Consider the following 72089-nt stretch of genomic DNA (forward strand, 5'->3'; position numbering starts at 1 on the left):
ACACACCCTGGTCTGTCAGAGTAGTGCCCTATCCATTGCGGCATTGAGGGTAATCTGCAAGACAGGGTTCCAAAATCATCCTTTCATCTCAGTTCATGGCCACATACAGTATTTCTGCAGTCATTCGTTTCACTTTTCTGTCTTTAATTAAACTGACCATTTTAAACCTCCGGCACCCACCACTTCAATCTTACCGTTTTTGTGCTATCATAGGGCCTTGGAACTTTTAGCAAGTGGACAGAAGCAGTCAGAGAACCGCATCACAATACATACTCCTTTGCCTGATACCTTTCACAACAAACTGCTCTTGGAAAAACACGTTAACCGGTCCTTGCTCTCAGACAGACACAGAAAGCCTATCACCACCTCTACGAACATATTTCAATCAAACCAATATATATCATTCAACAATTATGCCTCTGTATCAATATAACTACAACTCGAGACAGAAAGGAATTTAAAAAACAATCTGCCCATTTGAATAACCAGCAGAGTTTTAAGGACGTACAAATTGGAATGTGACAATTTTAGAGTTCCTCATTCATAAGAAGTCTGTGAGATAGAATCTCAGAAAGATCTCAGGTTTATAGCAAAAATGGTTGTAAGGGTGATCTTTACCACACAATTGCAACTAGGTGCCTCAATCTGAAAGAGACCAGTCCTTGACAGATTACACAACTGGGGCAACAGCAAAAGCAGCAATTGTGTCAATCCTTTATGATTCTTTTCTAGTACTATACTTTTTCTGAGGGACAATTTGCATTATTCCTGGAGAAAATCATAGAGCTTCTACCCATGCATAGTGTCTGCTTTCTGCACGCACACACTCCCTGCACTGAATCTACCCACAGTTCTGTTCAGAATGATTGTGCCATGTCATATTGTTGTGTACGTATTGCATATCCGTGGCATTTATGAAGAGGTACTTTGGTATGGCAGAAAGACAGAAAAGTAGCAATGCTGAAGGGATAACGTGACTGATTGTGCAGTTTGCATTCGGCTTTCTTAATGAGTGAGAGTGAAAGGAGTATTGTAAGAGTGTATTTCCAGTTTGTATGTAAAGATAAGTTGGGTGCTGTGAGAAAAAGACTCAACCATGAAAGGACTTGAACCCTCAATCTTCTGATCCGAAGTCAGATGCCTTATCCATTAGTCCACATGGTCACTGACTGCAATACTTTTGGGTGTTTAGGGTTAGGTGGTATGAATGGATGTGGAACATATCAATTACAGGTGCGCAGGACAGGATCCCATACCGTTCTTCATCTTCATTCCATCAAAGGAGTTTTTTCAAACAATATCTAGATAATTTCCAAAGTTTCATATCTTATGCTGTGCTTTTTTGCCGTTAATCCTCCTTTCTTCTTTTATTGAATACTCTGTTTTATGCTGCAATGGTATTTTTGGATTATTTGAAAAGAGAATGAAACTGCTTTGACAGTAGTTCAGACTTCCCATTTCTTGACTTGCTAATTTGCTCCCTGAATTAGCTTATTCAAGTGACATGAACAGGGCCTTGACCTAAGCACGTACCTGAAAGCCTGTCACCACCTCTAGAAATAAAATTCACAGCAGCTCAAAACATTCATTTTGAAAGAGAATATTTCAAGTGAGTCCAAGTTTAATTTCAATAAAGAAAGTTGTATAAAATGACACGCTGCACATTTGGGTAACCAGCATGACTCTTTTCAGTGAAGAAGTGGAATGGTTCTGTTGCAATATACTATCACCCTGGTAAGCTGCTACGAGGAAGAGTAAACAATATGATTAGGTTTCAGCAAAAATGTATTAGTTCAGGGTGTGCACCTCAGATAGACTTAAACTTACACACCCTGGTCTGTGAGAGTAGTGCCCTATCCATTGCGGCATTGAGGGTAATCTGCAAGACAGGGTTCCAAAATCATCCTTTCATCTCAGTTCATGGCCACATACAGTATTTCTGCAGTCATTCGTTTCACTTTTCTGTCTTTAATTAAACTGACCATTTTAAACCTCCGGCACCCACCACTTCAATCTTACCGTTTTTGTGCTATCATAGGGCCTTGGAACTTTTGGCAAGTGGACAGAAGCAGTCAGAGAACCACATCACAATACATACTCCTTTGCCTGATACCTTTCACAACAAACTGCTCTTGGAAAAAGACGTTAACCGGTCCTTGCTCTCAGACAGACACAGAAAGCCTATCACCACCTCTACGAACATATTTCAATCAAACCAATATATATCATTCAACAATTATGCCTCTGTATCAATATAACTACAACTCGAGACAGAAAGGAATTTAAAAAACAATCTGCCCATTTGAATAACCAGCTGAGTTTTAAGGACGTACAAATTGGAATGTGACAATTTCAGAGTTCCTCATTCATAAGAAGTCTGTGAGATAGAATCTCAGAAAGATCTCAAGTTTATAGCAAAAATGGTTGTAAGGGTGATCTTTACCACACAATTGCAATTAGGTGCCTCAATCTGAAAGAGACCAGTCCTTGACAGATTACACAACTGGGGCAACAGCAAAAGCAGCAATTGTGTCAATCCTTTATGATTCTTTTCAAGTACTATACTTTTTCTGAGGGACAATTTGCATTATTCCTGGAGAAAATCATAGAGCTTATACCCTTGCATAGTTTCTGCTTTCTGCACGCACACACTCCCTGCACTGAATCTACCCACAGTTCTGTTCAGAATGATTGTGCCATGTCATATTGTTGTGTACGTATTGCATATCCGTGGCATTTATGAAGAGGTACTTTGGTATGGCAGAAAGACAGAAAAGTAGCAATGCTGAAGGCATAACGTGACTGATTGTGCAGTTTGCATTGGGCTTTCTTAATGAGTGAGAGTGAAAGGAGTATTGTAAGAGTGTGTTTCCAGTTTGTATGTAAAGATAAGTTGGGTGCTGTGAGAAAAAGACTCACCCATGAAAGGACTCGAACCCTCAATCTTCTGATCCGAAGTCAGACGCCTTATCCATTAGGCCACATGGTCACTGACTGCAATATGTTTGGGTGTTTAAGGTTAGGTGGTATGAATGGATGTGGAACATATCAATTACAGGTGCGCAGGACAGGATCCCATACCGTTCTTCATCTTCTTTCCATCAAAGGAGTTTTTTCAAACAATATCTAGATAATTTCCAAAGTTTCATATCTTATGCTGTGCTTTTTTGCCGTTAATCCTCCTTTCTTCTTTTATTGAATACTCTGTTTTATGCTGCAATGGTATTTTTGGATTATTTGAAAAGAGAATGAAACTGCTTTGACAGTAGTTCAGACTTCCCATTTCTTGACTTGCTAATTTGCTCCCTGAATTAGCTTATACAAGTGACATGAACAGGGCCTTGACCTAAGCACGTACCTGAAAGGCTGTCACCACCTCTAGAAATAAAATTCACAGCAGCTCAAAACATTCATTTTGAAAGAGAATATTTCAAGTGAGTCCAAGTTTAATTTCAATAAGGAAAGCTGTATAAAATGACACACTGCACATTTGGGTAACCAGCATGACTCTTTTCAGTGAAGAAGTGGAATGGTTCTGTTGCAATATACTATCACCCTGGCAAGCTGCTACGAGGAAGAGTAAACAATATGATTAGGTTTCAGCAAAAATGTATTAGTTCAGGGTGTGCACCTCAGATAGACTTAAACTTACACACCCTGGTCTGTGAGAGTAGTGCCCTATCCATTGCGGCATTGAGGGTAATCTGCAAGACAGAGTTCCAAAATCATCCTTTCATCTCAGTTCATGGCCACATACAGTATTTCTGCAGTCATTCGTTTCACTTTTCTGTCTTTAATTAAACTGACCATTTTAAACCTCCGGCACCCACCACTTCAATCTTACCGTTTTTGTGCTATCATAGGGCCTTGGAACTTTTGGCAAGTGGACAGAAGCAGTCAGAGAACCACATCACAATACATACTCCTTTGCCTGATACCTTTCACAACAAACTGCTCTTGGAAAAAGACGTTAACCGGTCTTTGCTCTCAGACAGACACAGAAAGCCTATCACCACCTCTACGAACATATTTCAATCAAACCAATATATATCATTCAACAATTATGCTTCTGTATCAATATAACTACAACTCGAGACAGAAAGGAATTTAAAAAACAATCTGCCCATTTGAATAACCAGCAGAGTTTTAAGGACGTACAAATTGGAATGTGACAATTTCAGAGTTCCTCGTTCATAAGAAGTCTGTGAGATAGTATCTCAGAAAGATCTCAAGTTTATAGCAAAAATGGTTGTAAGGGTGATTTTTACCACACAATTGCAACTAGGTGCCTCAATCTGCAAGAGACCAGTCATTGACAGATTACACAACTGGGGCAACAGCAAAGGCAGCAATTGTGTCAATCCTTTATGATTCTTCTCTAGTACTATACTTTTTCTGAGGGACAATTTGCATTATTCCTGGAGAAAATCATAGAGCTTCTACCCATGCATAGTTTCTGCTTTCTGCACGCACACACTCCCTGCACTGAATCTACCCACAGTTCTGTTCAGAATGATTGTGCCATGTCATATTGTTGTATACGTATTGCATATCCGTGGCATTTATGAAGAGGTACTTTGGTATGGCAGAAAGACAGAAAAGTAGCAATGCTGAAGGCATAACGTGACTGATTGTGCAGTTTGCATTGGGCTTTCTTAATGAGTGAGAGTGAAAGGAGTATTGTAAGAGTGTATTTCCAGTTTGTATGTAAAGATAAGTTGGGTGCTGTGAGAAAAAAACTCAACCATGAAGGGACTCATACCCTCAATCTTCTGATCCAAAGTCAGACACCTTATCCATTAGGCCACATGGTCACTGACAGCAATATGTTTGGGTGTTTAGGGTTAGGTGGTATGATTGGATGTGGAACAGATCAATTACAGGTGCGCAGGACAGGATCCCATACCGTTCTTCATCTTCTTTCCATCAAAGGAGTTTTTTCAAACAATATCTAGATAATTTCCAAAGTTTCATATCTTATGATGTGCTTTTTTGCCGTTAATCCTCCTTTCTTCTTTTATTGAATACTCTGTTTTATGCTGCAATGGTATTTTTGGATTATTTGAAAAGAGAATGAAACAGCTTTGACAGTAGTTCAGACTTCCCATTTCTTGACTTGCTAATTTGCTCCCTGAATTAGCTTATTCAAGTGACATGAACAGGGCCTTGACCTAAGCACGTACCTGAAAGCCTGTCACCACCTCTAGAAATAAAATTCACAGCAGCTCAAAACATTCATTTTGAAAGAGAATATTTCAAGTGAGTCCAAGTTTAATTTCAATAAAGAAAGTTGTATAAAATGACACGCTGCACATTTGGGTAACCAGCATGACTCTTTTCAGTGAAGAAGTGGAATGGTTCTGTTGCAATATACTATCACCCTGGCAAGCTGCTACGAGGAAGAGTAAACAATATGATTAGGTTTCAGCAAAAATGTATTAGTTCAGGGTGTGCACCTCAGATAGACTTAAACTTACACACCCTGGTCTGTGAGAGTAGTGCCCTATCCATTGCGGCATTGAGGGTAATCTGCAAGACAGAGTTCCAAAATCATCCTTTCATCTCAGTTCATGGCCACATACAGTATTTCTGCAGTCATTCGTTTCACTTTTCTGTCTTTAATTAAACTGACCATTTTAAACCTCCGGCACCCACCACTTCAATCTTACCGTTTTTGTGCTATCATAGGGCCTTGGAACTTTTGGCAAGTGGACAGAAGCAGTCAGAGAACCACATCACAATACATACTCCTTTGCCTGATACCTTTCACAACAAACTGCTCTTGGAAAAAGACGTTAACCGGTCCTTGCTCTCAGACAGACACAGAAAGCCTATCACCACCTCTACGAACATATTTCAATCAAACCAATATATATCATTCAACAATTATGCTTCTGTATCAATATAACTACAACTCGAGACAGAAAGGAATTTAAAAAACAATCTGCCCATTTGAATAACCAGCAGAGTTTTAAGGACGTACAAATTGGAATGTGACAATTTCAGAGTTCCTCATTCATAAGAAGTCTGTGAGATAGTATCTCAGAAAGATCTCAAGTTTATAGCAAAAATGGTTGTAAGAGTGATTTTTACCACACAATTGCAACTAGGTGCCTCAATCTGCAAGAGACCAGTCCTTGACAGATTACACAACTGTGGCAACAGCAAAGGCAGCAATTGTGTCAATCCTTTATGATTCTTCTCTAGTACTATACTTTTTCTGAGGGACAATTTGCATTATTCCTGGAGAAAATCATAGAGCTTCTACCCATGCATAGTTTCTGCTTTCTGCACGCACACACTCCCTGCACTGAATCTACCCACAGTTCTGTTCAGAATGATTGTGCCATGTCATATTGTTGTATACGTATTGCATATCCGTGGCATTTATGAAGAGGTACTTTGGTATGGCAGAAAGACAGAAAAGTAGCAATGCTGAAGGCATAACGTGACTGATTGTGCAGTTTGCATTGGGCTTTCTTAATGAGTGAGAGTGAAAGGAGTATTGTAAGAGTGTATTTCCAGTTTGTATGTAAAGATAAGTTGGGTGCTGTGAGAAAAAGACTCAACCATGAAGGGACTCATACCCTCAATCTTCTGATCCAAAGTCAGACACCTTAGCCATTAGGCCACATGGTCACTGACAGCAATATGTTTGGGTGTTTAGGGTTAGGTGGTATGATTGGATGTGGAACAGATCAATTACAGGTGCGCAGGACAGGATCCCATACCGTTCTTCATCTTCTTTCCATCAAAGGAGTTTTTTCAAACAATATCTAGATAATTTCCAAAGTTTCATATCTTATGCTGTGCTTTTTTGCCGTTAATCCTCCTTTCTTCTTTTATTGAATACTCTGTTTTATGCTGCAATGGTATTTTTGGATTATTTGAAAAGAGAATGAAACAGCTTTGACAGTAGTTCAGACTTCCCATTTCCTGACTTGCTAATTTGCTCCCTGAATTTGTCACGACTCACGTGCTGCTTGCGCCTGGAATTTGCAGATCTGGTGGCGTGAATCTTCAATGTTCGGCTTTGGCCCAAAAAGGGGCGACTCTTTCTGGTAGCCACGGTGCTGTAGGCAATGGAGACACCAAGAACAGACCGTGCCCTTCAGAAAGTAGCGCCAGAGGGAAAAACCCCTTCCAAAGGGGAAAAACCTCCAAACAGGAAAAGTCATGGAGAAAAACAAGAACAACAAACAGGAATCCGAAAGGAGCAAAAATCAGAAAATACAGAATGCTGAGTCCAAAACCAAAAGGCAAGGAAATCAGGAGCGAAGACACCAACTGAGCAGAAAGTGTTGCAGCGCAAGGAAAGAGGAAAAACACAGCCCTTATATACCAACAAACAGGAAGTGACCCACAGGAAGTAAAAGGACACCATCTTAGATAGGGAAACAATATATAGAACAGAATAGTAGAGGAACCATAGAGAATAGGGAACAAGGAATGCTGGGAAAGCACAGGAATCTGGGAAGGAGGAAAAGACATAAAGAAAGGCACACAACAGACTGCAAAAAGAAGAAAGGACAAAGAAACGAAGAAAAACAGGTAAGAGGGTTCAGAGACCCCTAGGACAGTGAAAGGCAGAAGGAAGAACGAGGCCCCAAGCAAATCTGGGGCCTCGAAACGCGCAGGAGAGGCTGGGGGCGCGCCGCGTCTTAATAACGCGGTGCGCGGCCCGAGCCGAACGCCCGGCCGAAGTCGAGCTCTCGGCTCGCGCCGCACCGCGCGGCGCGACAGTAGGTCCCCCTCCCGAAGGCCCAGGTTTAAGAGGGAATAAACAGTGAAAGCGTTGAGTCAGGAGAGGAGCGTGAACGGAAGAGGCATCTTCCCATGAACATTCACTGAGAGGATAACCCTTCCAATGAATCAGATACTGAAGTCGTTTATGAAAAAGACGAGAGTCACAGATTTCCTGCACTTCATATTCAGGAGCATCATTCACAAGGACAGGAGGTGGACAAGGAAACTGACGTGAGTAAGGATCAGGCACATAAGGTTTAAGCTGAGAAACATGAAAAACCGGATGGATCTTCCATGTATGGGGTAAGTGAAGACGGACAGTGACAGGATTGACCAACTGGAGAATACGGAAAGGCCCATAGTAACGAGGTGTGAACTTGTTTTGAGAGAGACGTGAGGGCAAGAATTTGGAGGAGAGCCAGACTTTATCTTGCAGATGATAATTTGGATTGGTTGTACGTCTCTTGTCTGCAGCCTTCTTCATATACCTCTTGGTATGTAACAAATTAGATCGAATTAGTTTATGGAGTTGGAGAAGGCGTTTGGAGAAATAGTTAATAGCAGGTAGAGGAGAGTTGGATTGTGGAGAAGTAGGGAAAGAGGTAGGATGAAAACCATAGGAACAGAAAAAGGGAGTGACCTTGGAGGCACTATGGACTGAGTTATTGTAGGAAAATTCAGCTAAAGAGAGGTAAGTGCTCCAGTTACTTTGGGTAGAATTGCAAAAGCATTGAAGATATTGCTCTAGTCCTTGGTTCAGACGCTCAGTCTGTCCGTTGGTCTGAGGATGGAACCCTGAAGACAGGGCTCTATTCATATTCAGTGTTTTACAAAAATGCTTCCAAAATCGGGAGATGTACTGAGGTCCTCTATCAGAGATTATGGTATGTGGAAGTCCATGGAGACGGAAGACATGATCTATGAATATTTGACCTAGTTCTTGGGAAGTAGGCAGCTTTTTTAGGCCAGTGAAATGAGCCATCTTTGTGAAAGAATCTACTGTGACCATGATAACCCGGTTTCCTGCTGATGGTGGGAGCGAACACATAAAATCAGTAGAGATAGTATGCCATGGGGCCGATGGAACAGGCAAAGGTTGTAGTAATCCTGCCGGTCTGGTGTGAGGTATTTTGACTTGGGCACATATGGGACAGGCCTGAACGTATCTTTCCACATCCAGTTTCCAGGTAGGCCACCAAAAAAATCGTGAAAGTAATTCTTGTGTGGCTTTGATGCCTCTGTGACCAGCTACAGGGGAATCATGGCACATTTGTAATGCTTTCTTTTGCACCTTGTTTGTAGGGAGGAATATCAGGTCTTGGTAATAAAAATATCCTTGTTTCTTGTACAATAATGGTCTTAGTTCTTCTATGTCATGGTCCGATAGGTTGGCGTATTCTTGTTGTACTTCTTCCAGGAAAGACTGAGCCACTCCAATGATCTTACTGGGTTCTAGAAGATACTGGGATGAGGAAGGAGAACACTCTGGATATCGGCGAGACAGAGCATCAGCCAGAATGTTTTGGGATCCTGGAATATATGTAATATAAAAATCGTACTGACTGAAGAAAAAGGCCCAGCGGGCCTGACGACTATTCTGGCATACAAAATTTCTTAAACATTGTAAATTACGGTGGTCTGTCCTTACCTCAAATGGTTCCTTGGAACCCATCAGAAACTGCCTCCACTCAAGGCAGGCTGTTTTCAGAGCCAATAATTCCCTTTCAAGTACGGAATAATGTTGTTCAGCTGTGGAAAGGATATGAGACAAATAGAAAACAGGATGTTCAAGGCCATCATCCTCTTGTCGTTGGAGTAAGACAGCTCCGATGGCTCTCTCAGAAGCATCAGTTACTACTATAAATTGCTTGGTGGTATCTGGATGTCTTAAGATGGGGGCTTGGGTGAAGGCTCTCTTTAAGCTTTGAAAGGCTGCTTCAGCAGCCTCAGTCCAGACAAACCCCTTCTTTAAATTGTCCTTCTTTAAGGTGTGAGTTATGTGGCTAGTCTGACTGGCAAAGTCTAGAATGAATTGTCGATAGAAGTTTGCTAAACCTAGGAAACATTGTGTTTCTTTTATGGTAGAAGGAGAAGGCCACTCTAGGATAGCTTGTACCTTTTCTTGGTCCATAGCTATGCCGGTGGGACTTAAATGATAGCCCAGATATTTGACTTCCGTTATGTCGAACTCACATTTCTCTGGTTTGAAAAATAGTTGATGATCACGAAGTCTTTGAAGAACTTGTTTCACATGGGAAGTATGGAGTTCAGGATTTCTAGAATAAATAAGAATGTCATCTAGGTAGATCACGACTGTCTGATTAAGTAGGTCTGAAAACACTGAGTCCATAAATCTCTGGAAGATTGCCGGGGCGTTAGTAAGACCAAACGGCATAACCCTATATTCAAAATGGCCAAATGGGGTCCTGAATGCTGTCTTCCATTCGTCGCCTTCTCTTATGCGTAAAAGGTGGTAGGCTCCTCGTAAATCCAATTTAGTAAAACGTTGGGCCCCTCTGATTGCTTCCAGTATGTCCCTGATGAGAGGCAAAGGATAACGATCTTTAATGGTGATTTTATTCAGACCTCGAAAATCCAGGCACGGACGAAGATCCTTAGTCTTCTTGGGCACAAAAAAGAGAGGGGCCCCAGCCGGAGACGACGATGGAACAATAAGACCACTCTGTATATTTTCGTCCAGATACTCCTTTAGAACTTCCCTTTCGGGTTCCGTGAGGGAGTACATCCTCCCAAAAGGAACAATTGTGCCGGGTTCTAATGGAATTGCGCAATCATATTCTCGATGTGGAGGTAGCACAGGTTTTGACGGTTTTTGGAAAATATCCTGAAACTCCAAATAGTGGTCTGGGACCCCTTGGACCGTATTAATGGACATACCAGTGGCACCTTCAGTAGCTAAGGATCTTTTCGGAGACCAATACTTGTCGGAAGTAAAACAGTTCTCGTGACAAAATTGCGAAGACAAAGAGACTGTCCGGGTAACCCAATTTATATATGGGTTATGTCTAATGAGCCACGGAATTCCAAGAATGATGGTATGGTTAGGGGACGTAATAAGATCGAAGGAGATGTGTTCTTGATGGTTTCCCACCTGTAGACTTAACATCAGGGTAGTGGTGTCTACAGGACCAGAGGATATCAAAGATCCATCCACAGTGTGTACCTGTTCGGGTACTTCTTTTGCTTGAGTAGGAACTAGGTTAGCAGCAGCCCATGTCTTGTCCATGTATATACCACTAGCACCACAGTCTAGTAATGCCATAGTCTTTTCTTGACGACCGTCAGGAAGTTGTAACAGGACAGGAAAGATGAACAAGGCAGTTGTATTGTCATTAAAGGAGCTGATGGAAGGTATAGCTGTAGATCCCGTCCCCTCCCTTCTTACAGAGGACGGGAGGTGGCGTTTCCCGAAGGTCTGGACGGACGTACTGGACAGGTACGGAGTATGTGACCAGCAGAACCACAATACAGGCACAACCCTCTCTTGCGTCTGTCTTCTCGTTCACTAGCAGAGAGCGGACCTCAGGTAGTATCCACCTGCATGGGTTCCCCTTCGATGTCTCTAGCAGGAGTGCGAGGTTCCTCGGAACGCTGCAGGTATGCACGGGAGCTACTTGGTTGGGTAAACCCTCTACTCCTTTTCTTTTCCGATCTCCGTTCCTGAAGACGATATTCGATGGACAGTGCTTGATCCATCAGGCCACGAAGATCTTCCGCTCTGGTAGAATGCACTAGTTCATCCTTTATTTCTTCTTTGAGTCCTCTACGAAATAATGTTACCAGAGTACGTTCCACCCAAGTGGTCTCTGCCGCCAGCTGACGAAAACGGGTTATATATTGCAGGACGTCTTGGGAGCCTTGTTGGATGTCGCACAAGGCTTCTTCAGCGGAGGCTTCCAATCCAGGACGGCTAAACATTTGTTTGAAGCGACTCACAAAGGCGGAATAGTCTGACAATACTGGGTCGTCGGAGGACACCATCGGGGTTGCCCAGGCCAAGGCTGGGCCGGATAAGGCACTGATAAGATAACCCACCTTGGTCCTGTCGTGGGAGAATTGAGTAGGTCGGAAGGCGAAATACACCGTTAAAGCATCCAAGAACTCGCGAAGCTTGGTTGGTTCACCAGAGAAACAAGGGGTAGAAGCGGAGATTGTCGGAACATCACTGGTGCGGAGGGCCAAAGCCTGTCGTAACGCAGCATTTTCATTACGTAGTTGTTGCAACTCCTGGGCTTGTTGCTGAATCGTGGTTAACAGAGATTGCTACGGATCTGCAGCAGCCGCCACTGTATTATCCATGGTGTTTGAGGCCGTCGGAATGGTTAGGCGCTGCAATCTGTCACGACTCACGTGCTGCTTGCGCCTGGAATTTGCAGATCTGGTGGCGTGAATCTTCAATGTTCGGCTTTGGCCCAAAAAGGGGCGACTCTTTCTGGTAGCCACGGTGCTGTAGGCAATGGAGACACCAAGAACAGACCGTGCCCTTCAGAAAGTAGCGCCAGAGGGAAAAACCCCTTCCAAAGGGGAAAAACCTCCAAACAGGAAAAGTCCTGGAGAAAAACAAGAACAACAAACAGGAATCCGAAAGGAGCAAAAATCAGAAAATACAGAATGCTGAGTCCAAAACCAAAAGGCAAGGAAATCAGGAGCGAAGACACCAACTGAGCAGAAAGTGTTGCAGCGCAAGGAAAGAGGAAAAACACAGCCCTTATATACCAACAAACAGGAAGTGACCCACAGGAAGTAAAAGGACACCATCTTAGATAGGGAAACAATATATAGAACAGAATAGTAGAGGAACCATAGAGAATAGGGAACAAGGAATGCTGGGAAAGCACAGGAATCTGGGAAGGAGGAAAAGACATAAAGAAAGGCACACAACAGACTGCAAAAAGAAGAAAGGACAAAGAAACGAAGAAAAACAGGTAAGAGGGTTCAGAGACCCCTAGGACAGTGAAAGGCAGAAGGAAGAACGAGGCCCCAAGCAAATCTGGGGCCTCGAAACGCGCAGGAGAGGCTGGGGGCGCGCCGCGTCTTAATAACGCGGTGCGCGGCCCGAGCCGAACGCCCGGCCGAAGTCGAGCTCTCGGCTCGCGCCGCACCGCGCGGCGCGACAGAATTAGCTTATACAAGTTACATGAACAGGGCCTTGACCTAAGCACGTACCTGAAAGCCTGTCACCACCTCTAGAAATAAAATTCACAGCAGCTCAAGACATTCATTTTGAAAGAGAATATTTCAAGTGAGTCCAAGTTTAATTTCAATAAAGAAAGCTGTATAAAATGACACGCTGCACATTTGGGTAACCAGCATGACACTTTTCAGTGAAGAAGTGGAATGGTTCTGTTGCAATATACTATCACCCTGGCAAGCTGCTATAAGGACGAGTAAACAATATGATTAGGTTTCAGCAAAAATGTATTAATTCAGGGTGTGCACCTCAGATAGACTTAAACTTACACACCCTGGTCTGTGAGAGTAGTGTCCTATCCACTGCGGCATTGAGGGTAATCTGCAAGACAGAGTTCCAAAATCATCCTTTCATCTCAGTTCATGGCCACATATAGTATTTCTGCAGTCATTCGTTTCACTTTTCTGTCTTTAATTAAACTGACCATTTTAAACCTGCGGCACCCACCACTTCAATCTTACCGTTTTTGTGCTATCATAGGGCCTTGGAACTTTTGGCAAGTGGACAGAAGCAGTCAGAGAACCACATCACAATACATGCTCCTTTGCCTGATACCTTTCACAACAAACTGCTCTTGGAAAAAGACGTTAACCGGTCCTTGCTCTCAGACAGACACAGAAAGCCTATCACCACCTCTCCGAACATATTTCAATCAAACCAATATATATCATTCAACAATTATGCCTCTGTATCAATATAACTACAACTCGAGACAGAAAGGAATTTAAAAAACAATCTGCCCATTTGAATAACCAGCAGAGTTTTAAGGACGTACAAATTGGAATGTGACAATTTCAGAGTTCCTCATTCATAAGAAGTCTGTGAGATAGTATCTCAGAAAGATCTCAAGTTTATAGCAAAAATGGTTGTAAGGGTGATTTTTACCACACAATTGCAACTAGATGCCTCAATCTGCAAGAGACCAGTCCTTGACAGATTACACAACTGGGGCAACAGCAAAGGCAGCAATTGTGTCAATCCTTTATGATTCCTCTCTAGTACTATACTTTTTCTGAGGGACAATTTGCATTATTCCTGGAGAAAATCATAGAGCTTCTACCCATGCATAGTGTCTGCTTTCTGCACGCACACACTCCCTGCGCTGAATCTACCCACAGTTCTGTTCGGAATGATTGTGCCATGTCATATTGTTGTATACGTATTGCATATCCGTGGCATTTATGAAGAGGTACTTTGGTATGGCAGAAAGACAGAAAAGTAGCAATGCTGAAGGCATAACGTGACTGATTGTGCAGTTTGCACTGGGCTTTCTTAATGAGTGAGAGTGAAAGGAGTATTGTAAGAGTGTATTTCCAGTTTGTATGTAAAGATAAGTTGGGTGCTGTGAGAAAAAGACTCAACCATGAAGGGACTCGAACCCTCAATCTTCTGATCCGAAGTCAGATGCCTTATCCATTAGGCCACATGGTCACTGAGTGCAATATGTTTGGGTGTTTAGGGTTAGGTGGTATGAATGGATGTGGAACATATCAATTACAGGTGCGCAGGACAGGATCCCATACCGTTCTTCATCTTCTTTCCATCAAAGGAGTTTTTTCAAACAATATCTAGATAATTTCCAAAGTTTCATATCTTATGCTGTGCTTTTTTGCCGTTAATCCTCCTTTCTTCTTTTATTGAATACTCTGTTTTATGCTGCAATGGTATTTTTGGATTATTTGAAAAGAGAATGAAACTGCTTTGACAGTAGTTCAGACTTCCCATTTCTAGACTTGCTAATTTGCTCCCTGAATTAGCTTATTCAAGTGACATGAACAGGGCCTTGACCTAAGCACGTACCTGAAAGCCTGTCACCACCTCTAGAAATAAAATTCACAGCAGCTCAAAACATTCATTTTGAAAGAGAATATTTCAAGTGAGTCCAAGTTTAATTTCAATAAAGAAAGTTGTATAAAATGACACGCTGCACATTTGGGTAACCAGCATGACTCTTTTCAGTGAAGAAGTGGAATGGTTCTGTTGCAATATACTATCACCCTGGTAAGCTGCTACGAGGAAGAGTAAACAATATGATTAGGTTTCAGCAAAAATGTATTAGTTCAGGGTGTGCACCTCAGATAGACTTAAACTTACACACCCTGGTCTGTCAGAGTAGTGCCCTATCCATTGCGGCATTGAGGGTAATCTGCAAGACAGGGTTCCAAAATCATCCTTTCATCTCAGTTCATGGCCACATACAGTATTTCTGCAGTCATTCGTTTCACTTTTCTGTCTTTAATTAAACTGACCATTTTAAACCTCCGGCACCCACCACTTCAATCTTACCGTTTTTGTGCTATCATAGGGCCTTGGAACTTTTGGCAAGTGGACAGAAGCAGTCAGAGAACCGCATCACAATACATACTCCTTTGCCTGATACCTTTCACAACAAACTGCTCTTGGAAAAACACGTTAACCGGTCCTTGCTCTCAGACAGACACAGAAAGCCTATCACCACCTCTACGAACATATTTCAATCAAACCAATATATATCATTCAACAATTATGCCTCTGTATCAATATAACTACAACTCGAGACAGAAAGGAATTTAAAAAACAATCTGCCCATTTGAATAACCAGCAGAGTTTTAAGGACGTACAAATTGGAATGTGACAATTTTAGAGTTCCTCATTCATAAGAAGTCTGTGAGATAGAATCTCAGAAAGATCTCAAGTTTATAGCAAAAATGGTTGTAAGGGTGATCTTTATCACACAATTGCAACTAGGTGCCTCAATCTGAAAGAGACCAGTCCTTGACAGATTACACAACTGGGGCAACAGCAAAAGCAGCAATTGTGTCAATCCTTTATGATTCTTTTCTAGTACTATACTTTTTCTGAGGGACAATTTGCATTATTCCTGGAGAAAATCATAGAGCTTCTACCCATGCATAGTGTCTGCTTTCTGCACGCACACACTCCCTGCACTGAATCTACCCACAGTTCTGTTCAGAATGATTGTGCCATGTCATATTGTTGTGTACGTATTGCATATCCGTGGCATTTATGAAGAGGTACTTTGGTATGGCAGAAAGACAGAAAAGTAGCAATGCTGAAGGCATAACGTGACTGATTGTGCAGTTTGCATTGGGCTTTCTTAATGAGTGAGAGTGAAAGGAGTATTGTAAGAGTGTATTTCCAGTTTGTATGTAAAGATAAGTTGGGTGCTGTGAGAGAAAGACTCAACCATGAAAGGACTTTAACCCTCAATCTTCTGATCCGAAGTCAGATGCCTTATCCATTAGGCCACATGGTCACTGACTGCAATACATTTGGGTGTTTAGGGGTAGGTGGTATGAATGGATGTGGAACATATCAATTACAGGTGCGCAGGACAGGATCCCATACCGTTCTTCATCTTCATTCCATCAAAGGAGTTTTTTCAAACAATATCTAGATAATTTCCAAAGTTTCATATCTTATGCTGTGCTTTTTTGCCGTTAATCCTCCTTTCTTCTTTTATTGAATACTCTGTTTTATGCTGCAATGGTATTTTTGGATTATTTGAAAAGAGAATGAAACTGCTTTGACAGTAGTTCAGACTTCCCATTTCTTGACTTGCTAATTTGCTCCCTGAATTAGCTTATTCAAGTGACATGAACAGGGCCTTGACCTAAGCACGTACCTGAAAGCCTGTCACCACCTCTAGAAATAAAATTCACAGCAGCTCAAAACATTCATTTTGAAAGAGAATATTTCAAGTGAGTCCAAGTTTAATTTCAATAAAGAAAGTTGTATAAAATGACACGCTGCACATTTGGGTAACCAGCATGACTCTTTTCAGTGAAGAAGTGGAATGGTTCTTTTGCAATATACTATCACCCTGGTAAGCTGCTACGAGGAAGAGTAAACAATATGATTAGGTTTCAGCAAAAATGTATTAGTTCAGGGTGTGCACCTCAGATAGAGTTAAACTTACACACCCTGGTCTGTGAGAGTAGTGCCCTATCCATTGCGGCATTGAGGGTAATCTGCAAGACAGGGTTCCAAAATCATCCTTTCATCTCAGTTCATGGCCACATACAGTATTTCTGCAGTCATTCGTTTCACTTTTCTGTCTTTAATTAAACTGACCATTTTAAACCTCCGGCACCCACCACTTCAATCTTACCGTTTTTGTGCTATCATAGGGCCTTGGAACTTTTGGCAAGTGGACAGAAGCAGTCAGAGAACCACATCACAATACATACTCCTTTGCCTGATACCTTTCACAACAAACTGCTCTTGGAAAAAGACGTTAACCGGTCCTTGCTCTCAGACAGACACAGAAAGCCTATCACCACCTCTACGAACATATTTCAATCAAACCAATATATATCATTCAACAATTATGCCTCTGTATCAATATAACTACAACTCGAGACAGAAAGGAATTTAAAAAACAATCTGCCCATTTGAATAACCAGCTGAGTTTTAAGGACGTACAAATTGGAATGTGACAATTTCAGAGTTCCTCATTCATAAGAAGTCTGTGAGATAGAATCTCAGAAAGATCTCAAGTTTATAGCAAAAATGGTTGTAAGGGTGATCTTTACCACACAATTGCAATTAGGTGCCTCAATCTGAAAGAGACCAGTCCTTGACAGATTACACAACTGGGGCAACAGCAAAAGCAGCAATTGTGTCAATCCTTTATGATTCTTTTCAAGTACTATACTTTTTCTGAGGGACAATTTGCATTATTCCTGGAGAAAATCATAGAGCTTCTACCCTTGCATAGTTTCTGCTTTCTGCACGCACACACTCCCTGCACTGAATCTACCCACAGTTCTGTTCAGAATGATTGTGCCATGTCATATTGTTGTGTACGTATTGCATATCCGTGGCATTTATGAAGAGGTACTTTGGTATGGCAGAAAGACAGAAAAGTAGCAATGCTGAAGGCATAACGTGACTGATTGTGCAGTTTGCATTGGGCTTTCTTAATGAGTGAGAGTGAAAGGAGTATTGTAAGAGTGTGTTTCCAGTTTGTATGTAAAGATAAGTTGGGTGCTGTGAGAAAAAGACTCGCCCATGAAAGGACTCGAACCCTCAATCTTCTGATCCGAAGTCAGACGCCTTATCCATTAGGCCACATGGTCACTGACTGCAATATGTTTGGGTGTTTAAGGTTAGGTGGTATGAATGGATGTGGAACATATCAATTACAGGTGCGCAGGACAGGATCCCATACCGTTCTTCATCTTCTTTCCATCAAAGGAGTTTTTTCAAACAATATCTAGATAATTTCCAAAGTTTCATATCTTATGCTGTGCTTTTTTGCCGTTAATCCTCCTTTCTTCTTTTATTGAATACTCTGTTTTATGCTGCAATGGTATTTTTGGATTATTTGAAAAGAGAATGAAACTGCTTTGACAGTAGTTCAGACTTCCCATTTCTTGACTTGCTAATTTGCTCCCTGAATTAGCTTATACAAGTGACATGAACAGGGCCTTGACCTAAGCACGTACCTGAAAGGCTGTCACCACCTCTAGAAATAAAATTCACAGCAGCTCAAAACATTCATTTTGAAAGAGAATATTTCAAGTGAGTCCAAGTTTAATTTCAATAAAGAAAGCTGTATAAAATGACACGCTGCACATTTGGGTAACCAGCATGACTCTTTTCAGTGAAGAAGTTGAATGGTTCTGTTGCAATATACTATCACCCTGGCAAGCTGCTACGAGGAAGAGTAAACAATATGATTAGGTTTCAGCAAAAATGTATTAGTTCAGGGTGTGCACCTCAGATAGACTTAAACTTACACACCCTGGTCTGTGAGAGTAGTGCCCTATCCATTGCGGCATTGAGGGTAATCTGCAAGACAGAGTTCCAAAATCATCCTTTCATCTCAGTTCATGGCCACATACAGTATTTCTGCAGTCATTCGTTTCACTTTTCTGTCTTTAATTAAACTGACCATTTTAAACCTCCGGCACTCACCACTTCAATCTTACCGTTTGTGTGCTATCATAGGGCCTTGGAACTTTTGGCAAGTGGACAGAAGCAGTCAGAGAACCACATCACAATACATACTCCTTTGCCTGATACCTTTCACAACAAACTGCTCTTGGAAAAAGACGTTAACCGGTCCTTGCTCTCAGACAGACACAGAAAGCCTATCACCACCTCTACGAACATATTTCAATCAAACCAATATATATCATTCAACAATTATGCCTCTGTATCAATATAACTACAACTCGAGACAGAAAGGAATTTAAAAAACAATCTGCCCACTTGAATAACCAGCAGAGTTTTAAGGACGTACAAATTGGAATGTGACAATTTCAGAGTTCCTCATTCATAAGAAGTCTGTGAGATAGTATCTCAGAAAGATCTCAAGTTTATAGCAAAAATGGTTGTAAGGGTGATTTTTACCACACAATTGCAATTAGGTGCCTCAATCTGCAAGAGACCAGTCCTTGACAGATTACACAACTGGGGCAACAGCAAAGGCAGCAATTTTGTCAATCCTTTATGAGTCTTCTCTAGTACTATACTTTTTCTGAGGGACAATTTGCATTATTCCTGGAGAAAATCATAGAGCTTCTACCCATGCATAGTTTCTGCTTTCTGCACGCACACACTCCCTGCACTGAATCTACCCACAGTTCTGTTCGGAATGATTGTGCCATGTCATATTGTTGTATACGTATTGCATATCCGTGGCATTTATGAAGAGGTACTTTGGTATGGCAGAAAGACAGAAAAGTAGCAATGCTGAAGGCATAACTTGACTGATTGTGCAGTTTGCATTGGGCTTTCTTAATGAGTGAGAGTGAAAGGAGTATTGTAAGAGTGTGTTTCCAGTTTGTATGTAAAGATAAGTTGGGTGCTGTGAGAAAAAGACTCAACCATGAAGGGACTCGAACCCTCAATCTTCTGATCCGAAGTCAGACGCCTTATCCATTAGGCCACATGGTCACTGACTTCAATATGTTTGCGTGTTTAGGGTTAGGTGGTATGAATGGATGTGGAACATATCAATTACAGGTGCGCAGGACAGGATCCCATACCGTTCTTCATCTTCTTTCCATCAAAGGAGTTTTTTCAAACAATATCTAGATAATTTCCAAAGTTTCATATCTTATGCTGTGCTTTTTTGCCGTTAATCCTCCTTTCTTCTTTTATTGAATACTCTGTTTTATGCTGCAATGGTATTTTTGGATTATTTGAAGAGAGAATGAAACTGCTTTGACAGTAGTTAAGACTTCCCATTTCTTGACTTGCTAATTTGCTCCCTGAATTAGCTTATTAAAGTGACATGAACAGGGCCTTGACCTAAGCACGTACCTGAAAGCCTGTCACCATCTCTAGAAATAAAATTCACAGCAGCTCAAAACATTCATTTTGAAAGAGAATATTTCAAGTGAGTCCAAGTTTAATTTCAATAAAGAAAGCTGTATAAAATGACACGCTACACATTTGGGTAACTAGCATGACACTTTTCAGTGAAGAAGTGGAATGGTTCTATTGCAATATACTATCACCCTGGCAAGCTGCTACGAGGAAGAGTAAACAATATGATTAGGTTTCAGCAAAAATGTATTAGTTCAGGGTGTGCACCTCAGATAGACTTAAACTTACACACCCTGGTCTGTGAGAGTAGTGCCCTATCCATTGCGGCATTGAGGGTAATCTGCAAGACAGAGTTCCAAAATCATCCTTTCATTTCAGTTCATGGCCACATACAGTATTTCTGCAGTCATTCGTTTCACTTTTCTGTCTTTAATTAAACTGACCATTTTAAACCTCCGGCACCCACCACTTCAATCTTACCGTTTTTGTGCTATCATAGGGCCTTGGAACTTTTGGCAAGTGGACAGAAGCAGTCAGAGAACCACATCACAATACATACTCCTTTGCCTGATACCTTTCACAACAAACTGCTCTTGGAAAAAGACGTTAACCGGTCCTTGCTCTCAGACAGACACAGAAAGCCTATCACCACCTCTACGAACATATTTCAATCAAACCAATATATATCATTCAACAATTATGCCTCTGTATCAATATAACTACAACTCGAGACAGAAAGGAATTTAAAAAACAATCTGCCCATTTGAATAACCAGCAGAGTTTTAAGGACGTACAAATTGGAATGTGACAATTTCAGAGTTCCTCATTCATAAGAAGTCTGTGAGATAGTATCTCAGAAAGATCTCAAGTTTATAGCAAAAATGGTTGTAAGTGTGATCTTTACCACACAATTGCAACTAGGTGCCTCAATCTGCAAGAGATCAGTCCTTGACAGATTACACAACTGGGGCAACAGCAAAGGCAGCAATTGTGTCAATCCTTTATGATTCTTTTCTAGTACTATACTTTTTCTGAGGGACACTTTGCATTATTCCTGGAGAAAATCGTAGAGCTTCTACCCATGCATAGTTTCTGCTTTCTGCACGCACACACTCCCTGCACTGAATCTACCCACAGTTCTGTTCAGAATGATTGTGCCATGTCATATTGTTGTGTACGTATTGCATATCCGTGGCATTTATGAAGAGGTACTTTGGTATGGCAGAAAGACAGAAAAGTAGCAATGCTGAAGGCATAACGTGACTGATTGTGCAGTTTGCATTGGGCTTTCGTAATGAGTGAGAGTGAAAGGAGTATTGTAAGAGTGTGTTTCCAGTTTGTATGTAAAGATAAGTTGGGTGCTGTGAGAAAAAGACTCACCCATGAAGGGACTCAAACCCTCAATCTTCTGATCCGAAGTCAGGCGCCTTATCCATTAGGCCACATGGTCACTGACTGCAATATGTTTGGGTGTTTAGGGTTAGGTGGTATGAATGGATGTGGAACATATCAATTACAGGTGCGCAGGACAGGATCCCATACTGTTCTTCATCTTCTTTCCATCAAAGGAGTTTTTTCAAACAATATCTAGATAATTTCCAAAGTTTCATATCTTATGCTGTGCTTTTTTGCCGTTAATCCTCCTTTCTTCTTTTATTGAATACTCTGTTTTATGCTGCAATGGTATTTTTGGATTATTTGAAAAGAGAATGAAACTGCTTTGACAGTAGTTCAGACTTCCCATTTCTTGACTTGCTAATTTGCTCCCTGAATTACCTTATACAAGTGATATGAACAGGGCCTTGACCTTAGCACGTACCTGAAAGCCTGTCACCACCTCTAGAAATAAAATTCACAGCAGCTCAAAACATTCATTTTGAAAGAGAATATTTCAAGTGAGTCCAAGTTCAATTTCAATAAAGAAAGTTGTATAAAATGACACGCTGCACATTTGGGTAACCAGCATGACTCTTTCAGTGAAGAAGTGGAATGGTTCTGTTGCAATATACTATCACCCTGGTAAGCTGCTACGAGGAAGAGTAAACAATATGATTAGGTTTCAGCAAAAATGTATTAGTTCAGGGTGTGCACCTCAGATAGACTTAAACTTACACACCCTGGTCTGTGAGAGTAATGCCCTCTCCATTGCGGCATTGAGGGTAATCTGCAAGACAGAGTTCCAAAATCATCCTTTCATCTCAGTTCATGGCCACATACAGTATTTCTGCAGTCATTCGTTTCACTTTTCTGTTTTTAATTACACTGACCATTTTAAACCTCCGGCACCCACCACTTCAATCTTACCGTTTTTGTGCTATCATAGGGCCTTGGAACTTTTGGCAAGTGGACAGAAGCAGTCAGAGAACCACATCACAATACATACTCCTTTGCCTGATACCTTTCACAACAAACTGCTCTTGGAAAAAGACGTTAACCGGTCCTTGCTCTCAGACAGACACAGAAAGCCTATCACCACCTCTACGAACATATTTCAATCAAACCAATATATATCATTCAACAATTATGCCTCTGTATCAATATAACTACAACTCGAGACAGAAAGGAATTTAAAAAACAATCTGCCCATTTGAATAGCCAGCAGAGTTTTAAGGACGTACAAATTGGAATGTGACAATTTCAGAGTTCCTCATTCATAAGAAGTCTGTGAGATAGTATCTCAGAAAGATCTCAAGTTTATAGCAAAAATGGTTGTAAGGGTGATTTTTACCACACAATTGCAACTAGGTGCCTCAATCTGCAAGAGACCAGTCCTTGACAGATTACACAACTGGGGCAACAGCAAAGGCAGCAATTGTGTCAATCCTTTATGATTCTTCTCTAGTACTATACTTTTTCTGAGGGACAATTTGCATTATTCCTGGAGAAAATCATAGAGCTTCTACCCATGCATAGTTTCTGCTTTCTGCACGCACACACTCCCTGCACTGAATCTACCCACAGTTCTGTTCGGAATGATTGTGCCATGTCATATTGTTGTATACGTATTGCATATCCGTGGCATTTATGAAGAGGTACTTTGGTATGGCAGAAAGACAGAAAAGTAGCAATGCTGAAGTCATAACGTGACTGATTGTGCAGTTTGCATTGGGCTTTCTTAATGAGTGAGAGTGAAAGGAGTATTGTAAGAGTGTATTTCCAGTTTGTATGTAAAGATAAGTTGGGTGCTGTGAGAAAAAGACTCAACCATGAAGGGACTCGAACCCTCAATCTTCTGATCCGAAGTCAGACACCTTATCCATTAGGCCACATGGTCACTGACTGCAATATGTTTGGGTGTTTAGGGTTAGGTGGTATGAATGGATGTGGAACATATCAATTACAGGTGCGCAGGACAGGATCCCATACCATTCTTCATCTTCTTTCCATCAAAGGAGTTTTTTCAAACAATATCTAGATAATTTCCAAAGTTTCATATCTTATGATGTGCTTTTTTGCCGTTAATCCTCCTATCTTCTCTTATTGAATACTCTGTTTTATGCTGCAATGGTATTTTGGGATTATTTGAAAAGAGAATGAAACTGCTTTGACAGTAGTTCAGACTTCCCATTTCTTGACTTGCTAATTTGCTCCCTGAATTAGCTTATACAAGTGACATGAACAGGGCCTTGACCTAAGCACGTACCTGAAAGCCTGTCACCACCTCTAGAAATAAAATTCACAGCAGCTCAAAACATTCATTTTGAAAGAGAATATTTCAAGTGAGTCCAAGTTTAATTTCAATAAAGAAAGCTGTATAAAATGACACGCTGCACATTTGGGTAACCAGCATGACACTTTTCAGTGAAGAAGTGGAATGGTTCTGTTGCAATATACTATCACCCTGGCAAGCTGCTACGAGGAAGAGTAAACAATATGATTAGGTTTCAGCAAAAATGTATTAGTTCAGGGTGTGCACCTCAGATAGACTTAAACTTACACACCCTGGTCTGTGAGAGTAGTGCCCTATCCATTGCGGCATTGAGGGTAATCTGCAAGACAGAGTTCCAAAATCATCCTTTCATCTCAGTTCATGGCCACATACAGTATTTCTGCAGTCATTCGTTTCACTTTTCTGTCTTTAATTAAACTGACCATTTTAAACCTCCGGCACCCACCACTTCAATCTTACCGTTTCTGTGCTATCATAGGGTCTTGGACCTTTTGGCAAGTGGACAGAAGCAGTCAGAGAACCACATCACAATACATACTCCTTTGCCTGATACCTTTCACAACAAACTGCTCTTGGAAAAAGACGTTAACCGGTCCTTGCTCTCAGACAGACACAGAAAGCCTATCACCACCTCTACGAACATATTTCAATCAAACCAATATATATCATTCAACAATTATGCCCCTGTATCAATATAACTACAACTCGAGACAGAAAGGAATTTAAAAAACAATCTGCCCATTTGAATAACCAGCAGAGTTTTAAGGACGTACAAATTGGAATGTGACAATTTCAGAGTTCCTCATTCATAAGAAGTCTGTGAGATAGTGTCTCAGAAAGATCTCAAGTTTATAGCAAAAATGGTTGTAAGGGTGATTTTTACCACACAATTGCAACTAGGTGCCTCAATCTGCAAGAGACCAGTCCTTGACAGATTACACAACTGGGGCAACAGCAAAGGCAGCAATTGTGTCAATCCTTTATGAGTCTTCTCTAGTACTATACTTTTTCTGAGGGACAATTTGCATTATTCCTGGAGAAAATCATAGAGCTTCTACCCATGCATAGTTTCTGCTTTCTGCACGCACACACTCCCTGCACTGAATCTACCCACAGTTCTGTTCGGAATGATTGTGCCATGTCATATTGTTGTATACGTATTGCATATCCGTGGCATTTATGAAGAGGTACTTTGGTATGGCAGAAAGACAGAAAAGTAGCAATGCTGAAGGCATAACGTGACTGATTGTGCAGTTTGCATTGGGCTTCTTCATGAGTGAGAGTGAAAGGAGTATTGTAAGAGTGTATTTCCAGTTTGTATGTAAAGATAAGTTGGGTGCTGTGAGAAAAAGGTTCAACCATGAAGGGACTCGAACCCTCAATCTTCTGACCCGAAGTCAGACGCCTTATCCATTAGGCCACATGGTCACTGACGGCAATAGATTTGGGTGTTTAGGGTTAGGTGGTATGAATGGATGTGGAACATATCAATTACAGTTGCGCAGGACAGGATCCCATACCGTTCTTCATCTTCTTTCCATCAAAGGAGTTTTTTGAAACAATATCTAGATAATTTCCAAAGTTTCATATCTTATGCTGTGCTTTTTTGCCGTTAATCCTCCTTTCTTCTTTTATTGAATACTCTGTTTTATGCTGCAATGGTATTTTTGGATTATTTGAAAAGAGAGTGAAACTGCTTTGACAGTAGTTCAGACTTCCCATTTCTTGACTTGCTAATTTGCTCCCTGAATTAGCTTATTCAAGTGACATGAACAGGGCCTTGACCTAAGCACGTACCTGAAAGCCTGTCACCACCTCTAGAAATAAAATTCACAGCAGCTCAAAACATTCATTTTGAAAGAGAATATTTCAAGTGAGTCCAAGTTTAATTTCAATAAAGAAAGCTGTATAAAATGACACGCTACACATTTGGTTAACCAGCATGACTCTTTTCAGTGAAAAAGTGGAATGGTTCTCTTGCAATATACTATCACCCTGGCAAGCTGCTACGAGGAAGAGTAAACAAAATGATTAGGTTTCAGCAAAAATGTATTAGTCCAGGGTGTGCACCTCAGATAGACTTAAACTTCCACACCCTGGTCTGTGAGAGTAGTGCCCTATCCATTGCGGCATTGAGGGTAATCTGCAAGACAGAGTTCCAAAATCATCCTTTCATCTCAGTTCATGGCCACATACAGTATTTCTGCAGTCATTCGTTTCACTTTTCTGTCTTTAATTAAACTGACCATTTTAAACCTCCGGCACCCACCTCTTCAATCTTACCGTTTTTGTGCTATCATAGGGCCTTGGAACTTTTGGCAAGTGGACAGAAGCAGTCAGAGAACCACATCACAATACATACTCCTTTGCCTGATACCTTTCACAACAAACTGCTCTTGGAAAAAGACGTTAACCGGTCCTTGCTCTCAGACAGACACAGAAAGCCTATCACCACCTCTATGAACATATTTCAATCAACCCAATATATATCATTCAACAATTATGCCTCTGTATCAATATAACTACAACTCGAGACAGAAAGGAATTTAAAAAACAATCTGACCATTTGAATAACCAGCATAGTTTTAATGACGTACAAATTGGAATGTGACAATTTCAGAGTTCCTCATTCATAAGAAGTCTGTGAGATAGTATCTCAGAAAGATCTCAAGTTTATAGCAAAAATGGTTGTAAGGGTGATTTATACCACACAATTGCAACTAGGTGCCTCAATCTGCAAGAGACCAGTCCTTGACAGATTACACAACTGGGGCAACAGCAAAGGCAGCAATTGTGTCAATCCTTTATGATTCTTCTCTAGTACACTACTTTTTCTGAGGGACAATTTGCATTTTTCCTGGAGAAAATCATAGAGCTTCTACCCATGCATAGTTTCTGCTTTCTGCACGCACACACTCCCTGCACTGAATCTACCCACAGTTCTGTTCGGAATGATTGTGCCATGTCATATTGTTGTATACGTATTGCATATCCGTGGCATTTATGAAGAGGTACTTTGGTATGGTAGAAAGACAGAAAAGAAGCAATGATCAAGGCATAACGTGACTGATTGTGCAGTTTGCATTGGGCTTTCTTAATGAGTGAGAGTGAAAGGAGTATTGTAAGAGTGTGTTTCCAGTTTGTATGTAAAGATAAGTTGGGTGCTGTGAGAAAAAGACTGAACCACGAAGGGACTCGAACCCTCAATCTTCTGATCCAAAGTCAGACGCCTTATCCATTAGGCCACATGGTCACTGACTGCGATATGTTTGGGTGTTTAGGGTTAGGTGGTATGAATGGATGTGGAACATATCAATTACAGGTGCGCAGGACAGGATCCCATACCGTTCTTCATCTTCTTTCCATCAAAGGAGTTTTTTCAAACAATATCTAGATAATTTCCAAAGTTTCATATCTTATGATGTGCTTTTTTGCCGTTAATCCTCCTTTCTTCTTTTTTTGAATACTCTGTTTTATGCTGCAATGGTATTTTTGGATTATTTGAAAAGAGAATGAAACTGCTTTGACAGTAGTTCAGACTTCCCATTTCTTGACTTGCTAATTTGCTCCCTGAATTAGCTTATACAAGTGACATGAACAGGGCCTTGACCTAAGCACGTACCTGAAAGCCTGTCACCACCTCTAGAAATAAAATTCACAGCAGCTCAAAACATTCATTTTGAAAGAGAATATTTCAAGTCAGTCCAAGTTTAATTTCAATAATGAAAGCTGTATAAAATGACACGCTGCACATTTGGGTAACCAGCATGACTCTTTTCAGTGAGGAAGTGGAATGGTTCTGTTGCAATATACTATCACCCTGGCAAGCTGCTACGAGGAAGAGTAAACAATATGATTAGGTTTCAGCAAAATGTATTAGTTCATGGCAACATACAGTATTTCTGCAGTCATTCGTTTCACTTTTCTGTCTTTAATTAAACTGACCATTTTAAACCTCCGGCACCCACCACTTCAATCTTACCGTTTTTGTGCTATCATAGGGCTTTGGAACTTTTGGCAAGTGGACAGAAGCAGTCAGAGAACCACATCACAATACATACTCCTTTGCCTGATACCTTTCACAACAAACTGCTCTTGGAAAAAGACGTTAACCGGTCCTTGCTCTCAGACAGACACAGAAAGCCTATCACCACCTCTACGAACATATTTCAATCAAACCAATATATATCATTCAACAATTATGCCTCTGTATCAATATAACTACAACTCGAGACAGAAAGGAATTTAAAAAACAATCTGCCCATTTGAATAACCAGCATAGTTTTAAGGACGTACAAATTGGAATGTGACAATTTCAGAGTTCCTCATTCATAAGAAGTCTGTGAGATAGTACCTCAGAAAGATCTCAAGTTTATAGCAAAAATGGTTGTAAGGGTGATTTTTACCACACAATTGCAACTAGGTGCCTCAATCTGCAAGAGACCAGTCCTTGACAGATTACACAACTGGGGCAACAGCAAAGGCAGCAATTGTGTCAATCCTTTATGATTCTTCTCTAATACTATACTTTTTCTGAGGGACAATTTGCATTATTCCTGGAGAAAATCATAGACCTTCTACCCATGCATAGTTTCTGCTTTCTGCACGCACACACTCCCTGCACTGAATCTACCCACAGTTCTGTTCAGAATGATTGTGCCATGTCATATTGTTGTATACGTATTGCATATCCGTGGCATTTATGAAGAGGTACTTTGGTATGGCAGAAAGACAGAAAAGTAGCGATGCTGAAGGCATAACGTGACTGATTGTGCAGTTTGCATTGGGCTTTCTTAATGAGTGAGAGTGAAAGGAGTATTGTAAGAGTGTTTTTCCAGTTTGTATGTAAAGATAAGTTGGGTGCTGTAAGAAAAAGACTCAACCATGAAGGGACTCGAACCCTCAATCTTCTAATCCGAAGTCAGACGCCTTATCCATTAGGCCACATGGTCTCTGACTGCAATATTTTTGGGTGTTTAGGGCTAGGTGGTATGAATGGATGTGGAACATATCAATTACAGGTGCGCAGGACAGGATCCCATACCGTTCTTCATCTTCTTTCCATCAAAGGAGTTTTTTCAAACAATATCTAGATAATTTCCAAAGTTTCATATCTTATGATGTGCTTTTTTGCCGTTAATCCTCCTTTCTTCTTTTATTGAATACTCTGTTTTATGCTGCAATGGTATTTTTGGATTATTTGAAAAGAGAATGAAACTGCTTTGACAGTACTTCAGACTTCCCATTTCTTGACTTGCTAATTTGCTCCCTGAATTAGCTTATACAAGTGACATGAACAGGGCCTTGACCTAAGCACGTACCTGAAAGCCTGTCACCACCTCTAGAAATAATATTCACAGCAGCTCAAAACATTCATTTTGAAAGAGAATATTTCAAGTGAGTCCAAGTTTAATTTCAATAAAGAAAGCTGTATAAAATGACACGCTGCACATTTGGGTAACCAGCATGACTCTTTTCAGTGAAGAAGTGGAATGGTTCTGTTGCAATATACTATCATCCTGGCAAGCTGCTACGAGGAAGAGTAAACAATATGATTAGGTTTCAGCAAAAATGTATTAGTTCAGGGTGTGCACCTCAGATAGACTTAAACTTACACACCCTGGTCTGTGAGAGTAGTGCCCTATCCATTGCGGCATTGAGGGTAATCTGCAAGACAGAGTTCCAAAATCATCCTTTCATCTCAGTTCATGGCCACATACAGTATTTCTGCAGTCATTCGTTTCACTTTTCTGTCTTTAATTAAACTGACCATTTTAAACCTCCGGCACCCACCACTTCAATCTACCGTTTTTGTGCTATCATAGGGCCTTGGAACTTTTGGCAAGTGGACAGAAGCAGTCAGAGAACCACATCACAATACATACTCCTTTGCCTGATACCTTTCACAACAAACTGCTCTTGGAAAAAGACGTTAACCGGTCCTTGCTCTCAGACAGACACAGAAAGCCTATCACCACATCTACGAACATATTTCAATCAAACCAATATATATCATTCAACAATTATGCCTCTGTATCAATATAACTACAACTCGAGACAGAAAGGATTTTAAAAACAATCTGCCCATTTGAATAAACAGCATAGTTTTAAGGACGTACAAATTGGAATGTGACAATTTCAGAGTTCCTCATTCATAAGAAGTCTGTGAGATAGTATCTCAGAAAGCTCTCAAGTTTATAGCAAAAATGGTTGTAAGGGTGATTTTTACCACACAATTGCAACTAGGTGCCTCAATCTGCACGAGACCAGTCCTTGACAGATTACACAACTGGGGCAACAGCAAAGGCAGCAATTGTTTCAATCCTTTATGATTCTTCTCTAGTACTATACTTTTTCTGAGGGACAATTTGCATTATTCCTTGAGAAAATCATAGAGCTTCTACCCATGCATAGTTTCTGCTTTCTGCACGCATACACTCCCTGCACTGCATCTACCCACAGTTCTGTTAAGAATGATTGTGCTGTGTCATATTGTTGCATAGGTATTGCATATCCATGGCATTTATGAAGAGGTACTTTGGTATGGCAGAAAGACAGAAAAGTAGCAATGCTGAAGGCATAACGTGACTGATTGTGCAGTTTGCATTGGGCTTTCTTAATGAGTGAGAGTGAAAGGAGTATTGTAAGAGTGTGTTTCCAGTTTGTATGTAAAGATAAGTTGGGTGCTGTGAGAAAAAGACTCAACCATGAAGGGACTCGAACCCTCAATCTTCTGATCCAAAGTCAGACGCCTTATCCATTAGGCCACATGGTCACTGACTGTAATATGTTTCGGTGTTTAAGGTTAGGTGGTATGAATGGATGTGGAACATATCAATTACAGGTGCGCAGGACAGGATCCCATACCGTTCTTCATCTTCTTTCCATCAAAGGAGTTTTTTCAAACAATATCTAGATAATTTCCAAAGTTTCATATCTTATAATGTGCTTTTTTGCCGTTTATCCTCCTTTCTTCTTTTATTGAATACTCTGTTTTATGCTGCAATGGTATTTTTGGATTATTGGAAAATAGAGTGAAACTGCTTTGACAGTAGTTCAGACTTCCCATTTCTTGACTTTGCTAATTTGCTCCCTGAATTAGCTTATACAAGTGAAATGAACAGGGCCTTGACCTAAGCACGTACCTGAAAGCCTGTCACCACCTCACAGCAAAATTCACAGCAGCTCAAAACATTCATTTTGAAAGAGAATATTTCAAGTGAGTCCAAGTTTAATTTCTATAAAGAAAGCTGTATAAAATGACACGCTGCACATTTGGGTAACCAGCATGACTCTTTTCAGTGAAGAAGTGGAATGGTTCTGTTGCAATATACTATCACCCTGGCAAGCTGCTACGAGGAAGAGTAAACAATATGATTAGGTTTCAACAAAAATGAATTAGTTCAGGGTGTGCACCTCAGATAGACTTAAACTTACACACCCTGGTCTGTGAGAGTAGTGCCCTATCCATTGCGGCATTGAGGGTAATCTGCAAGACAGAGTTCCAAAATCATCTTTTCATCTCAGTTCATGGCCACATACAGTATTTCTGCAGTCATTCGTTTCACTTTTCTGTCTTTAATTAAACTGACCATTTTAAACCTCCGGCACCCACCACTTCAATCTTACAGTTTTTGTGCTATCATAGGGCCTTGGAACTTTTGGCAAGTGGACAGAAGCAGTCAGAGAACCACATGACAATACATACTCCTTTGCCTTATACCTTTCACAACAAACTGCTCTTGGAAAAAGACGTTAACCGGTCCTTGCTCTCAGACAGACACAGAAAGCCTATCACCACCTCTACGAACATATTTCAATCAAACCAATATATATCATTCAACAATTATGCCACTGTAGCAATATAACTACAACTAGAGACAGAAAGGAATTTAAAAAACAATCTGCCCATTTGAATAACCAGCAGAGTTTTAAGGACGTACAAACTGGAATGTGACAATTTCAGAGTTCCTCATTCATAAGAAGTCTGTGAGATAGTATCTCAGAAAGATCTCAAGATTATAGCAAAAATGGTTGTAAGGGTGATTTATACCACACAATTGCAACTAGGTGCCTCAATCTGGAAGAGACCAGTCCTTGACAGATTACACAATTTGGGCAACAGCAAAGGCAGCAATTGTGTCAATCGTTTATGATTCTTCTCCAGTACTATATTTTTTCTGAGGGACAATTAGCATTATTCCTGGAGAAATTCATAGAGCTTCTACGCATGCATAGTTTCTGCTTTCTGCACGCACACACTCTCTGCACTGCATCTACCCACAGTTCTGTTAAGAATGATTGTGCCGTGTCATATTGTTGCACACGTATTGCATATCCATGGCATTTATGAAGAGGTACTTTGGTATGGCAGAAAGACAGAAAAGTAGCAATGCTGAAGGCATAATGTGACTGATTGTGCAGTTTGCATTGGGCTTTCTTAATGAGTGAGAGTGAAAGGAGTATTGTAAGAGTGTGTTTCCAGTTTGTATGTAAAGATAAGTTGGGTGATGTGAGAAAAAGACTCAACCATGAAGGGACTCGAAACCTCAATCTTCTGATCCGAAGTCAGACGCCTTATCCATTAGGCCACATGTTCACTGACTGTTTTATGTTTGGGTGTTTAGGGTTTGGTGGTATGAATGGATGTGGAACATATCAATTACAGGTGCGCAGGACAGGATCCCATACCGTTCTTCATCTTCTTTCCATCAAAGGAGTTTTTTCAAACAATATCTAGATAATTTCCAAAGTTTCATATCTTATAATGTGCTTTTTTGCCGTTAATCCTCCTTTCTTCTTTTATTGAATACTCTGTTTTATGCTGCAATGGTATTTTTGGATTATTGGAAAATAGAGTGAAACTGCTTTGACAGTAGTTCAGACTTCCCATTTCTTGACTTGCTAATTTGCTCCCTGAATTAGCTTATACAAGTGACATGAACAGGGCCTTGACCTAAGCACGTACCTGAAAGCCTGTCACCACCTCTAGAAATAAAATTCACAGCAGCTCAAAACATTCATTTTGAAAGAGAATATTTCAAGTGAGTCCAAGTTTAATTTCAATAATGAAAGCTGTATAAAATGACACGCTGCACATTTGGGTAACCAGCATGACTCTTTTCAGTGAGGAAGTGGAATGGTTCTGTTGCAATATACTATCACCCTGGCAAGCTGCTACGAGGAAGAGTAAACAATATGATTAGGTTTCAGCAAAAATGTATTAGTTCAGGGTGTGCACCTCAGATAGACTTAAACTTACACCCCCTGGTCTGTGAGAGTAGTGCCCTATCCATTGCGGCATTGAGGGTAATCTGCAAGACAGAGTTCCAAAATCATCCTTTCATCTCAGTTCATGGCAACATACAGTATTTCTGCAGTCATTCGTTTCACTTTTCTGTCTTTAATTAAACTGACCATTTTAAACCTCCGGCACCCACCACTTCAATCTTACCGTTTTTGTGCTATCATAGGGCTTTGGAACTTTTGGCAAGTGGACAGAAGCAGTCAGAGAACCACATCACAATACATACTCCTTTGCCTGATACCTTTCACAACAAACTGCTCTTGGAAAAAGACGTTAACCGGTCCTTGCTCTCAGACAGACACAGAAAGCCTATCACCACCTCTACGAACATATTTCAATCAAACCAATATATATCATTCAACAATTATGCCTCTGTATCAATATAACTACAACTCGAGACAGAAAGGAATTTAAAAAACAATCTGCCCATTTGAATAACCAGCATAGTTTTCAGGACGTACAAATTGGAATGTGACAATTTCAGAGTTCCTCATTCATAAGAAGTCTGTGAGATAGTATCTCAGAAAGATCTCAAGTTTATAGCAAAAATGGTTGTAAGGGTGATTTTTACCACACAATTGCAACTAGGTGCCTCAATCTGCAAGAGACCAGTCCTTGACAGATTACACAACTGGGGCAACAGCAAAGGCAGCAATTGTGTCAATCCTTTATGATTCTTCTCTAGTACTATACTTTTTCTGAGGGACAATTTGCATTATTCCTGGAGAAAATCATAGACCTTCTACCCATGCATAGTTTCTGCTTTCTGCACGCACACACTCCCTGCACTGAATCTACCCACAGTTCTGTTCAGAATGATTGTGCCATGTCATATTGTTGTATACGTATTGCATATCCGTGGCATTTATGAAGAGGTACTTTGGTATGGCAGAAAGACAAAAAAGTAGCAATGCTGAAGGCATAACGTGACTGATTGTGCAGTTTGCATTGGGCTTTCTTAATGAGTGAGAGTGAAAGGAGTATTGTAAGAGTGTTTGTCCAGTTTGTATGTAAAGATAAGTTGGGTGCTGTAAGAAAAAGACTCAACCATGAAGGGACTCGAACCCTCAATCTTCTAATCCGAAGTCAGACGCCTTATCCATTAGGCAACATGGTCTCTGACTGTGATATGTTTGGGTGTTTAGGGCTAGGTGGTATGAATGGATGTGGAACATATCAATTACAGGTGCGCAGGACAGGATCCCATACCGTTCTTCATCTTCTTTCCATCAAAGGAGTTTTTTCAAACAATATCTAGATAATTTCCAAAGTTTCATATCTTATGATGTGCTTTTTTGCCGTTAATCCTCCTTTCTTCTTTTATTGAATACTCTGTTTTATGCTGCAATGGTATTTTTGGATTATTTGAAAAGAGAATGAAACTGCTTTGACAGTAGTTCAGACTTCCCATTTCTTGACTTGCTAATTTCCTCCCTGAATTAGCTTATACAAGTGACATGAACAGGGCCTTGACCTTAGCACGTACCTGAAAGCCTGTCACCACCTCTAGAAATAAAATTCACAGCAGCTCAAAACATTCATTTTGAAAGAGAATATTTCAAGTGAGTCCAAGTTTAATTTTCATAAAGAAAGCTGTATAAAATGACACGCTGCACATTTGGGTAACCAGCATTACTCTTTTCAGTGAAGAAGTGGAATGGTTCTGTTGCAATATACTATCACCCTGGCAAGCTGCTACGAGGAAGAGTAAACAATATGATTAGGTTTCAGCAAAAATGTATTAGTTCAGGGTGTGCACCTCAGATAGACTTAAACTTACACACCCTGGTCTGTGAGAGTAGTGCCCTATCCATTGCGGCATTGAGGGTAATCTGCAAGACAGAGCTCCAAAATCATCCTTTCATCTCAGTTCATGGCCACCTACAGTATTTCTGCAGTCATTCGTTTCACTTTTCTGTCTTTAATTAAACTGACCATTTTAAACCTCCGGCACCCACCACGTCAATCTTACAGTTTTTGTGCTATCATAGGGCCTTGGAACTTTTGGCAAGAGGACAGAAGCAGTCAGAGAACCACATCACAATACATACTCCTTTGCCTGATACCTTTCACAACAAACTGCTCTTGGAAAAATACGTTAACCGGTCCTTGCTCTCAGACAGACACAGAAAGCCTATCACCACCTCTACGAACATATTTCAATCAAACCAATATATATCATTCAACAATTATACCTCTGTATCAATATAACTACAACTCGAGACAGAAAGGAATTTAAAAAACAATCTGCCCATTTGAATAACCAGCAGAGTTTTAAGGACGTACAAATTTGAATGTGACAATTTCAGAGTTCCTCATTCATAAGAAGTCTGTGAGATAGTATCTCAGAAAGATCTCAAGTTTATAGCAAAAATGGTTGTAAGGGTGATTTATACCACACCATTGCAACTAGGTGCCTCAATCTGCAAGAGACCAGTCCTTGACAGATTACACAATTGTGGCAACAGCAAAGGCAGCAATTGTGTCAATCCTTTATGATTCTTCTCCAGTACTATATTTTTTCTGAGGGACAATTTGCATTATTCCTGGAGAAAATCATAGAGCTTCTACGCATGCATAGTTTCTGCTTTCTGCACGCACACACTCCCTGCACTGCATCTACCCACAGTTCTGTTAAGAATGATTTTGCCGTGTCATATTGTTGCATACGTATTGCATATTTGTGGCATTTACGAAGAGGTTCTTTGGTATGGCACAAAGACAGAAAAGTAGCAATGCTGAAGGCATAACGTGACTGATTGTGCAGTTTGCATTGGGCTTTCTTAATGAGTGAGAGTGAAAGGAGTATTGTAAGAGTGTGTTTCCAGTTTGTATGTAAAGATAAGTTGGGTGCTGTGAGAAAAAGACTCAACCATGAAGGGACTCGAACCCTCAATCTTCTGATCCAAAGTTTGACGCCTTATCCATTAGGCCACATGGTCCCTGAATGCAATGGGTTTGGGTGTTTAGGGTTAGGTGGTATGAATGGATGTGGAACATATCAATTACAGGTGCGCAGGACAGGATCCCATACCGTTCTTCATCTTCTTTCCATCAAAGGAGTTTTTTCAAACAATATCTAGATAATTTCCAAAGTTTCATATCTTATGATGTGCTTTTTTGCCGTTAATCCTCCTTTCTTCTTTTATTGAATACTCTGTTTTATGCTGCAATGGTATTTTTGGATTATTTAAAAAGAGAATGAAACTGCTTTGACAGTAGTTCAGACTTCCCATTTCTTGACTTGCTAATTTGCTCCCTGAATTAGCTTATACAAGTGACATGAACAGGGCCTTGACCTAAGCACGTACCTGAAAGCCTGTCACCACCTCTAGAAATAAAATTCACAGCAGCTCAAAACATTCATTTTGAAAGAGAATATTTCAAGTCAGTCCAAGTTTAATTTCAATAAAGAAAGCTGTATAAAATGACACGCTGCACATTTGGGTAACCAGCATGACTCTTTTCAGTGAAGAAGTGGAATGGTTCTGTTGCAATATACTATCACCCTGGCAAGCTGCTACGAGGAAGAGTAAACAATATGATTAGGTTTCAGCAAAAATGTATTAGTTCAGGGTGTGCACCTCAGATAGACTTAAACTTACACACCCTGGTCTGTGAGAGTAGTGCCCTATCCATTGCGGCATTGAGGGTAATCTGCAAGACAGAGTTCCAAAATCATCCTTTCATCTCAGTTCATGGCCACATACAGTATTTCTGCAGTCATTCTTTTCACTTTTCTGTCTTTAATTAAACTGACCATTTTAAACCTCCGGCACCCACCACTTCAATCTTACCGTTTTTGTGCTATCATAGGGCCTTGGAACTTTTGGCAAGTGGACAGAAGCAGTCAGAGAACCACATCACAATACATACTCCTTTGCCTGATACCTTTCACAACAAACTGCTCTTGGAAAAAGACGTTAACCGGTCCTTGCTCTCAGACAGACACAGAAAGCCTATCACCACCTCTACGAACATATTTCAATCAAACCAATATATATCTTTCAACAATTATGCCTCTGTATCAATATAACTACAACTCGAGACAGAAAGGAATTTAAAAAACAATCTGCCCATTTGAATAACCAGCATAGTTTTAAGGACGTACAAATTGGAATGTGACAATTTCAGAGTTCCTCATTCATAAGAAGTCTGTGAGATAGTATTTCAGAAAGATCTCAAGTTTATAGCAAAAATGGTTGTAAGGGTGATTTTTACCACACAATTGCAACTATGTGCCTCAATCTGCAAGAGACCAGTCCTTGACAGATTACACAACTGGGGCAACAGCAAAGGCAGCAATTGTGTCAATCCTTTATGATTCTTCTCCAGTACTATACTTTTTCTGAGGGACAATTTGCATTATTCCTGGAGAAAATCATAGAGTTTCTACGCATGCATAGTTTCTGCTTTCTGCACGCACACACTCCCTGCACTGCATCTACCCACAGTTCTGTTAAGAATGATTGTGCCGTGTCATATTGTTGCATACGTATTGCATATCCGTGGCATTTATGAAGAGGTACTTTGGTATGGCAGAAAGACAGAAAAGTAGCAATGCTGAAGGCATAACGTGACTGATTGTGCAGTTTGTATTGGGCTTTCTTAATGAGTGAGAGTAAAAGGAGTATTGTAAGAGTGTGCCTCCAGTTTGTATGTAAAGATAAGTTGGGTGCTGTGAGAAAAAGACTCATCCATGAAGGGACTCAACCCCTCAATCTTCCGATCCGAAGTCAGACGCCTTATCCATTAGGCAACATGGTCACTGACTGCAATATGTTTGGGTGTTTAGGGTTAGGTGGTCTGATTGGATGTGGAACATATCAATTACAGGTGCGCAGGACAGGATCCCATACCGTTCTTCATCTTCTTTCCATCAAAGGAGTTTTTTCAAACAATATCTAGATAATTTCCAAAGTTTCATCTCTTATGATGTGCTTTTTTGCCGTTAATCCTCCTTTCTTCTTTTATTGAATACTCTGTTTTATGCTGCAATGGTATTTTTGGATTATTTGAAAAGAGAATGAAACTGCTTTGACAGTAGTTCTGTCTTCCCATTTCTTGACTTGCTAATTTGCTCCCTGAATTAGCTTATACAAGTGACATGAACAGGGCCTTGACCTAAGCACGTACCTGAAAGCCTGTCACCACCTCTAGAAATAAAATTCACAGCAGCTCAAAACATTCATTTTGAAAGAGAATATTTCAAGTGAGTCCAAGTTTAATTTCAATAAAGAAAGCTGTATAAAATGACACGCTGCACATTTGGGTAACCAGCATGACTCTTTTCAGTGAAGAAGTGGAATGGTTCTGTTGCAATATACTATCACCCTGGCAAGCTGCTACGAGGAAGAGTAAACAATATGATAAGGTTTCAGCAAAAATGTATTAGTTCAGTGTGTGCACCTCAGATAGACTTAAACGTACACACCCTGGTCTGTGAGAGTAGTGCCCTATCCATTGCGGCATTGAGGGTAATCTGCAAGACAGAGTTCCAAAATCATCCTTTCATCTCAGTTCATGGCCACATACAGTATTTCTGCAGTCATTCTTTTCACTTTTCTGTCTTTAATTAAACTGACCATTTTAAACCTCCGGCACCCACCACTTCAATCTTACCGTTTTTGTGCTATCATAGGGCCTTGGAACTTTTGGCAAGTGGACAGAAGCAGTCAGAGAACCACATCACAATACATACTCCTTTGCCTGATACCTTTCACAACAAACTGCTCTTGGAAAAAGACGTTAACCGGTCCTTGCTCTCAGACAGACACAGAAAGCCTATCACCACCGCTACTAACATACTTCAACCAAACCAATATATATCATTCAAACAATTATGCCTCTGTATCAATATAGCTACAACTCGAGACAGAAATGAATTTACAAAACAATCTGCCCATTTGAATAACCACCATGGTTTTAAGGACTTACAAATTGGAATGTGACAATTTCAGAGTTCCTCATTCATAAGAAGTCTGTGAGATAGTATCTCAGAAAGATCTCAAGTTTATAGCAAAAATGGTTGTAAGGGTGATTTTTACCACACAATTGCAACTAGGTGGCTCAATCTGCAAGAGACCAGTCCTTGACAGATTACACAACTGGGGCAACAGCAAAGGCTAGCAATTGTGTCAATCCTTTATTATTATTCTCTAGTACTATACTTTTTCTCAGGGACAGTTTGCATTATTCCTGGATAAAATCATAGAGCTTCTCCGCGTCCATAGTTTCTGCTTTCTGCACGCACACACACTCCCTGCACTGAATCTACCCACAGTTCTGTTCAGAATGATTGTGCCATGTCATATTGTTGTATACGTATTGCATATCCGTGGCATTTATGAAGAGGTACTTTGGTATGGCAGAAAGACAGAAAAGTAGCAATGCTGAAGGCATAATGTGACTGATTGTGCAGTTTGCATTGGGCTTTCTTAATGAGTGAGAGTGAATGGAGTATTGTAAGAGTGTGTTTCCAGTTTGGATGTAAAGATAAGTTGGGTGCTGTGAGAAAAAGACTCACCCATGAAGGGACTCAAACCCTCAATCTTCTGATCCAAAGTCAGACGCCTTATCCATTAGGCCACATGGTCACTGTCTGCAATATGTTTGGGTGTTTAGGGTTAGGTGGTATGAATGGATGTGGAACATATCAATTACAGGTGCGCAGGACAGGATCCCATACCGTTCTTCATCTTCTTTCCATCAAAGGAGTTTTTTCAAACAATATCTTGATAATTTTCCAAAGTTTCATATCTTATGATGTGCTTTTTTGCCGTTAATCCTCCTTTCTTCTTTTATTGAATACTCTGTTTTATGCTGCAATGGTATTTTTGGATTATTTGAAAAGAGAATGAAACTGCTTTGACAATAGTTCAGACTTCCCATTTCTTGACTTGCTAATTTGCTCCCTGAATTAGCTTATACAAGTGACATGAACAGGGCCTTGACCTAAGCACGTACCTGAAAGCCTGTCACCACCTCTAGAAATAAAATTCACAGCAGCTCAAAACATTCATTTTGAAAGAGAATATTTCAAGTGAGTCCAAGTTTAATTTCAATAAAGAAAGCTGTATAAAATGACACGCTGCACATTTGGGTAACCAGCATGACTCTTTTCAGTGAAGAAGTGGAATGGTTCTGTTGCAATATACTATCACCCTGGCAAGCTGCTACGAGGAAGAGTAAAAAATATGATTAGGTTTCAGCAAAAATGTATTAGTTCAGGGTGTGCACCTCAGATAGACTTAAACTTACACACCCTGGTCTGTGAGAGTAGTGCCCTATCCATTGCGGCATTGAGGGTAATTTCCAAAATCATCCTTTCATCTCAGTTCATGGCCACATACAGTATTTCTGCAGTCATTCGTTTCACTTTTCTGTCTTTAATTAAACTGACCATTTTAAACCTCCGGCACCCACCACTTCAATCTTACCGTTTTTGTGCTATCATAGGGCCTTGGAACTTTTGGCAAGTGGACAGAAGCAGTCAGAGAACCACATCACAATACATACTCCTTTGCCTGATACCTTTCACAACAAACTGCTCTTGGAAAAAGACGTTAACCGGTCCTTGCTCTCAGACAGACACAGAAAGCCTATCACCACCTCTACGAACATATTTCAATCAAACCAATATATATCATTCAACAATTATGCCTCTGTATCAATATAACTACAACTCGAGACGGAAAGGAATTTAAAAAACAATCTGCCCATTTGAATAACCAGCATAGTTTTAAGGACGTACAAATTGGAATGTGACAATTTCAGAGTTCCTCATTCATAAGAAGTCTGTGAGATAGTATTTCAGAAAGATCTCAAGTTTATAGCAAAAATGGTTGTAAGGGTGATTTTTACCACACAATTGCAACTAGGTGCCTCAATCTGCAAGAGACCAGTCCTTGACAGATTACACAACTGGGGCAACATCAAAGGCAGCAATTGTGTCAATCCTTTATGATTCTTCTCCAGTACTATATTTTTTCTGAGGGACAATTTGCATTATTCCTGGAGAAAATCATAGAGCTTCTACGCATGCATAGTTTCTGCTTTCTGCACGCACACACTCCCTGCACTGCATCTACCCACAGTTCTCTTAAGAATGATTGTGCCGTGTCATATTGTTGTATACGTATTGCATATCCGTGGCATTTATTAAGAGGTACTTTGGTATGGCAGAAAGACAGAAAAGTAGCAATGCTGAAGGAATAACATGACTGATTGTGCAGTTTGCATTGGGCTTTCTTAATGAGTGAGAGTGAATGGAGTATTGTAAGAGTGTGTTTACAGTTTGTATGTAAAGATAAGTTGGGTGCTGTGAGAAAAAGACTCAACCATGAAGGGACTTGAACCCTCAATCTTCTGATCTGAAGTCAGTTGCCTTATCCATTAGGCCACATGGTCACTGACTCCAACATCTTTGGGTGTTTAGGGTTAGGTGGTATGAATGGATGTGGAACATGTCAATTACAGGTGCGCAGGACAGGATCCCATACCGTTCTTCATCTTCTTTCCATCAAAGGAGTTTTTTCAAACAATATCTAGATAATTTCCAAAGTTTCATATCTTATGATGTGCTTTTTTGCCGTTAATCCTCCTTTCTTCTTTTATTGAATACTCTGTTTTATGCTGCAATTGTATTTTTGGATTATTTGAAAAGAGAATGAAACTGCTTTGACAGTAGTTCAGACTTCCCATTTCTTGACTTGCTAATTTGCTGCCTGAATGAGCTTATACAACTGACATGAACAGGGCCTTGACCTAAGCACGTACCTGAAAGCCTGTCACCACCTCTAGAAATAAAATTCACAGCAGCTCAAAACATTCATTTTGAAAGAGAATATTTCAAGTGAGTCCAAGTTTAATTTCAATAAAGAAAGCTGTATAAAATGACACGCTGCACATTTGGGTAACCAGCATGACTCTTTTCAGTGAAGAAGTGGAATGGTTCTGTTGCAATATACTATCACCCTGGCAAGCTGCTACGAGGAAGAGTAAACAATATGATTAGGTTTCAGCAAAAATGTATTAGTTCAGGGTGTGCACCTCAGATAGACTTAAAATTACACACCCTGGTCTGTGAGAGTAGTGCCCGATCCATTGCGGCATTGAGGGTAATCTGCAAGACAGAGTTCCAAAATCATCCTTTCATCTCAGTTCATGGCCCCATACAGTATTTCTGCAGTCATTCGTTTCACTTTTCTGTCTTTAATTAAACTGACCATTTTAAACCTCCGGCACCCACCACTTCAATCTTACCGTTTTTGTGCTATCATAGGGCCTTGGAACATTTGGCAAGTGGACAGAAGCAGTCAGAGAACCACATCAAAATACATACTCCTTTGCCTGATACCTTTCACAACAAACTGCTCTTGGAAAAAGACGTTAACTGGTCCTTGCTCTCAGACAGACACAGAAAGCCTATCACCACCTCTACGAACATATTTCAATCAAACCAATATATATCATTCAACAATTATGCCTCTGTATCAATATAACTACAACTCGAGACAGAAAGGAATTTAAAAAACAATCTGCCCATTTGACTAACCAGCATAGTTTTAAGGACGTACAAATTGGAATGTGACAATTTCAGAGTTCCTCATTCATAAGAAGTCTGTGAGATAGTATTTCAGAAAGATCTCAAGTTTATAGCAAAAATGGTTGTAAGGGTGATTTTTACCACACAATTGCAACTAGGTGCCTGAATCTGCAAGAGACCAGTCCTTGACAGATTACACAACTGGGGCAACAGCAAAGGCAGCAATTGTGTCAATCCTTTATGATTCTTCTCCAGTACTATACTTTTTCTGAGGGACAATTTGCATTATTCCTGGAGAAAATCATAGAGTTTCTACGCATGCATAGTTTCTGCTTTCTGCACGCACACACTCCCTGCACTGCATCTACCCACAGTTCTGTTAAGAATGATTGTGCCGTGTCATATTGTTGCATACGTATTGCATATCCGTGGCATTTATGAAGAGGTACTTTGGTATGGCAGAAAGACAGAAAAGTAGCAATGCTGAAGGCATAACGTGACTGATTGTGCAGTTTGTATTGGGATTTCTTAATGAGTGAGAGTAAAAGGAGTATTGTAAGAGTGTGCCTCCAGTTTGTATGTAAAGATAAGTTGGGTGCTGTGAGAAAAAGACTCATCCATGAAAGGACTCGACCCCTCAATCTTCCGATCCGAAGTCAGTCGCCTTATCCATTAGGCCACATGGTCACTGATTGCAAAATGTTTGGGTGTTGAGGGTTAGGTGGTATGATTGGATGTGGAACATATCAATTACAGGTGCGCAGGACAGGATCCCATACCGTTCTTCATCTTCTATCCATCAAAGGAGTTTTTTCAAACAATATCTAGATAATTTCCAAAGTTTCATATCTTATGATGTGCTTTTTTGCCGTTAATCCTCCTTTCTTCTTTTATTGAATACTCTGTTTTATGCTGCAATGGTATTTTTGGATTATTTGAAAAGAGAATGAAACTGCTTTGACAGTAGTTCTGTCTTCCCATTTCTTGACTTGCTAATTTGCTCCCTGAATTAGCTGATACAAGTGACATGAACAGGGCCTTGACCTAAGCACGTACCTGAAAGCCTGTCACCACCTCTAGAAATAAAATTCACAGCAGCTCAAAACATTCATTTTGAAAGAGAATATTTCAAGTGAGTCCAAGTTTAATTTCAATAAAGAAAGCTGTATAAAATGACACGCTGCTCATTTGGGTAACCAGCATGACACTTTTCAGTGAAGAAGTGGAATGGTTCTGTTGCAATATACTATCACCCTGGCAAGCTGCTACGAGGAAGAGTAAACAATATGATAAGGTTTCAGCAAAAATGAATTAGTTCAGTGTGTGCACCTCAGATAGACTTAAACGTACACACCCTGGTCTGTGAGAGTAGTGCCCTATCCATTGCGGCATTGAGGGTAATCTGCAAGACAGAGTTCCAAAATCATCCTTTCATCTCAGTTCATGGCCACATACAGTATTTCTGCAGTCATTCTTTTCACTTTTCTGTCTTTAATTAAACTGACCATTTTAAACCTCCGGCACCCACCACTTCAATCTTACCGTTTTTTTGCTATCATAGGGCCTTGGAACTTTTGGCAAGTGGACAGAAGCAGTCAGAGAACCACATCACAATACATACTCCTTTGCCTGATACCTTTCACAACAAACTGCTCTTGGAAAAAGACGTTAACCGGTCCTTGCTCTCAGACAGACACAGAAAGCCTATCACCACCGCTACTAACATACTTCAACCAAACCAATATATATCATTCAAACAATTATGCCTCTGTATCAATATAGCTACAACTCGAGACAGAAATGAATTTACAAAACAATCTGCCCATTTGAATAACCACCATGGTTTTAAGGACTTACAAATTGGAATGTGACAATTTCAGAGTTCCTCATTCATAAGAAGTCTGTGAGATAGTATCTCAGAAAGATCTCAAGTTTATAGCAAAAATGGTTGTAAGGGTGATTTTTACCACACAATTGCAACTAGGTGGCTCAATCTGCAACAGACCAGTCCTTGACAGATTACACAACTGGGGCAACAGCAAAGGCTAGCAATTGTGTCAATCCTTTATTATTCTTCTCTAGTACTATACTTTTTCTCAGGGACAGTTTGCATTATTCCTGGATAAAATCATAGAGCTTCTCCGCGTCCATAGTTTCTGCTTTCTGCACGCACACACACTCCCTGCACTGAATCTACCAACAGTTCTGTTCAGAATGATTGTGCCATGTCATATTGTTGTATACGTATTGCATATCCGTGGCATTTATGAAGAGGTACTTTGGTATGGCAGAAAGACAGAAAAGTAGCAATGCTGAAGGCATAATGTGACTGATTGTGCAGTTTGCATTGGGCTTTCTTAATGAGTGAGAGTGAATGGAGTATTGTAAGAGTGTGTTTCCAGTTTGTATGTAAAGATAAGTTGGGTGCTGTGAGAAAAAGACTCACCCATGAAGGGACTCAAACCGTCAATCTTCTGATCCAAAGTCAGACGCCTTATCCATTAGGCCACATGGTCACTGTCTGCAATATGTTTGGGTGTTTAGGGTTAGGTGGTATGAATGGATGTGGAACATATCAATTACAGGTGCGCAGGACAGGATCCCATACCGTTCTTCATCTTCTTTCCATCAAAGGAGTTTTTTCAAACAATATCTTGATAATTTTCCAAAGTTTCATATCTTATGATGTGCTTTTTTGCCGTTAATCCTCCTTTCTTCTTTTATTGAATACTCTGTTTTATGCTGCAATGGTATTTTTGGATTATTTGAAAAGAGAATGAAACTGCTTTGACAGTAGTTCAGACTTCCCATTTCTTGACTTGCTACTTTGCTCCCTGAATTAGCTTATACAAGTGACATGAACAGGGCCTTGACCTAAGCACGTACCTGAAAGCCTGTCACCACCTCTAGAAATAAAATTCACAGCAGCTCAAAACATTCATTTTGAAAGAGAATATTTCAAGTGAGTCCAAGTTTAATTTCAATAAAGAAAGCTGTATAAAATGACACGCTGCACATTTGGGTAACCAGCATGACTCTTTTCAGTGAAGAAGTGGAATGGTTCTGTTGCAATATACTATCACCCTGGCAAGCTGCTACGAGGAAGAGTAAACAATATGATTAGGTTTCAGCAAAAATGTATTAGTTCAGGGTGTGCACCTCAGATAGACTTAAACTTACACACCCTGGTCTGTGAGAGTAGTGCCCTATCCATTGCGGCATTGAGGGTAATCTGCAAGACAGAGTTCCAAAATCATCCTTTCATCTCAGTTCATGGCCACATACAGTATTTCTGCAGTCATTCGTTTCACTTTTCTGTCTTTAATTAAACTGACCATTTTAAACCTCCGGCACTCACCACTTCAATCTTACCGTTTGTGTGCTATCATAGGGCCTTGGAACTTTTGGCAAGTGGACAGAAGCAGTCAGAGAACCACATCACAATACATACTCCTTTGCCTGATACCTTTCACAACAAACTGCTCTTGGAAAAAGACGTTAACCGGTCCTTGCTCTCAGACAGACACAGAAAGCCTATCACCACCTCTACGAACATATTTCAATCAAACCAATATATATCATTCAACAATTATGCCTCTGTATCAATATAACTACAACTCGAGACAGAAAGGAATTTAAAAAACAATCTGCCCACTTGAATAACCAGCAGAGTTTTAAGGACGTACAAATTGGAATGTGACAATTTCAGAGTTCCTCATTCATAAGAAGTCTGTGAGATAGTATCTCAGAAAGATCTCAAGTTTATAGCAAAAATGGTTGTAAGGGTGATTTATACCACACAATTGCAACTAGGTGCCTCAATCTGCAAGAGACCAGTCCTTGACAGATTACACAATTGGGGCAACAGCAAAGGCAGCAATTGTGTCAATCCTTTATGATTCTTCTCCAGTACTATATTTTTTCTGAGGGACAATTTGCATTATTCCTGGAGAAAATCATAGAGCTTCTAACCATGCATAGTTTCTGCTTTCTGCGCGCACACACTCCCTGCACTGAACCTATCCACAGTTCTGTTCAGAATGATTGTGCCATGTCATATTGTTGTATACATGTTGCATATCCGTGGCATTTATGAAGAGGTACTTTGGTATGGCAGAAAGACAGAAAAGTAGCAATGCTGCAGGCATAACGTGACTGACTGTGCAGTTTGTATTGGGCTTTCTTAATGAGTGAGAGTGAAAGGAGTATTGTAAGAGTGTGTTTCCAGTTTGTATGTGAAGATAAGTTGGGTGCTGTGAGAAAAAGACTCAACCATGAAGGGACTCAAACCCTCAATCTTCTGATCCGAAGTCAGACGCCTTACCCATTAGGCCACATGGTCACTGACTGCAATGTGTTTGGGTGTTTAGGGTTAGGTGGCATGAATGGATGTGGAATTATCAATTACAGGTGCGCAGGACAGGATCCCATACCGTTCTTCATCTTCTTTCCATCAAAGGAGTTTTTTCAAACAATATCTAGATAATTTCCAAAGTTTCATATCTTATGATGTGCTTTTTTGCCGTTAATCCTCCTTTCTTCTTTTATTGAATACTCTGTTTTATGCTGCAATGGTATTTTTGGATTATTTGAAAAGAGAATGAAACTGCTTTGACAGTAGTTCAGACTTCCCATTTCTTGACTTGCTAATTTGCTCCATGAATTAGCTTATACAAGTGACATGAATAGGGCCTTGACCTAAGCACGTACCTGAAAGCCTGTCACCACCTGTAGAAATAAAATTCACAGCAGCTCAAAACAATGATTTTGAGAGAGAATATTTCAAGTGAGTCTAAGTTTAATTTCAATAAAGAAAGCTGTATAAAATGACACGCTGCACATTTGGGTAACCAGCATGACTCTTTTCAGTGAAGAAGTGGAATGATTCTGTTGCAATATACTATCACCCTGACAAGCTCCTACGAGGAAGAGTAAACAATATGATTAGGTTTCAGCAAAAATGTATTAGTTCAGGGTGTGCACCTCAGATAGACTTAAACTTACACACCCTGGTCTGTGAGAGTAGTGCCCTATCCATTGCGGCATTGAGGGTAATCTGCAAGACAGAGTTCCAAAATCATCCTTTCATCTCAGTTCATGGCCACATAGAGTATTTCTGCAGTCATTTGTTTCACTTTTCTGTCCTTAATTAAACTGACCATTTTAAACCTCCACCACCCACCACTTCAATGTTAACGTTTGTATGTTATAATAGGGCCTTGGAACTTTTGGCAAGTGGACAGAAGCAGTCAGAGAACCACACGACAATACATACTCCTTTTCCTGATACCTTTCACAACAAACTGCTCTTGGAAAAAGACGTTAACCGGTCCTTGCTCTCAGACAGACACAGAAAGCCTATCACCACCTCTACTAACATACTTCAACCAAACCAATATATATCATTCAAACAATTATGCCTCTGTATCAATATAGCTACAACTCGAGACAGAAAGGAATTTACAAACCAATCTGCCCATTTGAATAACCAGCATGGTTTTAAGGACGTACAAATTGGAATGTGACAATTTCAGAGTTCCTCATTCATAAGAAGTCTGTGAGATAGTATCTCAGAAAGATCTCAAGTTTATAGCAAAAATGGTTGTAAGGGTGATTTCTACCACACAATTGCAACTAGGTGCCTCAGTCTGCAAGAGACCAGTCCTTGACAGATTACACAACTGGGGCAACAGCAAAGGCAGCAATTGTGTCAATCCTTTATGATTCTTCTCTAGTACTATACTTTTTCTGAGGGACAATTTGCATTATTCCTGGAGAAAATCATAGAGCTTCTACCCATGCATAGTTTCTGCTTTCTGCATGCACACACTCCCTGCACACAGTTCCCACAGTTCTGTTCAGAATGATTGTGCCATGTCATATTGTTGTATACGTTTTGCATATCAGTGGCATTTATGAAGAGGTACTTTGGTATGGCAGAAAGACAGAAAAGTAGCAATGCTGAAAGCATAACGTGACTGATTGTGCAGTTTGCATTGGGCTTTCTTAATGAGTGAGAGTGAAAGGAGTATTGTAAGAGTGTGCCTCCAGTTTGTATGTAAAGATAAGTTGGTTGCTGTGAGAAAAAGACTCAACCATGAAGGGACTCTAACCCTCAATCTTCTGATCTGAAGTCAGACGCCTTATCCATTAGGCCACATGGTCACTGATTGCAATATGTTTGGTGTTTAGGGTTAGGTGGTATGATTGGATGTGGAACATATCACTTACAGGTGCGCAGGACAGGATCCCATACCGTTCTTCATCTTCTTTCCATCAAAGGAGTTTTTTCAAACAATATCTAGATAATTTCCAAAGTTTCATATCTTATGACGTGTATTTTTGCCGTTAATCCTCCTTTCTTCTTTTATTGAATACTCTGTTTTATGCTGCAATGGTATTTTTGGATTATTTGAAAAGAGAATGAAACTGCTTTGACATTAGTTCAGACTTCCCATTTGTTGACTTGCTAATTTGCTCCCTGAATTAGCTTATACAAGTGACATGAACAGGGCCTTGACCTAAGCACGTACCTGAAAGCCTGTCACCACCTGTAGGAATAAAATTCACAGCATCTCAAAACAATCATTTTGATAGAGAATATTTCAAGTGAGTCTAAGTTTAATTTCAATAAAGAAAGCTGTATAAAATGGCACGCTGCACATTTGGGTAACCAGCATGACTCTTTTCAGTGAAGAAGTGGAATGGTTCTGTTGCAATATACTATCACCCTGGCAAGTTCCTACGAGGAACAGTAAACAATATGATTAGGTTTCAGCAAAAATGTATTAGTTCAGGGTGTGCACCTCAGATAGACTTAAACTTACACACCCTGGTCTGTGAGAATAGTGCCCTATCCATTGCGGCATTGAGGGTAATCTGCAAGACAGAGTTCCAAAATCATCCTTTCATCTCAGTTCATGGCCAGATAGAGTATTTCTGCAGTCATTCGTTTCACTTTTCTGTCTTTAATTAAACTGACCATTTTAAACCTCCACCACCCACCACTTCAATGTTACAGTTTTTATGTTATAATAGGGCCTTGGAACTTTTGGCAAGTGGACAGAAGCAGTCAGAGAACCTCATGACAATACATACTCCTTTGCCTGATACCTTTCACAACAAACTGTTCTTAGAAAAAGACGTTAACTGGTCCTTGCTCTCAGACAGACACAGAAAGCCTATCACCACCTCTACGAACATATTTCAATCAAACCAATATATATCATTCAACAATTATGCCTCTGTATCAATATAACTACAACTCGAGACAGAAAGGAATTTAAAAAACAATCTGCCCATTTGAATAACCAGCATAGTTTTAAGGACGTACAAATTGGAATGTGACAATTTCAGAGTTCCTCATTCATAAGAAGTCTGCGAGATAGTATCTCAGAAAGATCTCAAGTTTATAGCAAAAATGGTTGTAAGGGTGATTTTTACCACACAATTGCAACTAGGTGCCTCAATCTGCAAGAGACCAGTCCTTGACAGATTACACAACTGGGGCAACAGCAAAGGCAGCAATTGTGTCAATCCTTTATGATTCTTCTCTAGTACTATACTTTTTCTGAGGGACAATTTGCATTATTCCTGGAGAAAATCATAGAGCTTCTACCCATGCATAGTTTCTGCGTTCTGCACGCACACACTCCCTGCACTGAATCTACCCACAGTTCTGTTGAGAATGATTGTGCCATGTCATATAGTTGTATACGTATTGCATATCCAATGCATTTATGAAGAGGTACTTTGGTATGGCAGAAAGACAGAAAAGTAGCAATGCTGAAGGCATAACGTGACTGATTGTGCAGTTTGGATTGGGCTTTCTTAATGAGTGAGAGTGAATGGAGTATTGTAAGAGTGTGTTTCCAGTTTGTATGTACAGATAAGTTGGGTGCTGTGAGAAAAAGACTCAACCATGAAGGGACTCGAACCCTCAATCTTCTGATCCGAAGTCAGACGCCTTATCCATTAGGCCACATGGTCACTGACTAATTGGGTGTTTAGGATTAGGTGGTATGAATGGATGTGGAACATATCAATTACAGGTGCGCAGGACAGGATCCCATACCGTTCTTAATCTTCTTTCCATCAAAGGAGTTTTTTCAAACAATATCTTGATAATTTCCAAAATTTCATATCTTATGATGTGCTTTTATGCAGTTAATCCTCCTTTCTTTCTTTATTGAATACCCTGTTTTATGCTGCAATGGTATTTTTGGATTATTTGAAAGAGAATGAAACTGCTTTGACCGTAGTTCAGACTTCCCACTTCTTGACTTGCTAATTTGCTCCCTGACTTAGCTTATACAAGTGACATGAACAGAGGCTTGACCTAAGCACGTACCTGAAAGCCTGTCACCACCTCTAGAAATAAAATTCACAACAGCTCAAAACAATCATTTTGAAAGAGAATATTTCAAGGGAGTCCAAGTTTAATTTCAATAAAGAAAGCTGTATAAAATGACACGCTGCACATTTGGGTAACCAGCATGACTCTTTTCAGTGAAGAAGTGGAATGGTTCTGTTGCAATATACTATCACCCTGGCAAGCTGCTACGAGGAAGAGTAAACAATATGATTAGGTTTCAGCAAAAATGTATTAGTTCAGGGTGTGCACCTCAGATAGACTTAAACTTACACACCCTGGTCTGTGAGAGTAGTGCCCTATCCATTGCGGCATTGAGGGTAATCTGCAAGACAGAGTTCCAAAATCTTCCTTTCATCTCAGCTCGTGGCCACATACAGTATTTCTGCAGTCATTCGTTTCACTTTTCTGTCTTTAATTAAACTGACCATTTTAATCCTCCGGCACCCACCACTTCAATCTTACCGTTTTTGTGCTATCATAGGGCCTTGGAACTTTTGGCAAGTGGACAGAAGCAGTCAGAGAACCACATCACAATACATACTCCTTTGCCTGATACCTTTCACAACAAACTGCTCTTGGAAAAAGACGTTAACCGGTCCTTGCTCTCAGACAGACACAGAAAGCCTATCACCACATCTACGAACATATTTCAATCAAACCAATATATATCATTCAACAATTATGCCTCTGTATCAATATAACTACAACTCGAGACAGAAAGGATTTTAAAAACAATCTGCCCATTTGAATAAACAGCATAGTTTTAAGGACGTACAAATTGGAATGTGACAATTTCAGAGTTCCTCATTCATAAGAAGTCTGTGAGATAGTATCTCAGAAAGCTCTCAAGTTTATAGCAAAAATGGTTGTAAGGGTGATTTTTACCACACAATTGCAACTAGGTGCCTCAATCTGCACGAGACCAGTCCTTGACAGATTACACAACTGGGGCAACAGCAAAGGCAGCAATTGTTTCAATCCTTTATGATTCTTCTCTAGTACTATACTTTTTCTGAGGGACAATTTGCATTATTCCTTGAGAAAATCATAGAGCTTCTACCCATGCATTTGGTATTTTTGGATTATTTGAAAAGAGAATGAAACTGCTTTGACAGTAGTTCAGACTTCCCATTTCTTGACTTGCTAATTTGCTCCCTGAATTAGCTTATACAAGTGACATGAACAGGGCCTTGACCTAAGCACGTACCTCAAAGCCTGTCACCACCTCTAGAAATAAAATTCCCAGTAGCTCAAAACAATCATTTTGAAAGAGAATATTTTAAGTGAGTCCAAGTTTGATTTCAATAAAGAAAGCTGTATAAAATGACACGCTGCACATTTGGGTAACCAGCATGACTCTTTTCAGTGAAGAAGTGGAATGGTTCTGTTGCAATATACTATCACCCTGGCAAGCTGCTACGAGGAAGAGTAAACAATATGATTAGGTTTCAGCAAAAATGTATTAGTTCAGGGTGTGCACCTCAGACAGACTTAGACTTACACACCCTGGTCTGTGAGAGTAGTGCCCTATCCATTGCGACATTGAGGGTAATCTGCAAGACTGAGTTCCAAAATCATTCTTTCATCTCAGTTCATGGCCACATACAGTATTTCTGCAGTCATCCATTTCACTTTTCTTTCTTTAACTAAACTGACCATTTTAAACCTCTGCCACCCACCACTTCAATCTTACCGTTTTTATGTTATAAAAGGGCCTTGGAACTTTTGGCAAGTGGACAGAAGCAGTCAGAGAACCACATGACAATACATACTCCTTTGCCTGATACCTTCTACAACAAACTGCTCTTGGAAAAAGACGTTAACCGTTCCTTGCTCTCAGACAGACACAGAAAGCCTATCACCACCTCTACAAACATATTTCAATCAAACCAATATATATCATTCAACAATTATGCCTCTGTATCAATATAACTACAACTCAAGACAGAAATGAATTTACAAAACAATCTGCCCATTTGAATGACCACCATGGTTTTAAGGACGTACAAATTGGAATGTGACAATTTCAGAGTTCCTCATTCATAAGAAGTCTGTGAGATAGTATCTCAGTAAGATCTCAAGTTTATAGCAAAAATGGTTGTAAGGGTGATTTTTACCACACAATTGCAACTAGGTGCCTCAATCTGCAAGAGACCAGTCCTTGACAGATTACCCAACTGGGGCAACAGCAAAGGAAGCAATTGTGTCAATCCTTTATGATTCTTCTCTAGTACTATACTTTTTCTGAGGGACCATTTGAATTATTCCTGGAGAAAATCATAGAGCTTCTACGCATCCATAGTTTCTACTTTCTGCACGCACACACACTCCCTGCACTGAATTTACCCACTTTTCTGTTCAGAATGATTGTGCCATGTCATATTGTTGTATACATATTGCATATCCGTGGTATTTATGAAGAGGTACTTTGGTATGGCAGAAAGACAGAAAAGTAGCAATGCTGAAGGCATAATGTGACTGATTGTGCAGTTTGCATTGGGCTTTCTTAATGAGTGAGAGTGAAAGGAGTATTGTAAGAGTGTGCCTCCAGTTTGTATGTAAAGATAAGATGGGTGCTGTGAGAAAAAGACTCAACCATGAAGGGACTTGAACCCAAAATCTTCTGATTAGAAGTCAAATGCCTTATCCATTAGGCCACATGGTCACTGACTGCAATAAGTTTGGGTGTTTAGGGTTAGGTGGTATGAATGGCTGTGGAACATATCAATTACAGGTGCGCAGGACAAGATCCCATACCGTTCTTCATCTTCTTTCCATCAAAGGAGTTTTTTCAAACAATATCTTGATAATTTCCAAAATTTCATATTTTATGATGTGCTTTTATGCCGTTAATCCTCCTTTCTTTCTTTATTGAATACCCTGTTTTATGCTGCAATGGTATTTTTGGATTATTTGAAAAGAGAATGAAACTGCTTCGACAGTAGTTCAGACTTCCAACTTCTTGACTTGCTAATTTGCTCCCTGACTTAGCTTATACAAGTGACATGAACAGGGCCTTGACCTAAGCACGTACCTGAAAGCCTGTCACCACCTCTAGAAATAGAATTCACAACAGCTCAAAACAATCATTTTGAAAGAGAATATTTCAAGGGAGTCCAAGTTTAATTTCAATAAAGAAAGCTGTATAAAATGACACGCTGCACATTTGGGTAACCAGCATGACTCTTTTCAGTGAAGAAGTGGAATGGTTCTGTTGCAATATACTATCACCCTGGCAAGCTGCTACGAGGAAGAGTAAACAATATGATTAGGTTTCAGCAAAAATGTATTAGTTCAGGGTGTGCACCTCAGATAGACTTAAACTTACACACCCTGGTCTGTGAGAATAGTGCCCTATCCATTGCGGCATTGAGTGTAATCTGCAAGACAGAGTTCCAAAATCATCCTTTCATCTCAGTTCATGGCCACATAGAGTATTTCTGCAGTCATTTGTTTCACTTTTCTGTCTTTAATTAAACTGACCATTTTAAACCTCCACCACCCACCACTTCAATGTTACCGTTTTTATGTTATAAAAGGGCCTTGGAACGTTTGGCAAGTGGACAGAAGCAGTCAGAGAACCACATGACAATACATACTTCTTTGCCTGATACCTTTCATAACAAACTGCTCTTGGAAAAAGACGTTAACCGGTCCTTGCTCTCAGACTGACACAGAAAGCCTATCACCACCTCTACTAACATACTTCAACCAAACCAATATATATCATTCAAACAATTATGCCTCTGTATCAATATAGCTACAACTCGAGACAGAAAGGAATTTACAAAACAATCTGCCCATTTGAATAACCAGCATGGTTTTAAGGATGTACAAATTGGAATGTGACAATTTCAGAGTTCCTCATTCATAAGAAGTCTGTGAGATAGTATCTCAGAAAGATCTCAAGTTTATAGCAAAAATGGTTGTAAGGGTGATTTTTACCACACAATTGCAACTCAGTGCCTCAATCTGCAAGAGACCAGTCCTTGACAGATTACACAACTGGGGCAAAAGCAAAGGCAGCAATTGTGTCAATCCTTTATGATTCTTCTCTAGTACTATACTTTTTCTGAGGGACAATTTGCATTATTCCTGGAGAAAATCATAGAGCTTCTACACATCCATAGTTTCTGCACGCACACACACTCCCTGCACTGAATCTACCCACAGTTCTGTTCAGAATGATTGTGCCATGTCATATTGTTGCATACGTATTGCATATCCGTGGCATTTATGAAGAGGTACTTTGGTATGGCAGAAAGACAGAAAAGTAGCAATGCTGAAGGCATAATGTGACTGATTGTGCAGTTTGCATTGGGCTTTCTTAATGAGTGAGAGTGAAAGGAGTATTGTAAGAGTGTGCCTCCAGTTTGTATGTAAAGATAAGTTGGGTGCTGTGAGAAAAAGACTCAACCATGAAGGGACTCGAACCCACAATTTTCTGATCTGAAGTCAGACACCTTATCCATTAGGCCACATGGTCACTGAATGCAATATGTTTGGGTGTTTAGGGTTAGGTGGTATGAATGGATGTGGAATTATCAATTACAGGTGCGCAGGACAGGATCCCATACCGTTCTTCATCTTCTTTCCATCAAAGGAGTTTTTTCAAACAATATCTAGATAATTTCCAAAGTTTCATATCTTATGATGTGCTTTTTTGCCGTTAATCCTCCTTTTTTCTTTTATTGAATACTCTGTTTTATGCTGCAATGGTATTTTTGGATTATTTGAAAAGAGAATGAAACTGCTTTGACAGTAGTTCAGACTTCCCATTTCTTGACTTGCTAATTTGCTCCCTGAATTAGCTTATACAAGTGACCTGAACAGGGCCTTGACCTAAGCACGTACCTGAAAGCCTGTCACCACCTCTAGAAATAAAATTCACAGCAGCTCAAAACATTCATTTTGAAAGAGAATATTTCAAGTGAGTCCAAGTTTAATTTCCATAAAGAAAGCTGTATAAAATGACACGCTGCACATTTGGGTAACCAGCATTACTCTTTTCAGTGAAGAAGTGGAATGGTTCTGTTGCAATATACTATCACCCTGGCAAGCTGCTACGAGGAAGAGTAAACAATATGATTAGGTTTCAGCAAAAATGTATTAGTTCAGGGTGTGCACCTCAGATAGACTTAAACTTACACACCCTGGTCTGTGAGAGTAGTGCCCTATTCATTGCGGCATTGAGAGTAATCTGCAAGACAGAGCTCCAAAATCATCCTTTCATCTCAGTCCATGGCCACATACAGTATTTCTGCAGTCATCCATTTCACTTTTCTGTCTTTAACTAAACTGACCATTTTAAACCTCTGCCAACCACCACTTCAATCTTACCGTTTTTCTGCTATCATAGGGCCTTGAAACTTTTGGCAAGTGGACAGAAGCAGTCAGAGAACCACATCACAATACATACTCCTTTCCCTGATACCTTTCACAACAAACTGCTCTTGGAAAAAGACGTTAACCGGTCCTTGCTCTCAGACAGACACAGAAAGCCTATCACCACCTCTACGAACATATTTCAATCAAACCAATATATATCATTCAACAATTATGCCTCTGTATCAATATAACTACAACTCGAGACAGAAAGGAATTTAAAAAACAATCTGCCCATTTGAATAACCAGCATGGTTTTAAGGACGTACAAATTGGAATGTGACAATTTCAGAGTTCCTCATTCATAAGAAGTCTGTGAGATAGTATCTCAGAAAGATCTCAAGTTTATAACAAAAATGGTTGTAAGGGTGATTTTTACCACACAATTGCAACTCAGTGCCTCAATCTGCAAGAGACCAGTCCTTGACAGATTACACAACTGGGGCAAAAGCAAAGGCAGCAATTGCGTCAATCCTTTATGATTCTTCTCTAGTACTATACTTTTTCTGAGGGACAATTTGCATTATTCCTGGAGAAAATCATAGAGCTTCTACACATCCATAGTTTCTGCATTCTGCACGCACACACACTCCCTGCACTGAATCTACCCACAGTTCTGTTCAGAATGATTGTGCCATGTCATATTGTTGCATACGTATTGCATATCCGTGGCATTTATGAAGAGGTACTTTGGTATGGCAGAAAGACAGAAAAGTAGCAATGCTGAAGGCGTGATGTGACTGATTGTGCAGTTTGCATTGGGCTTTCTTAATGAGTGAGAGTGAAAGGAGTATTTTAAGAGTGTGCCTCCAGTTTGTATGTAAAGATAAGTTGGGTGCTGTGAGAAAAAGACTCAACCATTGATGACGCAGAAATGAAGGTTTTACATTTATTAGCGCATAAACGTAGTGCCGCAATAATAAAGTGTGACTTTAACCGAACTAATAAAGATTGTACGGGGACAAATGTGCCCTCAGAGTAGTTCGCCAACATTTATAAGCGTGCTTTATATAACGTGATGTATTAGAATTGTACTAATCTGACATAACCGTAAACGTGTGCCATGATTTGCTTGTTTGAAATGTTTTAACTTAGCATAACTTTAGTGGAGGCTTCGGCCTAGTTGCCTTGTCTCACGGTTTAGATGCTCGTGTTTTTCTAATGTGCTAATAAAACGTGTATTCCTGCTTGAAGCTGTACTTTTCCAGTGAGATCGGTTCACATGCTTATCTTTAAGGTTTCGTGCCAGCCTGGCATCTTCCTCTTTGCTCCAAGGTCAATCTGCAGGTGCAGACAATGGAAGCTCTGAAAGTGAGTTAATTGGTAAAATATGTTGCAACTTACGTTCCCGACTCCAAGGATAATGTATGCCTAGGTAGAAGCTTGTAAATTGTTGTTTTTGATTGGACAATTTGAAGCCAACCTATGAACCCTCCAATGGAAGACCCTACTGGATTTGAACTGTTGTTTATTTAAACCTGGTGCACAAGAAGAAAGCGGCCATTACCCGCCATTTGCAGGACATTAGCCATTCCATTGCAGCCATTATGGCCCATCTTGCCGACCTCTTCCTTTTGCCATCTTCTACGATGCCAATTGATGTTCGACGCCATTTTGAATGAGACTTTGATGCTTTCTCTAATCGAGAGAAAGAGACTTTAAGTAATTCTCGCCCTAGAGACTTTAACTTCGATTCGTCCCTTTGCATAAAGTAGTAGTTTTGTCCTTTTATCTTGCCGCTGTGAGGCAATTGCCCCGTCCACCCTGCCCCCTTTGCCCCGTCCCATGCTGATCGAAACCGGTACCTGTGAGACGAAGACTTCCTTGAATGCTGATTGAATTTGGTAAATATGAAAGGAAAATGTACAATTGCATTGTGTTTCTTTTTAGGTAACCAACTGCTGATTTTTGATAAGAGCCCTAGTTAGGAGTTTTCCAAATCAATGTTGCTAAATTGTTTTTGCATGAAGTCCCACATGCAGATGCTAATTTGAGGTTAGATGAGGATTCATTTGTTGCACGATGCAATTTGAGACCTTGTTATGCTGACTAATGTATGCAATTAGCCCATTACAGATTATAGTTTTAGTGGTTTGCGTTGCTATTATCGAATGCATTGTTATTCAAATGCTGCATAGATTGCATCTTTTTCGCCGTTATGGACAGCTATTAATGTTCATTTACATATATCATTTGGTGTTGAGACACATTTATATCGTGCTAGCTTTGTTAATATAGGGAAATAAATTCATTAACTTTGAATGAACTGGTGTGGTTATTCATGGCCGAAAGGTCATGGTTCGCCGAAATGTTTTCTGGATTAATTGTGAAGTGTTATGTTGATCAGGGCATTGCTTATGTTCGTTATTGATTATTGATTTGATTAAATTGACTAATCTCGGGTGAAGAGAGCCCCACTTGGTCAAAAGATTCATCGACCCAAGAGCGTCCAAATACAGGTAATTTATTAGTACGGAACGCTCTATCAGTAGATGGTAGCAGAGGACGGTTTCGACTTTTGGGACCCCACTCGAGAGGACGGTTTCGACTTTTGGGCCCCCACTCGGGAGAACGGTTTCGCCCTTTGGGACCCCACTCGAGAGGTAATGGTTTCGTCCTTTGGGACCCCACTCGAGAGGTAACGGTTTCGCCCTTTGGGACCCCACTCGAGAGGTATATGGTGTTGAATTAGATTTTTCTTGGGTAAAACAGATTGAGAGAATGATGATGCCCTAAGTCCCCCGCGACTTTCCCGGGATCTCGGAGCTTGCGAATGGAGAGAATGGAGGTGTGAAATCGGCGTTGCCGGTACTAGTGACGGTATGAGTGAAGTCAGGGTTTTGCGCTTGCACAGCTTATTGCCGCAGATTGTTTGAAAAGGTTGCGAGGATTTTAGAGAATAGCGGAGGTGCGACTCCGAGTGTGAGAGTAGGGAAGTCGTCGAACTTCATGTGCATGTGGCGCTTTGTGCAGAAAAAGGTCCACGTGGTTGTTGTTGTTGAGACGGGCCCTGCGAGGTCAAGAGACTCCGGAGTATGTTGAAAAGTGTATGAGACACTTGTTTTATGTTGTGGTCTGGTCGGTTTAATAGGTTGACCGGGCGTGGTCAACGAGTCGGTACGTGTGTTAAGGGAGTGAAAGAAAACTTCGACTTCGGGCTTTGACAAATTCTAAGTGCACTAGAATAGATCATTGACAAGTTGAGAGCAGAGTCTGCGGGTCAGGATTTGCTTGCGAAAGTGGGGACCGAGAAAGATGGAATAACTGCCGAGGCTAGTGAAAAATCCCTAAGGTCCTGAAGCGATTGTGTTACCCTTCCTGTAGTAAACCGACAGATCTGTTTTATTATTATTTGGTTGCTCGCGATACATGCCAGAAGTTGTTACGAGAGGAGCGGAGTGAAGGAGGATAAGCCGCGAGGCTTTGTCAGCCGCAGTGTGTGTGAGTGTGACGTCACTAGGAGCCGCGCTGGGATAGGTTGGTTGCAAAGAAGGGCCGCGCTCGGATTGGACGCAGTCCGTGGGGCTCGATTGGAAGGGGAAAGGCAAGCGAAGAGTATTCCGGGAATTAAAGTCACTTATTGATTACAAACTTTGTGAAATAAAAGACGAGAAAATGAAATTTTTTAAAGCATTAAAGAGTGCGATGAAGGGGGAGTCTTACATTAAAGCGAGCGTAGGAGAGGAGACGCCACCTGAAGGTACACCAGCTTACATTGTAATGGAGGAAAAGGGGGTAGCTCCGTGCCTTTGGCTAAAGCAATGGCACAAGCTGACAGAGAAACATGGGAGCGTAGCGTTCCCGATCCATGGGACATTCAATATAAGGATCCTAGAGAATTTGAGATTCGCGATGTACGACATGAAGGTACCTCCAAGGCCAGCACAGTTTGAGGCTCTAGCGATTTGGGAACTAATGGCTAGACAGCAACAGCAAAAGAAGTTCGAGACCAGGATAAGAAAGGTAGAAAAGGCACTAGCGGACGCTACGTGAGATAATGCACAGAAGGTGTGGAGGTCAGATATATTGCAGGGGATAAAATTGTTTCCCGCAATTGCTAAGGAAGAAGAGGCGACAGGCAAGAAAGCTACCTGTAAGACAAACAGGAGGTGTTCCAAAGATAGAGAGGACGAGGAAAAGTTAAGGAGAGAAGAGGAGTCAGAGGATGAGGAGTTCATCATGCAATTGCTGAACGACCGTCCACCACCTTATGCAGAGAGAGAACAAGGTCCAAGTACCAGTTCTGCCCCTCCGGCACCGGTACAGAATAATGAAACTCCGAGTTCAGAAACGCCATCGGGATCTAAGGACCCGAGTTTACTGTTCACCCCGCAGATACAGCAGGTTAGGAGAATATATCCAGATGTGCCTATATTGAAAACAGCAGAAAATTATCAGCCGCAGGTCCCAAGGTACTACAGCAGTGACAACAGTACGGGAATGATTCTAGATCCAACCGTAATGGGAGTACAGAATGGTCGCAACCCAACATTGGCACAAGCTAAATCAACCCAGTTTTTGATGCCTCAAAAGCAGATGCAGGGGGGAACCGCACATGCTCAGATGACGGGGAGTCAGACGGGCATGCCGGCAATGATGACCCATAGTGTGGGAATGAACATGCCTCAGAACCTGGGGAATGGACAGAACCCAGATGCAATATCCCTACCCATTACTGTAGGTCCACCGGTACCTTTGTACATTCAGCCTAACTCAGGTATGAGCGGTCAAGGATCAATGGTACAGAGTGGGACGGAAAGGAGGTACATAGAAAACACTCCAGAGACAACTCCGATAGCGGCTCTGCCAACTGGATCTGGGTCCTTGATGGAGTTTAGCCCCATATGTGCTCAGTCAACAGTGGTGAGGTCGAGTCCCCCACTGATGATACCGCTATCATCGAACACTGAAAAGTTGCCGCAACCATCAATGGCAGTCGATGTGAATGGTACACTGATGGGGTTGAATGCGCAACAGCTGACACAGTGGTTCAACAGTCTGAATTCCACACAAAGCTCAGCCAGTGGGAAGGGAGAAGACTTATCTGAATAAGGTCAGGTTGAACATGGAAGCAGAAGAATTGGTGGAAGGGACTATGGGTTTGAATAGGTTAGAGTCCTACTCGGAAGAAGAGCTGAGGTATCTATGTCCTAGGATTACGAGAGAAGTGAACAAGGTACATAGAAGCTTGCAAGAAATAGCTGACAAAAACGGGGTTGAGATAGACAAGACAAAACACTTGAGCAGGAGCTATAGATTGGATTTCGGGACCACAGACTTTGAACACATGAGGTCAGCAGGCATGAAAACGCACCTTAGAGAATTGCTGCAGAGTGCACAAGTGTGGAGGTGCTTAGACAAATGGGAAAGCAGATGGGCAAAGAAAAAGGAAAAGAGGAGAGACAGTGTCCCAGAGCATAAGGAGAAAAGACCGCAGAGTAGTGATGCAATAACCATGTTACCAATGAGGGAGACAGCAGGGGGAAAATTAATACATGTACCGTGGCACAGAAGCGACATTCTGGGCCTGATTCTAACTTTGGAGGACGGTGTTAAACCGTCCCAAAAGTGGCGGATATACCACCTACCGTATTACGAGTTCCATAGGATATAATGGACTCGTAATACGGTAGGTGGATTATCCGCCACTTTTGGGACGGTTTAACACCGTCCTCCAAAGTTAGAATCAGGCCCTCAGTCTTTTACGGATGATTTTCCCAAACTGAGAGAGAAACCGATTGAATGGTATCAACAGACTGATAGGTTTGTGAAGCTTGAAAAATGTCTTTGGGAAGACCTGAACACCCTCTTTGAGATTGTGGTTCCGGCAGATTTGTGGGAAGACTGCAAAAGGGCTGTAGGTTGGCCGACAAGTGAACCAGAGAGAGACAGGGATACGGGTGCACCATCACCTATGGTAATGAGCTTGTACTATAAGGTGATTGAGCATTTGAAGACGAAGGTTGCCACGAAAAATGTGGATTGGCAGAAGATTGATCGAATTGCCCAAGAGGCTAAAGAGTCGATTCATGGTTACTATGAGAGGTTGTTGAAGGCGTTCAAGAACTACAGTGGCACGGAAACAATAGAGGCGAAGGACAATCTTCATTTTGTGTTTAGATTTGTGGAAGGGCTGAGACCAGAGATAAGTCAGATGATAAAGACGCATTTGATTTGTTGGCAGTCGAAACCTATTGATGAGGTGTTGAATTATGCGAAATACTGTAGCGACGAAATTGAAGTGAAACAGAAAAGGTTGAAAGAGAAAGTGATGGTGATGCAACTTAAAGCAGCTCAGACAGGTCTGCAAGGGTTGCAAGGGTTCCAACAGCAGATACCGCAGCCGCAGCCGCAGGGAAATATGGTGTTTCAGCCACAGGCGAGAGGTAGAGGCAGAGGAGGCTTTAGGAGTAATGGTCCGGATTTGAACACTGTTGCAATTCCGAATGGTGTGCAGGCAATGAAAAGGGTGATGCCGTGTCACGTGTGCGGAATCGTCGGACATTGGAAACGCGAGTGCCCGATGGTGATGCAGGAAGGTGCAGGTGTTGGTCAGCAAAACAATGATGTCAATGCATTCCAGACAATGAGGGGACCGAAAATGAGAGGTCCAAACCCAAATTTTCAGACCATAAATCAGCTGCAGGGATTACAGCCCATGCAGCCGCAGCAGATGCAGATGCCCCGTATGCAGATGACGCAAATGCAGCCAATGCAACAGCAGTTTCCCATGGTACCTAATCAGCAAATGCAAATACCTTTGGCACCAGTGAGTCAGCAGCAAGTGATGGTTCCTCCACAGGTCTCGGGTCAGGTGATGAATACAAATGGCACCGTACAACAGTTCCCATTACACAGTGAGAATGGAATAAACAATGTATGGGAGAGTGAAAGTTCAGATGAGGAGGGAAATTGTGTTCTTGCAGCATCTTTAGAAGTTGATCAAAAGGGTCCATATGTGGAGGGAAGTGTTATGGGTCATCGTGTTTCCTTCTTGGTTGACACAGGAGCCACACGTTCAACTGTTAGGAGCTTTAAAGTACCAAATTTGCCACTCTCAGGGAGAACAGTTCAAGTAGTGGGAGTAGCAAACAGGCACCTGACGAACCCAATCACAGATCCAGTACAAGTCAGAATTGGTAACTATCAAGGGTTACATAAATTTGTGGTATGTGACTCAAGCCCGATAGCACTGTTAGGGAGAGACCTATTGTGCAAATTGGGATGTTCGATTATGTGTTCGAACGATGGAATTAGAATTCAGACGAGCAGTGATGGGGAAGAAGAGGACAGTGTAGAAGGGGATGAGATGGAAACTGTCGATGAAGAATATCCTCTGATTAACCTTTTTCCGATGATAACTGAAGAAGATATTCCAGCTGAATTACGGGAAACAGTCGGAAAGGAAGTGTGGGATATGACAGGAAAAGAGGTGGGATTGGTGAAAGGAGTGGAACCAGTGAAAGTGACCGTAAAACCCAATGTAACCTTTCCCCAGACCCCACAATACCACATGGCACAAGACACCCTCATGAAAGTCGCCCAACTCATTGACGAGTTTGTAAAACAGGGAGTATTGAAAGAAGTGTTAAGCAGTCCATGTAATTCACCAATCATGGGACTAATAAAGCCGAGTGGAAAGGTCCGAATCGTGCAGGACTTGAGGAAAATAAATGACATCATAATTAAATGCTGCCCTGTAGTACCGAATCCAGCTGTGATAATGTTTCAAGTCCCTTGCGATGCCGAGTGGTTCTCAGTCATTGACTTGTCACAAGCATTCTTTTCGGTGCCTCTTCATGAGGACAGCCAATTTCTCTTTTGTTTCAAATTCTTAGACAGAGTTTACAGTTGGTGTCGAATTCCTCAAGGGTTTTCGGAGTCACCGTCAATTTTCAATCAGATTCTAAAGAAAGACTTGGAAGCGTTAGAATTGCCATTCGAGTCAACCCTAGTACAGTACATCGATGACTTACTGATTGCATCTAAGACAGAAAGTGGCTGCACAGCCGACACCATTGCTCTACTGAACCATTTGGGAAGGAATGGACACAAGGTGTCTCCTTCAAAGTTGCAGTTCTGTCAGAAGAAAGTAAAATACTTGGGTCATCAAATAGAGAAAGGGTCACGGAGAATAATGAAGGAAAGAATAACAAGTGTACTTCAAATGAGTCCACCAAAGACGAGGAGGGAGGTGAGGAAGTTTTTGGGGATGGTGAGCTACTGTCGCCAGTGGATTCCCAACTTTTCAACTCTAGCAAAGCCTTTACTGAAACTGACCCAGAAGGATGCCTTGGATGAAATTGAGCTGAAAGGAGATGAGATGGATGCTTTTATTGAATTGAAAGAATGCATGTGCAGGGCTCCAGCTTTAGGTATGCCTGATTACACAAAGCCTTTCACATTGTTTTGTCATGAACGTGATGCATGTTCTTTGTCTGTCTTGACCCAAGCCCATGGTGGCATAAACAGACCAGTAGCGTATTTTTCAGCTACTTTGGATCCGGTCGCAGCAGCACTGCCAGGGTGTTTGCGCGCCGTAGCAGCAGTTGGTATCAGCCTCACTCAGAGTGAAGGAATAGTGATGGGACACCCATTAACAGTCATGGTCCCTCACTCAGTTGAGATACTTTTGACCCGCTCCCGAACGCAACACATGACTGGAGCAAGACTCACAAGGTATGAAACAATAATTCTGGGCTCACCGAATGTGCAGCTGAAAAGGTGCACTACGTTGAATCCAGCAACCTTGCTTCCCGGTGAAAATGCTGAAATTGAGAACGCTGAAGACGTCGAGCACGACTGCCTTCAGGTGACTGAATTTTGCACAAAACCCCGACCTGACATTAAGGATACTAAGCTTGATGAAAATGACCAAATTGTTTTTGTTGATGGGTCATGTTTAAGAGATGCATTGGGAATTTTGAAAGCAGGATATGCTGTATGTACTGTAACAGGTGTCTTGGAAGCATCCTGGCTTCAAGGAGTCTATTCCGCACAAGTAGCAGAGCTTGTAGCCCTTACAAGAGCATGCCAACTGTCTACATTGATGAAGGTTACCATTTACACTGACAGTCAGTACGGGTTTGGAATTGTGCACGACTTTGGGCAACTATGGTCACAGAGAGGTTTCCTGACCTCTTCAGGGTCCCCAGTGAAAAACGGGGAGAGAATAAGGGAATTGTTACACGCCATTCAGATGCCAGCCGAAATTGCAGTGGTAAAGTGTAGTGCTCATACAAAAGGACAGGACTATGTTTCTCTGGGAAATGCATATGCGGATCAAGTCGCAAGATTTTGTGCCTTGAACTGTATATTGCTCAGGGATGAATGGAATTTGATAAGTGAACCAGAACTCGAACCAGCTGAAGCATTTGCCTTGAAGGTCGTGGATACAATGGATGAACTAAAAGCATTACAGAATAGCGTCAGGGAGGATGAAAGAGTTTCCTGGATTAAGTCACAATGTACAAGGAGACCAGATGAGTTATGGGTTTCAAATGAAGGAAAATTTGTTTTACCAAATAGTCTCTTATCGCAGCTAGCGCGGTTCTATCATGGGCAGGCTCACCTAGGGAGAGATGCCATGATAAGATTGTTCAAAACTGATTGGTTTAACCCCAGATTCGGTCAAGTTGCAGAAGCAGTTTGCCATCGTTGTGTCATTTGTCAGCAGATGAACCCAGGAAAGGGAACGGTTGTGAACGTGAGCCACATTGGTAGGGCGGGTGGCCCGTTCAGCAGAATGCAGATGGACTTTATTGAGATGCCTGTGCATGGAGGTCTGAAGTATGTGTTGGTGATTGTGTGCATTTTTAGTCACTGGATTGAAGCATACCCCACACGTAGAAATGACAGCCTTACAGTTGCAAAACTATTGTTGAGGGAGTTGATACCACGTTTCGGATTCCCGATCTCTTTAGAATCGGATAGAGGAAGTCACTTCAATAACGAGGTGATAAAGTTACTTTGCGCAGCGCTGAACATTGAGCAAAAACTGCATTGTAGCTATCGCCCTGAAGCCTCAGGACTGGTGGAACAGATGAATGGTACACTGAAATCAAGAATGGCGAAAATATGTGCATCGACAAATTTGAAATGGCCTGACGCATTGCCTTTGGTGTTAATGTCAATGAGAAACACCCCTGACAGAAAGACTGGATTGCCCCCGCACGAAATTCTCATGGGCAGGGCCATGAGACTTCCTGCAGTTCCCGCAAACGCGCTTTTGAATATTACAGATGATATGGTGTTAGACTACTGCAAAGGTCTGGCTGACGTGGTTCGCTCTTTCTCTCACCAGGTGGAAGCAACCACCTTGTCACCGATCCAAGGTCCAGGACACACACTGAAAGCAGGTGACTGGGTCATGATAAAGAAGCACGTGAGGAAGTCGTGTCTGGAACCCCGTTGGAAAGGCCCTTTCCAAGTGATCCTGACGACCACTACCGCTGTGAAGTGTGCGGGAGTTCCCAACTGGATTCACGCCAGTCATACAAAGAAGGTGTTGTGTCCCACAGATGAGGAAGTTGAAGCGCTGAAACTGCCAGTACCTGATAACAAAGTGCCGAGCGCTGAGACAGAGCAAAACAGAACTAGGAGCGAACAGGCAGAAATAGAAGAGAGAGAAATATTCTCTGAGGACGAAACAACCGATTCACTTGGGGAAGACCAAGGAGAAACCTCAGACAGCGACGAAGCAGCTGAAGGTAGCAAAGAGCCTGAAGCAGCTGAAGGTAGCAAAGAGCCTGAAGCAGCTGAAGGTAACAAAGAGCCTGAAGAAAGTAACGGGGACAAAGGGCTCGAAAGAGGTGAAGAAGCAGGAGAGCCTGATCAGAGGAGGGCTTTCCCAGAAGCAGACGGTACAGAAAAAGAAAAGAAAAACCTGATTGACTCCCCAGAAGGAGGGGACAAGGCAGAACAGAACGAAACTGTTCAAACTTCCTCAGAAGAGATCGCAGGTCCATCAAGTGGACACAGTGCAAAGAGAAGACCAAGTATATCACCAGTAAAACTAAGAACTAGAGAAACGTTGAACGACAGTGAAGGGCCAAGAGTGAAAGAGAAAAGAAAGGAAGTGTCTGTCGTGGTACCAACATCAAGTGAAGAAAAAGACTTGGCCAAAGAGGAAAGTACCAGTGAGGCAGAATCGAAGAGAGATGCAAAATTGAAAAGGAAAAGGATACCAAACAGGAGATATTCCGGTCCAGAATGGGCATATGTAGTCAATGACGATTGGACCGACGAATTTGTATCTCTTAGCCTCGAGAACGAAGAAGAAGAGATACCAATAGAAAAGAAAAGTTTTATGGACACTATTGATTGAAAGGGTGATAAATGACATTGCTTGCTATAATCTAACGTGATACAACCAGCTGAGACATTGCTAAACCGGATGAGACATTTGCTAACTTGATAAGACTTTGATAACCTGATTGACTCTTAAACCCGATTTGAGACAACGTTGCTAACTGATAAAAGACTGAGTTATTGCCGAATTGAGACAAATGCTGCTAACCGATAAGTGACTGGGCTCCTGAAGAAAACTGTGTGAACATTGCGCTCGTTCAGCTTTGTAACTAATTGCTAAATCGTTTCTTTATAAGTGCTTCTAGCTCTCTGATTCTATACAGATCATGACTAAGTACGCTACACAAAATAGTAGAGTGAAATATTGCAAATATGCGTGTATAGGCTTGATAACTGCATGTGTACTAATAATAATGGCAATAGTGCTTGCAACGCGTGGTAAGGGTGAGAATGAGAAAATTGATGCTTCTACTTCTGCTCCTGTTACTGTCACTGAACTAACCGCATTGAAAAGACTAGAATTAGATGAGAGACACTTGCATGATAAGAAGGAACTTTCGTATAATGTTTTCTATCGCCTACTAACAGAATATGTTGAGACTATGGACGCGAAAGATTGTTATGTGTGTACACAGATACCGACATCGGTAACGGAAGGGGTGACTTATCACCACATGCCTCTTACATATGGGATTACATGTAGTTTAGTAACTTCTAGATTTTATGGTCAAACTAACATACAGTATTTTTATTCAAATTATGATGTTACCTTTGCATATGTTCCTATAATAACGCAACTAAGCCAGATTGCTAAAGATTGGGATGCTAAAATAATGAGGGAATTTTTCGAGCCAATGCAACCTTTTGAAACAGCTCACGCTCATAGGGAAAACCTTACCTGCTCGCTTTCTGCAGTAGAAATAAGCTTTTTAGATCGCACAGATGATAGAAGGGCACAAATGAATGCGAAATTAGAAAAAGAGCTAAGTAAGAGGACTTCAGTAGATAATTATGCTTTTGCCGCAATAAAAACACAAGGAAAAATAGCTTTAGACGCTTGGCATGTAGGGAAATTTTGTATATATCGTGGTGAATCTTATTATGATAACATTTTCGTGGGAGCGAGTGAATGTAAACATACGTTTATCTTTAAGGCCAAATGGACATTCATGCTGAACGGACTTGACCCTGTCATACCTGGTGTATATTACATTTGTGGGCATAATGCCTATTATCGTCTTCCAAAGGGATGGTGGGGGAGATGTTATTTGGGTATAGTGTTCCCAAAGGTTTATCAACTGGATGACCTATTGGTGATTCCAAAGACGTCTGGATCTCATCATATCCAGAAAAGAGAGACCGCAGCTGCTGTGGTAGGAGATATATTTGGAGCCATGATTCCTTCATTGGGAGTTGTGTTGAATTCCATCAAAATAAGAAAGTTGTCTACTATAGTGGATAACATGTTGACAAAGTTTTCAGGTGCTATAATCCTGATGGATGCTGAACTTGTAGCAGAGAGAGCTATGACTCTTCAAAACAGGCTTGCCCTAGACATTCTTTTAGCAAAGGATGGCGGCGTTTGCAAAATGCTTGGTGCGCGTCACTGTTGCACGTATATACCAGACAACAGTGTGAAGATTAAAACAATGCTTGCAAATCTAACAAAAGAGAGTGCAGACTTGAAGGAATTGAAAGAACCAGGAGTTTGGGAGAAGGTTGGAAAGGGAGTTGCTTCAGTGGGAAATTGGCTTGGTGGCATTTGGAATGGAATATTACTAAAAATAATACAGGGAATACTAATAGTACTAATTTGCATTTTTGGGATTTGGGGAATAAAGAGGGGAATACTAATGATCATGGCAAGAATTAAGAGAAGGAAGGAAGAGAAAATGATGAAAAGAATGGCAGAAGAATACAAGGCAAGAACAAGGGGAACTAAAAGGCAAAGAGAACTGACAGAATTTTAATGGAATAAAATTTGTGGGAATAGTTTTGTGTGATGACAAATAGTCATCAGAGGAGGGATTGATGACGCAGAAATGAAGGTTTTACATTTATTAGCGCATAAACGTAGTGCCGCAATAATCAAGTGTGACTTTAACCGAACTAATAAAGATTGTACGGGGACAAATGTGCCCTCAGAGTAGTTCGCCAACATTTATAAGCGTGCTTTATATAACGTGATGTATTAGAATTGTACTAATCTGACATAACCGTAAACGTGTGCCATGACTTGCTTGTTTGAAATGTTTTAACTTAGCATAACTTTAGTGGAGGCTTCGGCCTAGTTGCCTTGTCTCACGGTTTAGATGCTCGTGTTTTTCTAATGTGCTAATAAAACGTGTATTCCTGCTTGAAGCTGTACTTTTCCAGTGAGATCGGTTCACATGCTTATCTTTAAGGTTTCGTGCCAGCCTGGCATCTTCCTCTTTGCTCGAAGGTCAATCTGCAGGTGCAGACAATGGAAGCTCTGAAAGTGAGTTAATTGGTAAAATATGTTGCAACTTACGTTCCCGACTCCAAGGATAATGTATGCCTAGGTAGACGCTTGTAAATTGTTGTTTTTGATTGGACAATTTGAAGCCAACCTATGAACCCTCCAATGGAAGACCCTACTGGATTTGAACTGTTGTTTATTTAAACCTGGTGCACAAGAAGAAAGCGGCCATTACCCGCCATTTGCAGGACATTAGCCATTCCATTGCAGCCATTATGGCCCATCTTGCAGACCTCGTCATTTTGCCATCTTCTACGATGCCAATTGATGTTCGACGCCATTTTGAATGAGACTTTGATGCTTTCTCTAATCGAGAGAAAGAGACTTTAAGTAATTCTCGCCCTAGAGACTTTAACTTTGATTCGTCCCTTTGCATAAAGTAGTAGTTTTGTCCTTTTATCTTGCCGCTGTGAGGCAATTGCCCTGTCCACCCTGCCCCCTTTGCCCCGTCCCATGCTGATCGAAACCGGTACCTGTGAGACGAAGACTTCCTTGAATGCTGATTGAATTTGGTAAATATGAAAGGAAAATGTACAATTGCATTGTGTTTCTTTTTAGGTAACCAACTGCTGATTTTTGATAAGAGCCCTAGTTAGGAGTTTTCCAAATCAATGTTGCTAAATTGTTTTTGCATGAAGTCCCACATGCAGATGCTAATTTGAGGTTAGATGAGGATTCATTTGTTGCACGATGCAATTTGAGACCTTGTTATGCTGACTAATGTATGCAATTAGCCCATTACAGATTATAGTTTTAGTGGTTTGCGTTGCTATTATCGAATGCATTGTTATTCAAATGCTGCATAGATTGCATCTTTTTCGCCGTTATGGACAGCTATTAATGTTCATTTACATATATCATTTGGTGTTGAGACACATTTATATCGTGCTAGCTTTGTTAATATAGGGAAATAAATTCATTAACTTTGAATGAACTGGTGTGGTTATTCATGGCCGAAAGGTCATGGTTCGCCGAAATGTTTTCTGGATTAATTGTGAAGTGTTATGTTGATCAGGGCATTGCTTATGTTCGTTATTGATTATTGATTTGATTAAATTGACTAATCTCGGGTGAAGAGAGCCCCACTTGGTCAAAAGATTCATCGACCCTAGAGCGTCCAAATACAGGTAATTTATTAGTACGGAACGCTCTATCACCATGAAGGGACTCGAACCCACAATTTTCTGATCAGAAGTCAGACACCTTATCCATTAGGCCACATGGTCACTGAATGCAATATGTTTGGGTGTTTAGGGTTAGGTGGTATGAATCGATGTGGAACATATCAATTACAGGTGCGCAGGACAGGATCCCATACTGTTCTTCATCTTCTTTCCATCAAAGGAGTTTTTTCAAACAATATCTTGATAATTTCCAAAGTTTCATATCTTATGATGTGCTTTTTTGCCGTTAATCCTCCTTTCTTCTTTTATTGAATACTCTGTTTTATGCTGCAATGGTATTTTTGGATTATTTGAAAAGAGAATGAAACTGCTTTGACAGTAGTTCAGACTTCCCATTTCTTGACTTGCTAATTTGCTCCCGAAATTAGCTTATACAAGTGACATGAACAGGGCCTTGACCTAAGCACGTACCTGAAAGCCTGTCACCACCTCTAGAAATAAAATTCACAGCAGCTAAAACAATCATTTTGAAAGAGAATATTTCAAGTGAGTCCAAGTTTAATTTCAATAAAGAAAGCTGTATAAAATGACACGCTGCACATTTGGGTAACCAGCATGACTCTTTTCAGTGAA

The 72089-nt window shown here is 40.8% G+C and overlaps 10 non-coding genes across 10 annotated transcripts; all 10 read right to left on the reverse strand.

Moving 5' to 3' along the window:
* Positions 1–14316: 14316 nt before the first annotated feature.
* Positions 14317–14389, reverse strand: TRNAR-UCG (transfer RNA arginine (anticodon UCG)). Its single transcript has one exon. It is a non-coding gene; the product is annotated as a tRNA-Arg (tRNA).
* A 3577-nt stretch (positions 14390–17966) lies between these two features.
* On the reverse strand, positions 17967–18039 carry TRNAR-UCG (transfer RNA arginine (anticodon UCG)). The gene has a single exon. It is a non-coding gene; the product is annotated as a tRNA-Arg (tRNA).
* Positions 18040–19791: 1752 nt separating this feature from the next.
* On the reverse strand, positions 19792–19864 carry TRNAR-UCG (transfer RNA arginine (anticodon UCG)). Its single transcript has one exon. It is a non-coding gene; the product is annotated as a tRNA-Arg (tRNA).
* A 3576-nt stretch (positions 19865–23440) lies between these two features.
* TRNAR-UCG (transfer RNA arginine (anticodon UCG)) lies at positions 23441–23513 on the reverse strand. Its single transcript has one exon. It is a non-coding gene; the product is annotated as a tRNA-Arg (tRNA).
* Positions 23514–25264: 1751 nt separating this feature from the next.
* On the reverse strand, positions 25265–25337 carry TRNAR-UCG (transfer RNA arginine (anticodon UCG)). Its single transcript has one exon. It is a non-coding gene; the product is annotated as a tRNA-Arg (tRNA).
* Positions 25338–27088: 1751 nt separating this feature from the next.
* On the reverse strand, positions 27089–27162 carry TRNAQ-UUG (transfer RNA glutamine (anticodon UUG)). Its single transcript has one exon. It is a non-coding gene; the product is annotated as a tRNA-Gln (tRNA).
* Positions 27163–28788: 1626 nt separating this feature from the next.
* On the reverse strand, positions 28789–28861 carry TRNAR-UCG (transfer RNA arginine (anticodon UCG)). Its single transcript has one exon. It is a non-coding gene; the product is annotated as a tRNA-Arg (tRNA).
* Positions 28862–30611: 1750 nt separating this feature from the next.
* On the reverse strand, positions 30612–30684 carry TRNAQ-UUG (transfer RNA glutamine (anticodon UUG)). Its single transcript has one exon. It is a non-coding gene; the product is annotated as a tRNA-Gln (tRNA).
* A 16348-nt stretch (positions 30685–47032) lies between these two features.
* On the reverse strand, positions 47033–47105 carry TRNAR-UCG (transfer RNA arginine (anticodon UCG)). Its single transcript has one exon. It is a non-coding gene; the product is annotated as a tRNA-Arg (tRNA).
* A 3574-nt stretch (positions 47106–50679) lies between these two features.
* Positions 50680–50752, reverse strand: TRNAR-UCG (transfer RNA arginine (anticodon UCG)). Its single transcript has one exon. It is a non-coding gene; the product is annotated as a tRNA-Arg (tRNA).
* Positions 50753–72089: the final 21337 nt, after the last annotated feature.

This window comes from Pleurodeles waltl, chromosome 4_1 (assembly GCF_031143425.1).
Source record: "Pleurodeles waltl isolate 20211129_DDA chromosome 4_1, aPleWal1.hap1.20221129, whole genome shotgun sequence".
Classification (NCBI taxonomy): domain Eukaryota; kingdom Metazoa; phylum Chordata; class Amphibia; order Caudata; family Salamandridae; genus Pleurodeles; species Pleurodeles waltl.